This window comes from Nelumbo nucifera, chromosome 2 (assembly GCF_055504915.1).
Source record: "Nelumbo nucifera cultivar China Antique chromosome 2, China Antique-T2T, whole genome shotgun sequence".
Classification (NCBI taxonomy): Eukaryota; Viridiplantae; Streptophyta; class Magnoliopsida; order Proteales; family Nelumbonaceae; genus Nelumbo; species Nelumbo nucifera.
In genome coordinates, this window is record NC_142650.1 from 36063507 (window position 1) to 36135595 (window position 72089).

A 72089-nucleotide genomic window follows, 5' to 3' on the forward strand; every position below is an offset into this window, starting at 1 on the left:
TACTTGGCTGCCTGGCGCTCTACCCTTCTATTTGCATTGCGATCTGCAAGGAGGGTCCCATGAAGCAGGTAGCTCGCGAGTGGGTCAATCCAACTCGGCTATGGTTGTGTGACAGGAGCGACCTCTTCTGCCCCTCTGAGAATGATGGGTCGAGGTAGGTTCTCTATATACACGATCCTCATGGCATTGCTACTCGTGCTAGCTAACCGGGATAAGGCATCGGCCTCAGTGTTCTCGGACCTTAAAATCTGCTTGAAGAAGTATGATTGGAAGCTACACAGAACTTCCCTTACCTTGGCTAGATAGGCAGCCATGGTGGGGTCGCGAGCTTCGTAATCGCTGATGACCTAGTTGACCACGAGTTGGGAGTCATTGCAGATGACGACATGTTTCGCTTGTATTTCATTCGCTAGAGTGAGCCCGGCTATCAGTGCTTCATACTCCACTTCGTTATTAGATGTTACGAACTCGAACCGAAGTGCGTACTCCAGTTTCACCCCGCTTGACCCGTACAGAATAACGCCGGCTCCACTTTCTTGTTGATTAGATGAGTCGTCTATGTGGAGGATCTAGGGCTCCTCGTCCCAGGTTGGCCTTACTCTAACCAGGACTGGTGCCGCACTGGTTGAAGCTTCCTCTCTGTGCTTGAGCTCAATCAACTCGGGGACTGCGATGCTGAAGGTGCATTCTACAACGAAGTCAGCCAAGGCTTGGGCCTTAATCGCTGTCCGAGGCTTGTATCGGATGTCGTACTCGCTAAGTTCGATGGCCCACTTCGTCAGCCTACCAGATACCTCGGGCTTGAGTAAGATTTGCCTCGGAGGTTTTTTGGTGAGGACGACAACGGTGTGGGCTTGGAAGTACAAACGAAGCTTCCAAGCTGCAATGACCAGCGCGTACGCTAGTTTCTCTATTTCCGGGTACCTAGTTTCGGCGTCCTACAAAACTTTGCTGACGTAGTAGATAGGTCGTTGGACCCGATCTACTTCTTTTATCAGTACCGAGCTGACTACCTCATCACTCGTGAAGAAGTACAACTTCAAAACATCTCCCTCCTCGGGTTGGGTCAGAACCGGGATGCTAGCTAAGTATTTTTTCAGCTCGTCGAAGGCGAGCTGGCATTCTTCGGTCCATTCAAAATCTTTACTTTTCTTAATTGCCTTGAAAAAAGGCAAGCAGCGATTTGCCGACTTGGACATGAAGCGGCTCAGAGCGGCTATACGACCGTTCAGCCTCTGAACCTCCTTCAATTTACAAGGTGGCCTCATATCTGGGATGGCCTTTATTTTTTCAGGGTTGGTTTCGATGCCACGCCGGTTAACTATGTAACCCAGGAATTTACCGAGGTGACACCGAAGACACACTTGTTAGGGTTTAACTTCATATTATACTTGCACAAAATTTCAAAAACACAATGTAAATCATTTATTAAACAATTTGAAAATTGGGTTTTGACAACCATGTTGTCTACATAACACTCAACCTTGTTGCCGATCAACGGCTCAAAGATTTTGTTTACAAGTCTTTGGAAGGTCGCCCCGACAGTTTTTAGCGCAAAGGGCATGATCTTGTAACAGTACAATCCTAGTTCGATTATGAATGTTGTTTTTTCCTCGTCGGTAGAGTCCATCTTAATCTGGTTATATCCTGAGTACGCGTCCAGAAAACTCAGCAACTCGTGCCCTGAGGTCGCGTCCACTAGACGGTCGATCTTAGGGAGTGGAAAACAATCCTTTGGGCAAGCTCGATTCAGGTCGGTATAATCGACGTACATGCGCCATTTACCGTTGGCTTTTTTTACCAGAATGGGGTTAGTTACCTAGCTCGGGTAATTGACCTCCCTGGTGAAATCGGTTGTGAGGAGCTTCCCAACCTCCTCGTCTACTATCCTCTAGTGCTCTGGTGTCACGGGGATAGTTCTACAGCGGAAGAAACCCGTGCGGCGTCCAGGCCAAGGTAGGCCAAGACAAGCCTTTGTGTGCTTAGAGGCTAGGAGTTGCCCGATGGGATGGCTCCACCAAAGTCAATAGAACTGGATCATGACCTCAAGTCTAATGGCCGGGGCACTCTGCTGGCTTAGACTGGTCCATGGGAGGCGCCGCTTATGTGCTAAAGGGGGATAACCATAATGCAAGGCGACTGTGCGTCGGAGAGGTGACTAGGCACCGATGTGATGGGTCTCCTGTATGCCGATGATGATGGGCACCTATGTTCCATGTTGATAGGAAACTACTTGGGCCGGAACACACCCGTGCGCTAGGGGTAAAGGGATAGCTCAATCAGCTTGGGCAAGGGGTTGGTGAGGTGAAGGGTCATGCTTGAGCCAGGCCCGCATGCCAAGCCTCCCTTGAGTGTCGACAGCGCAGTGCCGGTCCAACACTGTCCCCATGAGCATGTGTGCGCCCATGAGGAACCTTGGTAGCCATGCTAGCCATTAACCAGGGCCGCCCCACAAAGGATGAAGGTCTAGGAGTGCCAAGGTTAGGCACCCAAGGAGGTCGACCACCCCTCCTCAAAGAGTACGTTAAGCTTTTGGTGGTCTGCTTGAAGATAACATCAATTCTCCCAAAAATCCTACAGGTGAAAATGACGGTGATGTCCCTAACGTAAGCCTACTAAGCGTAGGCAAGGCTAAGCCTGTGTCAGACCGTAACACTAGGGTGAGGTTGCATTTCTTCTATCTAACGGGCCTGATTATAGGATCAATATTTAACTTATGAGTTATTATCTTTGCATCTATACCAGGCATCTCTGTCACAGACCATGCGAATATATCTAAATTTTTAAATAAAAAACTTACCAACTGAGAATGTAGAGGTTCCTCGACCGATGCACCGATCTGGAGAGTTCTAGCTGGATCTTCTATTGAAACAGGGAAGTGGATTGTCTCCTCTCTTGGTGTAGCTCGCTCCTCGGTGTACTCCGTAGGTCGCTCTAACTCGACATCGTCCACTAACTTGGCTTTCCCTTTGAGGGCGACAACATAGCATTTGCGAGACTCGAGCTAGTCACCTCGCACTACCCCTACTCCGAAGTCCGTGGGGAACTTCATAGCTAAATAGTGGGTGGAAACCACTACGCGGAGTTCATGGTTAATAGGCCGACCTACTATAGCGTTGTACGTGGAGGGAGTCGCGACCACCAAGCATGTATGCTAGAACCTCGCGATGCTAGGCTACGTGCCAACCTCTACGGGTATTGAGACTCGACCTAGCGGTCTGACCTCTTCTCTGTTGAAGTCCACTAGAGGAGTATCTATTGGCTTGAGATCGCCTTCTTGGAGCTGGAGCTTGTCGAATGCGTCCTTGAATATGATGTCTACTGAACTGCCTGAATCGACCAAGACGCGCTTCACTTCAAAGTCGTTGATCCTCATCTTTATGATTAAGGCATCGTCATGGGGATATTGAACCCCGCGCGCATCATCCTCTGTGAAGAAAATGGGATCTTCGAGCCTTGGTCGCTTAGGAGGATTCTGCTCTTCTCGTTCCAATTCGCGAACCGAGGTCTTCCCCGCTGCCGAGGTGCAGCCCGTGACAATAGACCCGCCAGTAATCATATTGATTACTCCGCAGATCGGTCTCTCTTCGGGCAGTTGTCTCTGCGGCTGCTCAATTTGTCTGTTGCTGGATTCAGGAGCATCTCTCCTTTGCTCCCCCTGTCGATCTGTCTAGTTTTTATTATCTTTTTGTACAAAAAATTTTAAGTATCCACGATGGATGAGTTCTTCAATCTCGTTGCGGAGGTTTCTATAATTTTCGGTACTGTGACCGTGATCTCTATGGAAATGACAGTATACATTTTTGTTTCTAGTGGCGGGATCTCCCCTCAACCGGAGTGGCCACTTCACATAAGAGGCGTCCTTGATCGCCATAAGAATCTCTCCTCACTTTGCATTGAGGGGCGTGGAGCTTAACCTTTCAACTGGAGGAGTTTGGGAATGCTGATTTGACTTGTTCCCTCCCCTGGTTGGCAACTTGCACCTTCTTCGCTTGTTGTCCCCGTTGTTCGAGGTGTCACCTTCTTGTTTTCTCTTCTCCATTGGATTCTCACTTTTTTGGTTCATCTCCTCTTCTATCCCGATGAACTGATCGACAAGCTTGAGAAACTCGGTAATATCTTTAGGCTTGTTGGCTATCACGTGCGACTTGAACTCCCTGTGAGTGATACCTCTCTTCGCTGCAATGAGTCTTACAGCAGGATCCAGATCAAGAATTTGTAGACAAGTGTCATTGAAGCATTTAATGTAGCTCCGGATTGATTCCCCTTCTCTCTTAACTATGTTGAGGAGACTTTCTTGTGACCTCGGGCACTTCTTGCTGTTGATGAAGTGCGAGGTGAACATCTGTACGAACTGCGCCCAACTCTTGATTGTCTCGGGCGCGAGGTTTCTGTACCACGTGCGAGCTACTCCTTTGAAGGTTGTAGAGAAGGCAACACACATGCAAGATTCGTCAGCCCCAACTAGGTGCATCTGGGACTGGAAGGAGTCTACATGACCATTCGGGTCGAATGACCCATCATATTTATCCAACGGAGGTACTTTGAAGTCTTTCGGCATTGGGGTAGCCAGGAGCTCAGAGGAAAAGGAGATGGCACAAAGAGGATGGAGGCTGTCTTTGTGGCTTCCAAGCTCGCCTCCTCTTTACCTTTAGGTTGCTCGGTCTGACCAGGAGTGGCGAACTGGCTTGGAACTGTAGCTTGGCGTGCCTTACGATGCTAGTTCTGCTGCTTCTTGACTGATTTTGCATTTGTGCTGCTAACTTCAGTGTGATCGGGTACGGTGCGGACACGGGGCAGTTCAAACTGCTGGTGCTGGCTACTATGGATGGAGGGGCCTCGCCTGGAGTCTGTGATCAGAACCCCGAACCGATTCCCCGCGAGTGGACCTTCTTGACGCGATGGCCTAGGTGAAATGGCCCTAACGGGTTGAGTGTCTCCCGATTTGTTGATGTTCAACGAAGTAGGAGGAGTAATCTGCCTATCCCTCCTGCCGCAAGATGAGACTTGGCTCCCTAGAGGATGTGGAACCTGGGGAGTCTGTCCTCGGCGAGAAGGGCGAGTGTTCTGATGATGGGATCTGCTTTGCTGTGGGGTCGAATTCTGAGGTGGAACCGACTGTTGATTCTGCGGCAGTGGAGGGAACTGCTGCTAATACTGTTGTTGGTAAAAGTGGTGCAGGACCTGCTGCTGGTATTGTTGGAATTGTTGGACCTGTTGCATTTGGACCTGAATAGTCCGTATGCAGTGTACCAGGTCGTCAAGTTGACTCTACCCGACTATAGGGGGAACCACAGAGGGCTCAGTAAAGGTTGCACCCACCGTAGGAGGGAGTGGGGCATTTAATGGTGCTATGACTCGAGGTATGTTCAATGTCGGAACCCCATCTGTAGAGAGAGGCATAGTGAACTGACCGATGCACACGGCTAGGACATGAGGTTGCCCCCCGGAGATGTTCATTTCACTGTTCTGTCCGGCATTGCTGGAGGATGCCATTGATTATGAGCTTGAGACTTTTGTTAGAAAGAAGCTTTTAGTAGCGATTCCCACAGACGGCGCCAAATGATGTTACGCAATCCGGCTGCTCCTTGCTAGAGATGATCTGGATCCCAATAGACGACGGACTTGGTTGATCTGCAAAAAGCGAATCAGAGAACCCGGGGTTGTTTACCCGGTGAGGTCGTTCTAATGCTTAAGTTAGTTCTTGGTTGCAAGATGATAATGGTTTAGAATGCAAGAGAGCTAGAGACCAGAGACTACGCGTACCTTTCACCCTCGGGGGGTGGAGCCTTTATATAGTGGAATCCGCGCGGGTTTCACGGAGTAGTTCCGGGATCATCGTCACGATGAGGTCTGTTTCCGCGTTAATTGTGGATAATGCTCCCAACTGATAAAGTTCATCACTTCCGCCCGAATCAGTCAGGGAAGATAATGTTAGCTGTTACAAGGCGTGATCCGGTGAGGCACGAAATCTGGTGGCGAGATCTTCGGGGTTGCCGTGCAGTGGTCGATCAGTATCACCCAAGCTAGTGCCCTTTGGATCTGACCTGGTATGAATGCCGAAGTGCCTTGGGACCGAGGTAGTCCTGATGCCATCATGCACCAAGGTGAACTCGTCCCGAGGTGGACTTGCCCCGAGGTGGTTTGGTTATCCGAGCTCGATCCATTGCAGACTTGGCGTATCGGAATGAGCTATCATCCTGCTAATTAGGTTGTGTCTACGTGTCCCCCTATTACTAGGTCAGGCCAAATCACCCTAGATCAGCTATTAATAAGTTACTCACGTTCACATCTTGTGGGGCGCCCCACAATGTCCCACAGCACATCCCCGCCGTGTGTTGTGGGACGTTGTGGGACGTATAATAACGTCTTAGTATGAGAGATGATGTTCGTGATGTATGGCTGATAAATGTTGTGGGGCAGTTCAGACTGCTGGTGCTGGCTACTGTGGATAGAGGGGCCTCGCCTGGAGTCTATGACCAGAACCCCGAACCGATTCCCCGCGAGTGGACCTTCTTGACGTGATGGCCTAGGTGAAATGGCCCTGGCGGGCTAAGTGTCTCCCGATTTGTTGATGTTCTCCGAAGTAGGAGGAGTAATCTGCCTATCCCTCCTGCCGCGAGACAAGATTTGGCTCCCAAGAGGATGTGGAACCTAGGGAGCCTGTCCTCGGTGAGAAGGGCGAGTGTTCTGATGATGGGATCTGCTTTGCTGTGGGGCCAAATTCTGAGGTGGAACCGACTGTTGATTCTACGGTAGTGGAGGGAACTACTGCTAATATTGTTGTTGGTAAAAGTGGTCCAGGACCTGCTGTTGGTATTGTTGGAATTGTTGGACCTGTTGCATTTGGACTTGAATAGTCCGTACGCAGTGTACCAGGTCGTCAAGTTGATTCTGCACGACTGCAGGGGGAACCACAGAGGGCTCAGTAAAGGTTGCACCCACCATAGGAGGGAGTGGGGCATTTAATGTTGCTATGACTCGAGGTATGTTCAATGTCGGAACCTCATCTGTAGAGAGAGGCATAGTGAACTGACCGATGCACACGGCTAGAACCTGAGGTTTCCCCCCGGAGATGTTCATTTCATCGTTCTGTCTGGCGTTGCTGGAGGATGCCATTGATTCTGAGCATAAGACTTTTGGTGGAAAGAAGCTTTTAGTAGCGATTCCCACAGATGGCGCCAAATGATGTTACGCAATCCGCTGCTCCTTGCGGGAGATGATCTGGCTCCTAGTAGACGACGAACTTGGTTGATCTGCAAAAAGTGAATCAGAGAACCCAGGGTTGTTTACCTGGTGAGGTCGCTCTGATGCTTAAGTTAGTTCTTGGTTGCAAGCTGATAATGGTTTAGAATGCAAGAGAGCTAGAGACCAGAGACTACGCGTACCTTTCACCCTCAGGGGGTGGAGCCTTTATATAGTGGAATCCTCGCGGGTTTCACGGAGTAGTTCCGGGATCATCGTCACGATGAGGTCCGTTTCTGCATTAATTGGGGATAATGCTCCCAACTGATAAAGTTCATCACTTCCACCCGAATCAGACGGGGAAGATAATGTTAGTTGTTACAAGGCGTGATCCCGTGAGGCACAGAATCTGGTGGCGAGATCTTCGGGGTTGCCGTGGAGTGGTCGGTTAGTATCACCCAAGCTAGTGCCCTTTGGATCCGACCTGGTATGAATGCCGAAGTGCCTTGGGACCAAGGTAGTCCTAATGTCATTGTGCACCGAGGTGAACTCGTCTTGAGGTGGTTTGGTTATCCGAGCTCGATCCATTGCGGACTTGGCGTATTGGAATGAGCTATCATCCTGCTAGTTAGGTTGTGTCCACGTGTCCCCCTATTACTAAGTCAGGCCAAATCACCCTAGATCTACTACTAATAAGTTACTCACGTTCACATCTTATGGGGCGCCCCACAATGTCTCACAGCACATCCCCACCATGTGTTGTGGGACGTTGTGGGGCGCATAATAACATCTTAGTATGAGAGATGATGTTCGTGATGTATGGCTAATACATGTTGTCGGGCAGTTCAGACTACTGGTGTTGGCTACTATGGATGGAGGGGCCTCGCCTAGAGTTTGTGACCAGAACCCTGAACCGATTCCCCGCGAGTGGACCTTCTTGACGCGATGGCCTAGGTGAAATGGCCCTGGCGGGCTAAGTGTCTCCCGATTTGTTGATGTTCTCCGAAGTAGGAGGAGTAATCTGCCTATCCCTCCTGTTGCGAAACGAGACTTGGCTCCCAAGAGGATGTGGAACCTGGGGAGTCTGTCCTCGGCGAGAAGGGCGAGTGTTCTGATGATGGGATCTGCTTTGCTGTGGGGTCGAATTCTGAGGTGGAGCCGACTGATAATTCTGCGGCAGTGGAGGGAACTGCTGCTAATACTGTTGTTGGTAAAAGTGGCACAGGACCTGCTGGTATTGTTGGAATTGTTGGACCTGTTGCATTTGGTCCTGAATAGTCTGTACACAGTGTACCTGGTCGTCAAGTTGATTCTGCCCGACTATAGAGGGAACCACAGAGGGCTCAGTAAAGGTTGCATCCACCGTAGGAGGGAGTGGGGCATTTAATGGGGCTATGACTCGAGATTTGTTCAATGTCGGAACCCCATCTGTAGAGAGAGGCATAGTGAACTGACCGATGCACACGGCTAGGACCTGAGGTTGCCCCCTGGAGACGTTCATTTCACCGTTTTGTCCGGCGTTGCTGGAGGATGCCATTGATTCTGAGCGTGAGACTTTTGGTGGAAAGAAGCTTTTAGTAGCGATTCCCACAGACGGTGCCAAATGATGTTACGCAATCCGGCTGCTCCTTGCTGGAGATGATCTGGCTCCCAGTAGACGACGAACTTGGTTGATCTGCAAAAAGCGAATCAGAGAACCTAGGGTTGTTTACCCGGTGAGGTCGCTCTGATGCTTAAGTTAGTTCTTGGTTGCAAGCTGATAGTGGTTTAGAATGCAAGAAAGCTAGAGACCAGAGACTACGCGTACCTTTCACCCTCGGGGGGTGGAGCCTTTATATAATGGAATCCGCGCGGGTTTCACGGAGTAGTTTCGGGATCATCGTCACGATGAGGTCTGTTTTCGCATTAATTGGGGATAATGCTCCCAACTGATAAAGTTCATTACTTCCGCCCGAATCATTCGGGGAAGATAATGTTAGATGTTACAAGGCGTGATCCCGTGAGGCGCGGAATCTGGTGGCAAGATCTTCGGGGTTGCCGTGCAGTGGTCGGTTAGTATCACCCAAGCTAGTGCCCTTTGGATCCTACCTGGTATGAATGCCGAAGTGCCTTGGGACTGAGGTAGTCCTGATGCCATCGTACACCGAGGTGAATTCGTCCTGAGGTGGACTTGCCCCATGGTGGTTTGGTTATCCGAGCTCGACCCGTTGCGGACTTGGCGTATCGAAATGAGCTATCATCCTGCTTGTTAGATTATGTCCACGTGTCCCCCTATTACTAGGTCAGGGGCGCATAATAAGTTACTAATAAGTTATTAGTAATAAGTTACTAATAACTTCTTACTATGAGAGATGATGTTACTCACGTTCACATCTTGTGGGGCGCATAATAACTTCTTACTCTGCCGTGCTTTCTGGTTAAAGGAAAATAATTTGGTTATAAAACTGATGTAGGATGGGAACTCGAACAACCCAAGCGCAGCGCCTAGGTTCATAGTCCGTCGATCGACTTCCTTAGACCATAGTTGACTGCGGATCAGCTTGAGTTGAGTGTTGTCTCGAATTGAACCCCGACTGCCGTTGAGTTCAGAGTGCACGCATCCCAAGGTAACAACTCGACTTAAATTTTTGAATTTTATCGTTTTGATACTAACCGTTGCGTTTTCTTCACTTGCCGATACGCGTGGCGGCGTGGGTAACTGCTTTTGCAAAACTAAGCTCTTTCAACTTCTTCATCATCATATCACCACTCCCTTTCCTTCGTTAATTATGAGTGCAATACCCTTGACCTCTGTTGGAATTTCACTCTTTCTCTGTACCCTACTCTTCTTCTTCTCCTTGCAGTTGCAGGCTAACTCCCAAACCATAAATGATGAACAGTCCATCCTACTCAAACTAAAGCAAGACTGGCAAAGTCAACCTCCTATGGACTCATGGAACTCATCCCTTCCTTTTTGCAAGTGGACAGGAATCACCTGCAACAATGGTGGTTCCATCACTGCCATTTCATTTTACAACTGGAACATCACACGAAAAATCCCTCCGGTCATCTGCAATCTCAACAACCTCAACCACCTCGACCTCGCATACAACTACGTTACTGGAGGGTTCCCCACTTTTCTCTACAACTGTTCCAAACTCGCATATCTTGACCTTTCTCAGAATTACTTCGTCGGCCGGATACCTGGCGATATCCACCACCTTTCTCGCCTTAACCACCTAAATCTTGGTGCAAACAACTTCACCGGTGATATCCCGGATGCAATCGGGCTTTTATCGGATTTGAAGACCCTCCGTCTTTTTATGAATTTGTTTAATGGGACCTTCACTCCGACTATCGTTAATTTATCGAACCTTGAATCCCTAGAAATGGCTCATAATAATTTCATCCCTTCCAAGTTTCCGGACGAATTCGGTCAGTTGAAGAAACTGACATATTTGTGGATGACGAAGACAAATTTGATTGGAGAACTTCCCGAATCAATTGGTAACATCATGGAACTTCGTCACTTGGACCTCGGATTCAACAATTTGTGTGGATCGATCCCTAACAGTATATTTCTTTTGAACAAGCTAGAAAATCTGTTTCTTTACGATAACAAATTTTCGGGTGAGATTCCTAGAAGGATTGAAAGTTTGAGTTTGAAAGCCATTGATCTTTCGAGTAACAACTTGACGGGTACGATACCGGAAGATTTTGGAAAATTGAATAACTTAACGGTTTTACTTATGACTGATAACCAACTATCGGGAGACATACCAGCAAGTATCGGTCGCCTTCCGGCTCTAAAAAATATCCGGCTATTCAACAACAGCTTCACCGGCGTCCTACCTCCCGAATTAGGCCTTAATATGAAGCTCGAAAATATCGAAATATCGAACAATCGGTTAACCGGCAAGTTGCCAGATCACTTATGCGCCGGCGGTGTGTTAACGGGAGTGGTGGTTTTCTCGAACAATCTCGGTGGAGATGTGCGAGCAACCCTTGGAAATTGCAGTAGTCTGACCAGCGTTCAGCTTTCCAATAATGGATTTTCTGGCAAGTTTCCCACCAATCTCTGGTCAGCGGTCAACCTAACGTATTTGATGATAAGCGACAATTCATTTTCTGGCAAGCTTCCCAGCAAATTGTCCAGGAGTTTAACACAATTGAAGATCGATAACAACAGGTTTTCCGGTGAAATTCCTTCAGATATCGCGTTTTCAGTCAACCTGGTGGTCCTCAAGGCAAGTAATAACCAATTTTCCGGCAAAATTCCCTCAAAGCTAACGACCCTCCCCTATCTTACTACTCTATCGCTAGCCCAGAATCGTCTTTCGGGTGAGATCCCTTCAAATATAGTTTCATGGAAGTCACTAACCTCTCTGAACCTCAGTAGAAATCAACTATCAGGTCAGATTCCTGGTGCCATTGGATTACTTCCGGACCTAATTGACCTGGACCTGTCAGAGAACCAACTTTCAGGCAATATTCCTTCTGAAATCGGCCGACTTAGACTAACCTTTTTAAACCTATCCTCAAACCAATTCATGGGGAAGATCCCTGATGAGTTTGAAAACATGGCCTATAAAAACAGCTTCTTGATTAACCCAGGACTGTGTGCAGATAATGCTTTATTAAACCTTCGTGTCTGCATTTCTGAACCCCAAGAATCGCTCAAATTGTCCCCCCGACTTCTGGCTATAATCCTAACCTCTTCTGGGCTTCTGTTTCTGGTTACCTTGTTATCAGCTTTCTTGTTTGTCAGAAACTTTCGAAGGAGAAGACATGAACAAGACCGTGCAAAGTGGAAGCTCACTGCTTTCCAGAGCTTGCCTTTCGCAGAGTCGAGAATCTTGTCTAATTTGACCCATAGAAACCTGATCGGAGATGGTGGGTCGGGGAAAGTTTATCGAGTCCCTTATAATCAATTGGGTGGGGTCGTTGCCGTTAAAAAGATTTGGAATAACGAGAAATTAGACGAGAAGTTGGAGAAGGAATTCCTGGCAGAGGTTCAGATATTGGGGACAATTCGGCACTCAAACATTGTGAAGCTGATGTGCTATTTTTGCAGTGAGAAATCAAGGCTCTTGGTTTATGAGTTCATGGAGAACCAGAGCTTGGATCGGTGGCTTCACCGGAAGAAGAGAGGATTATTGCTACCATCTGACTCAGGCCAAGATGCCGTATTGGATTGGCCTAGAAGGCTGCATATTACAATTGGAGCAGCCCAGGGACTGTGCTACATGCACCAAGACTGTTGTCCTGCCATCATTCACCGTGACGTGAAGTCGAGTAACATCCTGTTGGATTCAGACTTCAATGCAAGGATTGCAGATTTTGGGCTGGCCAGGATGTTGATCAAACGAGGGGTTCCTGAAAGCATCTCAGCTGTAGCAGGCTCTTACGGCTACTTGGCTCCAGGCAAGTGTTACTCAATTATAACAAGTTTACAAAATGAAATTACTTTACTTTATTAATTTGACATAAAGAATTTTTTAATTAAAAATTAAAAGTTTTTTTGGGGATCCATCAAAATTTGTAGGCATAAGGGTAAAATGGGTATTTAAAAACCCTAATGCATTAGATCAATGTTGGTTGGGACAATGATGGAAGGAAGGTAACTGTAGGATTTTTCAAAATTACAGAGAAAGTTTTTGTTAAAATCAAACTTCAAGGGATATTTTTATGATTGTCAGAAATCTTAGGGGAGGTTTTTATATTTTACCCTTATAATTAATTAATTTAAGCACAAAATCTTATGTTTATGGATGCTTCAAATTAAACTAATAAGCTTTTTGTGCGAGGGAGCTTGTTAGAAATTAAAAACCTATTGAGAGGCCTCACTTAGTCACCTAACAACATAAGCTTTTAGATTTATCGGTTTCTTGGCACACACATGACACACCTATAGGTGTAAAGTGGGTCATGCCTTGCCGCTACGACATGACTTTGTGGGTTGTTCGTGCTTTAGTGGGTCATGTTGTACTGGCATGTGTGTTTGGGTGGGCCGTGCCTGCCTAGCTCGAAACTCTTTAAATGTTAGGCCCAGCATGGCCCAAGGCACAAGCCCAAGCATCGAGGCCATGGGTCGAGAGTCATGAGGCATATTTAAAAAAAAAAAAAAAAATTTAATGGAAATGTTAAAATAAATTAATATATCTATATAGATATTATTATTATTATTATTATTATTATTATTATTATTATTATTATTATTATTATACCAACCCACGGGTGGAACTAGCCACTTTACAGGTCTCCACACACCCAATGGCCAATTGAATTTACATTCATGTGATTTAATGCACAGAATATGGCTACACAACCAAAGTGAATGAGAAGGTTGACATCTATAGCTTTGGGGTAGTGCTGCTAGAGCTGGTAACTGGAAGGGAAGCCAACGATGGGGGTGATAATACAAGCCTGGCAGAGTGGGCATGGCAACACTTGAAAGATGGAAAACCCATAGTAGATGCTTTGGACGAGCAAATCAAGGAGCCTTGTTACTTGGCTGAGATGAGTGTTGTGTTCCAGTTGGGTATCCATTGTACAAGCTCCTTGCCCTCCACTAGGCCTTCTATGAAACAAGTGCTTCAAGTTCTAACTCGATATATCCCCTTGCAACAAAAAGTGGTAAGGTATGACTTTGATATAGCTCCCGTGCTCACTAGTTCTACATACCTTTCCAGCAACCAGAGGAGTAAGAAAAGATCAATGGATGTTGATGATATTGTATCATGTGATGTTTAATATATTGGTGTAATTAAGTATTGTTTGACAAGTCTTTTTTAGGAGGATTTTCCAAATAATCTACAAGTCAAAAAACGTGATGAACTTTTTTTATAGATAGATCTTAAAAGACCACAGGTCATTTGGTTGCAATAATTTTCATAGATACTTTCAAAAGCTAAAAATATTGAAAGACCGTTTGGTAAAAGACCAAACTAGCATTTGTAGGCTCCACCTATACCTTGGCTTGTATAAATAGCACTTGTGGGTGCTACCTACACTTATACAATAGCACCTTGTATAAATATCACAATATGGCCCTACTAACACAGAGTCCAAATCTACTGACCACAATACATTGCTTGTCATATATATTCATCTAATTGTACATCAAGAATATTAGTAATATAAAGTACGTCAATATTCCTCATGTATGGCTGTGCGAACGTGGCCAGTAATGTGTTGTGGTATATCTACAAACATTACATAAGTGAGACCTACTTACACTCCTACAAACAATAATGTAACATGTGGGTATATTAACAGATATACATGTGCAAATAGAAAAACTGGATCCACCTTACAATAGTAGATCAAGAACTGAATGAATTAGTCCCACAAAAAATATATCAAAAGCATGTTTAATACCATGGTTAGTAACATAATATCCTTGTTTTTAGTGGTATCTACCCCATTTCCATGATAATCAAATCAAGTGAAAACAAGATCAAACACATCATAATATAGAAATAGGCACATGTCCCAATTGCAGCAACTCACTCCTTATAATCTGCATTGTCATGAATGATATTACAATGTGAGCTTCAGGTTCTTCTCGATTGTAATTGTCTACCGATATAAATCATGTAATCATTCTAAACACAAATAAGGTGCTTTAAGTACTAGATTTGTAATTAATTAGAAGAGCTTTTATAAAACCATCTTTTATAATTTTTTTTAGTCTTTCCCATCAATAACTTCATATACCCACGAATAGTAGCCATAACTTTTAACAATAAAAAAGTCAACATCAAATCATAATTAAAAGTATAATTAGTTTGAAGTACATTACTTTAAATGGTTTAAATGTCCTAAATTATCCTGGAAACATGATATTTCAGCATTATCATTATCAAACTATACTGGTCCACTTTGTGATCTTTTACACCATATCTATTGTTAAATTATGGGCCCTTACATCATTATTCACTAGCTACTTCAACCTATGTCTTTACGGCCTGCCCTAATTCTTCTAGCCTCTTCAACTTGCAATAAACCAATTCTTTATAGTCTGAATCTTAATAACATAAAGAAAAAAAACATACATCAATAATATAAATATAAATAAAGGAAAAATTACGTGAGATGTTAAAACAGATAGTGACCATCAATTTAGATTTTAAATTTGACAGGCCTCTACTATTGAGCAAGGATTAGTTGAATGTAATGGTTGTTTAGTGGGCTATGGAACCAATGATAATGTTCCATGCCAGTAATAAAATACATGGGACCCACACCTTTCATAGTGAGGCCTATGAATTTATTGCTGGTGTGGATCATTATCATTGATTTCACAACCAACCGAATAGCCATAGTGTTCAGCTAATCCCAATTCTCTAGCTACTATTAGGGGAGGCAACCTTGGGTCTAGTTGATTTGAGAATTTATTAGGGATGGCAATTTTTCCTATTTTCTCGATCCCCATGGGGATCCACCCCAAATAGGATGGGAATGGGGATGATTTTCCCCTTGCGGGGATAGGGAGAGCATTCCCCGCCCCGTAGGGACCTCGATCCCTGCCCCGTGGGATCCCCACTAATATATATATATATATATACGCATACATCTATATATTAATATTTTTAAAAATATGATTAAATATGTTTGAATCTTCTGTAATAGGATTGTAAATTTTAATATTTTATTTTTATTCTTATAAATAAAATAAAAAATAAAAACAAAATAGTTAGCATTATAAAAATCACAGGGAATGGGGATACCTGTGAGGACAGGGATGGGGATAAACTTGTTCCCATTAGCAGGGATAGGAATGGGGATTTTCGCGGGGACGGGATGGGGAGAGGCTGCCCGCCCCTGCCCGCCCCGTTGTCATTCCTAGAATTTATCAAATTTTGAATGGGCTTGACAGTCTGAGTTTGAACTTCAGCCCAATATGGTTGAAATTCTTGTCAGCCAACCCGACTTGCAGCCCCTCATCTACTATACTACAAAGTAAGATACTTTTAAGAAACATTTTAAAAGATTGTTGAGGTGAGGCTAAAATAAAAAAGTCTGGCCTCGATAGCCTTAGACCCCAGTAGTAAGGATTAGACCTTGAGTTATTTGAGGCTTACGCCTTTAATCCTTTGGCCTCATAATTAAAGGTATAAGTTGGGTTAAGTTAAGTCGGGTTGTGGTCAACCCTAACTCAACCCAAGTTTTTGAACCCCTAACCCTAAAACTTTGCACTAGGTTACGATTGGGTTGGGTTTAGATTGGGGTTGTGTTAGTTTTGGGTTGATAGGTTGGCCCAGCTTCTTTACTTCATTTTGTCAAATGTATTTATTTTCTAGATTCTATATATTCATGTTTATTCAAGCATTACTGTGTAAAAGAAGATATAGTTATCATGTTTTAGAATAAATCTTCCTTTAAATTTAAAATTTTTGACATATAATATACATGCATACATTTATAGATAGATAGATATGCATATACATAAATAAATAAATACTTGCAGCAAAAAAATACATAAATATATAGATATATACATTTATGGATGCATAATTTCATACACATATATACATGAATAGTTAATACACATTTACTAATTAAGTATTTGCATGCATAAATACATATTTATATAATACTTATACAAGCAAATATGAAGTTAAGTCGGCTTCATATTTTTCAACCCTAACCCTAACCCAAATTTTAGCTCAACCATAATTTTTGGGATGGATTCGGACTAACTCAGCCCAAGTTGCAGCCCTATTCATAATGTCCAAGGCTAAAGTGCCTCAAATATTTGATCTACTAATGTGGAATATGTAAGTTCATATAGGGATAAAACAGAAATTTAACACAAAAAAATAGGGTTAGGGTTCATTGTAAAAAATCCATTAAGACTTGAGAGTTTTGACTCTGAAACTATACTTGAGGAGGCTCTCCTAGTGCTCCAAAGTGTAAATTACACCATTCTAAGAGATGAGACAAGATTTTATCGCAAAAATCCAATGTCCAAATGTTCAATCATTGGTTGCGTCCATTCGTGCTGAATGATGTATCTGATCCAATGTGCTCTTCTATTTAATTCAATGAATTTCATTTCATTACCAAGAAGCATAAAAGATTCAAAATTTGTAGCTCCGTCTAAAGCCATGGGAATGTTAGATGCTTGGATTACCAATTTGATTTTGTATTTTCTCTTTACCAATTTGATATGGGATGTTACTCACTTGCTCATTTATCTTATTGTACTCCATATAAATCTAAAAGAAAAACATGGGTATCTCAGTCAATATGAATCAAAATTTCATTGACCAACTTCCCCCTTTCAGTCAATAGGACACAATTTTTCTATCTCTCTATCTCTCTCTCAAAAGTTGGCTTTGAACTCTTATTAAACTCAGTTTGGAAAGAGCGCAAATACAAGCTTCCTGAAGCGAGCATTTCAACCACCATTTTCAGTCATCTTTGCCATAGAAATGGTCGCCCGCGTCATTCCTACAAGTGAACACTTTTTCCCATTGTCACTAACCTCCCAAAATGAGCCCCTATTGCACCCCTGTGCATAGATAGTAGAAGAACTATTTCAGTCGGCGGCAATTAGTAGCTCTTCCACTAGGTTGGCTGCTATTAAATTTTAGGATTTTCAAGTTACAAAATTATCAGAATTCAGTAGTCATCTGGAAGAACTCAGTGGTTGGAAAACATTCCTTGGAGGCAATGTAGAAGAAATTAGCGCTTCACCCCTGTTCTCTGAATCTCTATGATCAGGTTGAGTCAAGCTTCTAAGTTGTGAATGTCTACAATCAATCTCAACGATCAAGTTGTATTCGATTGGGAGGAAAAAAATTCTTTCATCTTAAACTGGGTTGTAGAGAGAACGGATTCGATTGAAAGGGAAACAAGTTTTCTTGTTAAATTGGATTGCAGAAAGAAGAGAGAAGATAACATAGGGAAGTAGTTTCGAAGTATCATGACTTAGAATGGTGTTTGATTGTAATTAAGCTGACTTTGAGGTTGTTTGTTAGAAGTTGGAAAGTTGAAACGAAAAATAGTTTAACTTGCTTAATTAGGTGGAATTAAAAATTAAAGAGTTAAACTAGGAAAGGGGATTTTAAAGCAAGTTTTGAAGAGGAGGAAGATTGCCACGTGGACAGTCATTTTATATATATACACTGACTTTGTTAAGCGAAAGCTAAACGATAGAAACACATAAAAGTATGTAATTGTTTTATATTTTAACTTTCTAAATAATTAATAATTACTTATATTTTATATACTACTTTTAATATTTTTTTTTACAATACAAAATAACGATAATTAATTTCACCTACGGTTGTTCATTAAATCGATGAAACCGACCGACCCGACCCAACTTGACTGGAGTTGGCCGATTTTCACTAATGGTCAGTCAGTTTTGGATGATCAATTCCCTAACCTAACTAGGTCGATTTGGTTGGCCAAACAACCTACAATTGAATTGAACTAACATGTGAACACTCCTAATTTCAGATATATTAATAGTCTAATCTTTAATAAATAATAATATTTTAATCTCCAATAATTATTAAAAATTTATAGAAAAATACACAAATATTGAAAATAAATTTGTAAAGAAAATACAATAAGGAACTAGTAGAAATCCAATAAATACAATAGTTACAAAAATTATAACAAAAATACATAATTAGTAAAATAAATTTATAACAAAAATACAATAAGTACAATAAATTAAATTTAAAAAGTTAAATAGTAATAATTTAATCTCCAATAATTATTGAAATTCTTTTGTTAAATGACAACAAAAAAAAAGCTTTATAAATAATTATTAAAAATATACTTACTAAAAAAACAATACATAATTACTGAAAATAAAATAAACATTAGTTTTAGTATATATAAATTTATAATAATAATATATTACGATTTTAATATTATTATTAATAAATATTAATTTTTGAGTGTTATTTTCTAGAATTATTAATTGATATAAGTGAAATTAGTTTAAAATATTATTTGGTTATTTAAATAATATCATTATTTAAAATTTTAAAATATTATTTATTTATTAAATTTAGTAACTTGTAAAATTATAATTTATACTATTATTACATAATTTTGTTATTAATTTTGTAAAATATTAAATTATTAGCTTTTATGTTATGAAATCTATTATAATTGTTTGTCTACTTTTAAGAATTTTTTTAATTTTATTACATAATTCTATTATTTTAAATAATTAAAATTTAGTTTTGTTAAATATATTGTTATTTAAAATGTTTAGTTCTTTAAATATTTAAATAATATGTAAAATTTTTAAAATTTTTTGTTATTTGAATTTTATTTATTTTAAAGTTATTATATAATGTTAAATATTTTGTTATTAGCTATTTTTATTATTTTGTTATTTAAGATATTTAGCTATTGAAATCTTTAAATAATATATTATTTTTAGTATTAACTTTTTTTCATTTGAATAACATTTAAATTGAATTATCTGTAATATTATAATTTATATTATTAGTAAATAATTTTTGTGATGAATTTTGTAAAAATATAAAATTATTAATAAGATGAATATTATTAAATTTATTATAATTGTTTTTGTATTTTTAATAAATATTTTAATCTTACTATATAATTTCATTATGATAATTAAATAATACTTAAATTTATTAATTCAAGAAATTCAAAAATAATGAAATTTGAAAGGAGAGTTGAGAGCAAGGATAAAAATGATGACGTGGACAACCCTTGCTTTATATGTAAATAGATAGTATAGATAACCTTGTAATATATATATATATATATATATATTAGTAAAAGTGTATGTGCATTGCATGTGGCAATATTTCTATTTTTACTAACAATAATTCTTATTTTTCAAACATGTTTTTGTTTTATATGAAGAATATATAATATTAATGCATGTTCAAATTTTTCTATAAAACTTATAAAAAAATCTATATTTTTATTTTTTATTATTTAATTTATGACATAATAAAATTACTTATTTATCAAGAGGAAATACAATTCCAATATATTGTTTGAATATTGGTTTTTAATCGTATGGTCAAATATTATATATATATATATAATATTGTTTGAATATCATCTATATATAATATATGCTATTTATTATTTATTTATAAATATGTTTTTTATATTTCATTTTTGTAAACTTCGTATATGATGAAAATTGTTGAAAAAATACTTATATTTTTTGTTTTTCTTTATTTTAACTACTATATTTTCTTTTCCTTTTAATAATTTATTATTTTTTAAATAAATTCAGATCATATTAGATTTGGATATCCAACATCTTGATCAGATTCAAATTCGAATCAATTTTTATGAGATCCGATCAGATATTCAGATCGAATCGAATTCAAATATACCTTGATTCAAATCCGATATGATTTGTTTGCATCCATACCAAAACACTTGCCTACAATGACTTAGCTAATTAAATCATTAAACCATTTGACATGGTTAGTAGGGTCATGTGTTAGACATTAATGCTCTTTAATTTTTATCCCATTTCTATCATTAATGAAAACAATTCTCATTAATCACACTTTTTATATGATGAATATATAATAATATAGAATGTAACTAGATTTTCTACATTTTTTATAATTTTAATGTATTTTATTATTTAATAATAGCATCATGTGTTGATCCATTTGACATGGATAGTTGAACCACTAACCCACTAGCTGGATGGAAAAACCATTTTTTCTATTTTGGTTGATTTTAAATTATGTATTATATTTCATCATTAATAAAAGTAATTCTTATTTTTGCATTTATTATTGCACGTGGCAATATCAAATGATGATGATGATAATAATCAGTAACCAAAAGACTTTACTAGTTGAATTGTTAACCTATTTAACTAGAAAAATGGACTATGATTAAGACATTAATTCATTTTTTTCTTTGTATTTTAGCCATTTCTATCTTTACTAACAATAATTCTCATTTTTTCAAACATATTTTTGTTTAATATGAAGAATATATAATATTAATGTATGTTCAAATTTTCTTATAAAATTTATAAAAAAATCTATATTTTTATTTTTTATTATTTAATTTATGAGATAATAAAAATTACTTATTTACCAAGAGGAAATGTAACTCTAATATATCGTTTGAACATTGGTTTTTAATATTATGGTCAAATCAATTATTTATATATAGTATATATTATTTATATATAATATATATGTTATTTATTTATAAATATGTTATTTACATTGTATTTTTGTAAACTTTTTATATGATGGAAATAGTTGAGAAAATACTTATATTTTTTTGTTTTTAATTTCAACTATTATATTTTTATTTTTCTTTTAATAATTTATTACTTTTTTAAAAATTAAAAAGGATCATATTAGATTCAAATATCCAACATCTTGATTGGATTCAGATTCGAATCAATATTTATGAGATCTGGTCAAATCTTTGGATCAGATCAGATTTGAATATTCCCTAATTAAAACCTGATTTGATCTATTTGCATCCCTACCAAACCACTTGCCTACGATGACCTAACATAACTAATTAAATTATTGAACCATTTGACATGGTTAGTCGGGTCTTGTGTTAAACATTAATGCTCTTTATTTTTTATTATAATTTTTATTCCATTTTTATCATTAATGAAAATATTTTTCATTAATCACACTTTTTTATATGATGAATATATAATATTTTAGAATGTACCCAAAATTATTGATAAATTTTTATATTTTCTAAAATTTTATGTATTTTATTTTTTAATAATAACATCCATTTGACATGGATAGTTTAGCCACTAACCCACCACTTGGATGGAAAAACCACTTTGCTTTTTTGGTTGATTTTAAATTATGTATTCCATTTTTATCATCGATAAAAGTAATTCTGATTTCCACATTTATTTTTGTTTAATATGGTGAATATATAATAATAGAATTGTATCAAAATGTTTTATACAAAGCTTATATTTTTCTTTGAGTATGTATGTATGTATGTATTTAATATTTGTTACTTAGTTATGCCATCATAGATTGACCCATAACCCATTTGACCTAGAATGTTAGACCATTGACCTACCTACCATCTAGATATGAAAATTGTTTCATTTTCAAACTGGTTTTAAATTTTATATTTCATTTATATCATTAATAAAATAATTATTATTTATCATAATTATTTTTTTATATTATTAGTACCTAATGTTATAGATGTGCTCAAATTTATTTCATATTTTTTGTACTATTCTATTTTAAAAAAAAATTATTTTTAATTATACATCATGGGTTAACCTATTTGACCTAAAAGGTTAAACCACTAACTCACCCCCCTAGATAGGAAAATGATTTAATTTCCAATTGGTTTTAAGTTGTATATTTGATGTCCATCATTAATAAAAATATGTCTACTTTATCATAGTTATTTTTTAATATGAAAAATATATAATAATAGAAACATGTCCAATTTTTTTTCAAAATTTATTTTTTATATATATTTTGTATTTTTTATATTTCTAAATTTGTATTATTTATTTATGACATCATGAAATTATCCATTTGACCTAAATGGTTGAAATACTTACCCACGACGTAGATGAAATATATGATTTCATTTCTAGGTTTATTTAAAAATATAAAATTTCATTCTATTAATGATTATTGTGTATGGATTTATTAGTGAAATTTAATGATGATAAACAAAAGTATTTTTTATATTTCTAAATTTGTATTATTAATGACATCATGAAATTATCCATTTGACTCAAATGTTTGAACTACTTACCCACCACCTAGATGAAAAATATGATTTCATTTTTATGTTTATTTTAAAAATATAAAATTTCCTTTTATTAATAATTATTGTGTATGAATTTATTATTATAATGATGATATATAAAAGTATAAATGTTGGATTCAATGAGAGAGAATGTAATTTATTTAATGACTTAAATGTGAGACTTAATGAGAGGTAATTGAATGTGCTTAATGGTATTCTTTTAATTACATTTTATGTATTTTCAATGAAGATGAACTAAATTCAAGAGGATGGACATTTCAATAAAGAAAAATTTGAACACTTTTATAAGTTATATATATATATATATAATTATTTGATTATTGATCGTATGACTGAAACTCCATAAAGATCATGGTTGGTTTTTTTAGACACCATAATCCTTTTTCATTTTAGTGACAGCATCACAATAATAAGGTCGGTGGTAACTAGCGGGATGCATAGATATAGATATTTGAGTATAGATTTTCTTTACAATGAGTTCACAAAATGATTAAGGACAGTTTAGGGCTTTAGAAATGTTTTTGGACAGGTAAATACGCAAACAACACTCACATAGCCATAAGTATCAAACGGCGGAAGGGGTTACGTTTGAGCTTTGAGGGTTAACCGTTAACTAGTTAAGTGTCACTATTATTGGGCCTGGGCGTCCAATTGCACCCCAAAGCCCATAATCCAGCCCCTAGATACTGCAAAATGTCAACTTACAGTGATTCCAGATCAGCAGCATTGAACTCTCGAAACAACTTAATATGGTACATAGAAAGACATAGAGTAGGGCTTATTTATGATTATCATCTGATTCTGATTCTAAATTTCTTTTCTGTCAGAAGGCAAAGCTCTGGTTCTTCTCTGCTCTCCTTCCTTAGTCTGATCTAATTACATTCAGTTCTTTCCGATATATGTAAGCAATTGAAAAAGTCTAGTGAAACCCATTTCGTTTCAGTGTCGCCAGATGGTGCTTCACACGCAAACTTTTGCACTAAATTCACTTCCCTCCATCTTCCCTACTTCTCCCTTCTGCAGAAATATCTCTTTCTTTTCTACTTTCTCTTCAATTGAACCCATTAGGAGGTCCACTTTGAGTCTTACAGAGAAAAATCCATTTCTCAAATCCTCGTATCAGCCTCTGAAATGCTCGCTTTCTGTAGTTTCAGAGCCCATCCAGAAGGATTTGCAGAAAAAGCCATCTCCAGCTGAAGTTACTCGGACAATAATGGAGCTTACCTCTGTAGGTACCCTTTCTACTCTAACCCAAGAAGGTTTTCCTCTTGGCATTGGTGTTCGCTTCGTTGTAGACCCGGAAGGTACTCCTATCTTGTGTTTGAATGGTGCAAACAGACAGTTCTCCTTAGACAGGAGGTCTAGTCTTCATGTACAGGTAATCCACTTCAGAGCGTTTCAATTTTCAGTTTCCTAGAGTAAATTTTCTGATTTAATTTCTCTGAAAATGGTTCAACTTTATTGTTTCATCATTTGGGGCTTGCTCTGGAACTTTTGGATTTAAATCCACACAATATGCTTGAGTTTGATACTTAAATATTCTCTTTCACAAGCCAAAGTATTTCAAAATAGGCCTCATACGAACGTTTACGGTATGTTGCTTTGCAAATTTGTACGCTTTAAACAGTTGGAACAGTGCCGAACACGGTCACCACAGTGTACACTACAAGGCAGCCTCGACAAACCAGAAGATAGAATGATTTTGAAGGTAAATTCTTTTCTTCCTCTATGCAGGTTTTCCAAAGACTATAGGTTTTGGTATTATTTTGTCACCATTTCAAGCGTAGTCTGCAGATTGTGATTAAATTCTACAACTCAGAAAACAGTTGTCACCTTAAGCAATTCTGTCATTGAATTGATATCACTGTCTTATTTTTTGAAGAATAAATAAAAAGGATTTCATTAAAATAAAAGGAAGTGTAATCTAAGCAGGTGTCAAGGTGACACCTCAAAAAACTACTCTACACAGAACTGGTCAACATTACATCTTTGAATCTCCAGAACACCCCACAAACTGTCCCCAAAGGCTGCTTAAATGACCTGAGCAAAATCTGGAGGGACTAAGACCCAATCAGACACTAGTTTATCACCCGAAGCCACTAACAAATCAATGACTTGGACTTGTTTTCAATTTTTCCTCTTATTCCAAATGATCCAGGTTTCTGCAAATGGAATGAAGCTCCAAACGATTCTTTCCTTCCTAAACACCCCTGGATCCCATAGTATGACCAGCCACCCAACAACCCTTCGGCCTTTAGATCCAACCATTCTCCACTGTTCACTCCCCTGATTTCTTCCTTCATGTCCACATCAAAATTTATCTTTGATTAACTAATAAGTAAAAATGGGACAGTAACCCTTCCATAATTCATCTTCTTGGTGGGGAGGGAACCTCTCCCTCCTTTATTATTATTATTATTATTATTATTATTATTTTTGATAAATGATCTCCCTCCTTTATTTTCTTTATCAATAAAATTGCATCTTTCAAAATAAAAAAAAAAGAAAAAAACACGTCTCATAGGTCATCATACTTCATACCCTATTTTTATGTCCATTTGAGCATGTTTTCTCCATCTTTCAATGTTTAGTGGCCACAACATGTCCATTTGAAGATAGAGAGTGATAAGGGATGAGAATGGAACCATGTGTGCTACACATTCAGGTCCAATAGGAGAAGGTGATTCAGTGAGGGCAGAAGCTCTGGCAGTAGTATTTGGAGTGCAGAAAGCTAAAGAAATGGGGGTGGAGATGTTGATGATTGAAGGTGGTTCAAAGGTGGTAGTTGGCTGGTTAATAGAGGAAAAGAATGCGGTGTGGAATTCTAGAAATGAATTAAGATGGTTCAAATGGTTCTCAAAATACATTCAAACACAAAGCGGATGTGTATGAAGATCTGCAAACTGTTTGGCTAAGCAAGGGGTTAATAGACAGCAAATGTTCTGGGTTCAAATTTAAAAAGGGTAGTGGTGAAAGATTGTAGTAGTATCTATTCTCTTTTTATCGTTTTCACAATCTCTTGTTGTAATTCTTTTATAAAAAATGTTCATTGAAGATAAGTTGTTGGTATCTCTACACATTTGAAGATAAGTAATAAAAAACATTACATTTAATATTATCTTTTACCTCGGGATGTTCAAAAGTTGCCTATTTTGCTTTCAGAAGCTTCAATCATTATGGGAAAAGAGGTTTGGGGAGAAAGTTGACGAGGATCTTGTCTACATGGTTTCTGTGGAAAGGGTGCTTCAGATGGAAGATTTTATGGAGGTAAGGTGGCTGTTTTTGTGAAGTTACTAGTAAGTTGCGATATTGAGACTTTATGTTGAATAAATGACCTATTGTTTTTTATTACTCTTTGTTCTATGTTTAATAAAGATAATTATACACTCTGAAGCCTTTCTTCTGTTCAGTACTAGCCTCATCTTTGGAACATAGTTGACTCTGTTGTGAAAAGAAAATTGTTATGTTCAATGTGCATTTCAGGGTGGTGCATGGGTTACTGCATCAGAATATAGAAATGCAGATCCTGATCCACTCAGGGATGTCGCAGAAAAGATTGTAGATGAGATAAACAGTGAACACATGGATGATATTCTTCGCTTTTGCAATATTTATGTGGAATTGGAATTCCAGGTATGCATCCTGTATTACTTTATCTAGTTACATTGGAACTGTTGCTAGATTTGCTTAATGCATGAAGGTTCCTTTAAGAATGGTTGTGAGAAAGAATGTGGTACATATTTGGCTTGCTAGGAGTAAGCACCTCGAAGATGTACTAAGTTGAAGTTTGATAAAAGAAAACAACGTTTAGCATTAAATCTGTTGCATTCTGTTGGAAATCAGAAACCATTACTGAATGTTGGTCCCAGTTATCTAAAATCTGGGAAGGGGTGGAATGGTTACATAACTAACCTTTGGCTTTTTTCCCTCACAAAGTGGCTGCTCTCAGACTCGAACCCACATTCTCATGCCAGTCAGCCTGAGGTTTTACCATTATACCAAGCAATGATCCCTTGCAAATCCATCAACATTGATAAATCATTGCAAAATCACAAGCAATATTGATAAACTGCATAGTTAGGAATGACCATAGCTCTTTATTTGTTTCTTTTTTTTTTTCCATATAGGGGCATTAATCAGTGGCCTATCCCCCTGTAAATTTACCAAGCTTACCATCTATCTGAATGGATGCCTAGAAGTTAGAAGTCACTTTGTAAATTTTGTAAGAGGTCCTTGCTTGCATATTTTACAATTATTAAAAGGTTTCTAGAATCAGGGATTGAATGGGAGCCTAATGTGTATTGCTAGATCACTCACATTTGAAGTCATAAGCTAGTTGCTTGGACTCCAACCAGAAGGAGAACTGAAGAAATTACCAAGCATGTCATTTGAATCAGGGTATACATGTAACACATCCAACCATGTTTAGACACATTGATGATGATAACATGAGAAACCTTATTACTTATTTATCCATGGCAGTGCTAAAGTCACATGATTCCAATGTGATCTGACTCTGAGAGAGCTGTGGCCTAAATATGAACAGTTACAGTTCCAATAATTACTACTCTTTAGTTATTTAATTTTTCTAATTAGAGTTTTCTTCAGTTTAGGATTCATTTTGATAGGAATCTTTATCATCATCATCATCCAAGCTTTGTCCCATCTATATGGGATCAGCTACATCAATCTGTTTCTGTTCTGTTCAGTGCATTATCCATCATTAAGTTATGATCCCTTAAGTATCATAAATGGTATTAATTTAAAAAATTCATATCGAAGTTGTAGGGGGTTAAGTCTATTTTGTTTGAGTAAAAAAATTGTCCACTTTAGATGGTTTCTGAGATCTTTTATTAATTTTAACTTTTTCTATCTGTGGGTTTGTTTTGAAATTCTTTAAGAGTCAAAAACTGTGATAAAATGGTTGCAAAAAAGGGAAGGAGTGATCTGGCAGCTGAAGAATGATTTCAGAAGGTTCAAATGGATGTCAAGAAATATGTCTATTCAGGTGGGTTGGGTTAGGAGATCGGCCAACAGCTTGGCTGATAGCTTAGCAAAGCAAGGGGTTCAAAGAACAGATATGTTTTGGGCACATTTGTAATTCTGTCCTGGGTCAGCTTCTATGCTGATTTCTTTGTAACTTCTTGTTGTACATTAAAGCATCTTAATTAATGAAAATTTTCAGAGTTACTGATCAAAAAAAAAAAAAATTTCTTTAAGAGTCCTAAAAATAGAAATTAAGGCTGTATAAAGTCATAATTTGTCTGTAATAGTAAGGTTACAAACATTGGAATAAATGTTTTTGCCATTTGCTATTTGTTGTTGATTCCATATGTCATGTTGGCTTTTGTCATTTTATCTTCTAATTTTCTCTTTCATACTTTTTTTCTATCCTTCTTTCAATACAATTTATTTATTTACCTTCAATCTTATTCATCAACTGAACAACCCTACGTTTTGTTTCTTGATGCCTTGTACTACTACCATAATATGAATTTTCCTAATTTAGTTATTGCATTGTGTGAGTCTAGAGGGAAAGGCACTACAGTGGTGAATGGTCTACCGGAAAGACGGTAGATGGTCTTGTGGGAGAGGATCCAAGGAGATTGAGAGAAAGGTCATAGTGGAAGAATTTTCAGATTTCAGATATGAGATCTGGGAAAGAGGCTCTAGGTGAGAAGAAGGGAATTCTTAGGTCATAGAGTGGCAAAGCTTACACAAGGGTTCAATATTGGCCACAGAGAACACAACCTCCCTTATCTCTTCCAAATCAAAGTTCCTTTCCAGCCAGCTAGCCAGGTCAGGGTTCAATTTTGGCCACTCTAACCCTTTCACTCTAAACCCTACATCCCCCTGCTGCTTGTAAACTACCCTAAAGCGACTCATGAAAACATTGGCAATCTCATCTTGATTTTCCACTATTTCACCGTTGACCTCTAGTTTACCCACAATGTTCTTCCTTCTCCTTCTATTAGCAAGTGCATGGAAAAACTTAGTTTTGCCATCCCCCTCTTTAATCCATTTGTCTTGATTTCTGTCTCCAACACATCTCTAAGGACTACCTCTTCCAACTCTTTTTCAGGGACCACCTTGAGTTCCTCTCTTCTTCCGATAGCAAACCCTGCCCGCCCTTCTCATCCAGATTTTCAATTTGGGATGTAATGCTTAATTTCCTTTCCTCCACTCTCCCTAAATACTCCCTATTCCACTGTTTGATGTTTTCTTTTAACCTCTAGATTTTCCTGTGGAATTTGACTCCCTTCCAATGGACTCCCACCACTTCTTCATTCCACCATTCTTCAACCTTATGAATGAAATCTGGATGTGTTAGCCACATATTTTCAAATTTGAAAGGCTTGGGTCCACTCACAAAGTTCTTTGTTCCAATGCTGATCGGCCAGTGGTCTGAGGTGACTCTTGGCAAGGCTCTAGCTAACAACCCTGTCCAATGGTCTCCCCACTTTGAGTTAAAAAGGAACCTATCCAACTTAGAACACCTTGGGGGGATTGTAAATTGGACCAAGTGTACAGTCTGCTGGAGGGGCAATTCTGACAGCTCACACCCATTAATAAACTCATTAAACTTCCTCATGCTACTTGTGATCACTTGAGAGGGATTGTTGGTTTCATTTGTAAATCTAACCACATTAAAATCACCACCTAAGCACCAAAGACCCTCCCACAAACCCCTAATATCAGAGAGTTCTTCCCACATTTCACTTCTTTCCCCATATCTATTGGGACCATAGACATTTGTCAATACCCAAGTAAACTCTTCTCCCACACTTAAATTTCAATGAGACTGAGAACCGACCTACTAACTCTTCCAGTGGCTCCACTACCTCTTGTCTCCAAATTGTCACTATTACCCCCTGATGCCCCCCATGAATGAGAAAAGGACCAGCCTAATCCTCTAGAGCTTCATACACTTCTCACCTACCTTCTATCCCAATCTACCACTTTTGTTTCCTGGAGCAGCACTATGTCCGGGTTTTCTTTTCTGATCAAGTCTTTTATTACCCTTCTTTTCCTAGCCATACCCAATCCTCTAACATTCCAGCTTATTACCTTCATAGCAACACTTCTAAAACCACCCTTACTCTATCAACCCTTACTTAGTGCCTTTCCTTCTTTCCCCCCAGCACTAAACTCTAAATCTGCAGCCACATCTGATTTTAATCTCTCAAACTCTGACAGCTTCCTTTTCCTTTGACAATCCTTCTTTTTTCCATTCTTTTTGCCATAGACTTTCATGTTTTCTACCTATTTAATTTTCAGGCCTAGCTCTCCTGTCACTTCATCCATCGGTTTCTTCCCGATCCCCATTCCCTCACCCTTTCCCTTCTTGTAAGGACCTCAAAGGATTTGCATACCTGACTTTTTGCCTCTCTTACATTTTTCTTCTTCTTCTCTTCTGTCCTCTGTCCTCTTTCCCTTTCTCTCTCTCTCCCATAATTCTCTTCTTCAATAATATGGTATCAGAGCAGGATGGTGAGCTCTAGGATTGTTCCTCTGATCGTGGTCTTTTTTTTTTCTCTTTTTCCTGGACTGAGAATGGAAGGAACAACCTTTGCACAGATCTGAGAACTCCACACTTGCTTCTCTCTTCTTCTATCTTGGCTTAGGCATCAGGAATCAATACTGGAATCTATGGATGGTTAGTTTGAAGTAATTTAAGAGATCTATGCCTTCCTTTTTTATTAAATATTACAACTTTTAGATTGGTGACCTATGGAATCCTACTTGGATTGAACAGGGACAAGTTCTGTACCACTTGTAACCCTAGTTCTTGGTTGTAAAACAAAGAACAGTCCAGTTTTGAAGAGGGGAAGATTACTTTGGAAGTGCACAAAAGCTGCAGTGGTCTGAACATTGTGGGAAGAATGAAACAAGAGAATCTTCGAGGAAAAAAAAAGAAGTAAAGAGACTCTGATTGAAATGATTATGGTAAAGGTGACACATTTTGTGAAGACAACAATCCTGTTTCTTGACTTCACTTTTGATGACACTATCAGACAGTGGGGTACAATTGCTGCAGCATCTTCAGCAAAAAAGAAACAAATGGTAAAATGGGTGATTTTTTTCAAGTTGAATTTTGATGGGAGCTGTCTTGGCAATCCGGGTGCTGCTGGAATGGGAGGAGTAACAAGTGTAGAGTTAGTTGATAGACTATTAGTGTGTGTGTGGTCCCAGCCCCACACCTGTTTATTTCTTTATGTTACAGTTATGGTAGTTGGGCCGGCTGGGCCTTTTTTATTTTCTTTTGTTTTAAGTAGGGGTATTAAAGTAACTCTACTTCTTGTAAAGTCACAGATATAAATAAGATTTAGTGGGGTGGCCAGAATAATCCAACCACACCCTTTCTCTTCTTTCTTCTCTCTTCTTCTTCTCTTCAAACCTAGGTTGACTTATCTTCTTCTTTCTAAATTACATCAGAAAACACATTCTTTTTCTGCTTCTTTTATTCAAGTTGGTATCAGAGCAAGGCGAAGAAAGATTAGGGTTCTCATGTGAGCTTGATCTGGTCGGCTACATGGGAACTCTTTAGAACTGGATTTTCTGCAGTAGTGCCTGGTTCTTGGAGGTTGCTGGAGTATTGGAGACTGCCTAAGGAATTGAAAGATTCTTGGAGATTGCCTGGTGACCAGGAAGAATCAGAGAAGTCGGGTGAGACCAAGATTAGGGTTTCAATTGAGGTGGCGACCAGTGTTCTTCTGAGAAAGGTACAATCTTTAGTAAGGCCGATCTTGGTTAGAAGTAGTTTAAGCCTCTCTATAAGCAGTGGCTGATAAACCTTTGTATCCCCTGCTGTTTTCTCCTTTTTAAAAACCATACGATCAGTCTTTTGGGACTCAAAGACTGGTTTTTTAGACTGATGATGAACTGGGGAGTTGATTGTTGACTGTGGATGCTTTCTTGGAAGGTGACTATTGGCTGACACTGAGTTTTTGGTGACTGTTCCTAGCTGTGAATAAATTCTGGGTTGTTTTTTCTTTCAATTCCTTGGGGTTTCAGCATAAAAGAAGTTCCTTTTGGGTTATTTTCTTGGAAGTCTTGACTTGTTAGTGCTCTACATAGAATGCAGAAGGCTGGAGTGAGTTTAAAACTCAAGGGGAAGGATTTTTAGGGACTGGTAGCATGACTGAAAATTCTTTTCAGGTTATCACTGTTAGGTTTGATGAAACCAATTACTTGGAATGGGCCCAATCAGCAATGATGACCATTGGAGGTAGAGGTAAATTAGGTTATGTGACTGGAGACACAAAGAAGCCAGCCAATGATGACATATCACATCCCAAATGGCTTCAAGAGAACTATTTGGTGATGACTTGGCTATGCAACTCAATGCAGCCTCACATTAGCCGAAACTATTTATGGGCAAAAACAACCAAGGAGATTTGGGACAACATGAAGGAGACATACTCCCAACCTCTTAATGTTGCTATATGAGCTGAAGTGTGAAGTGAATAATCTCAAGCAAGGGGAGAAGCCAATCTCAGTGTACTTTACTACTCTGAAATTCCTATGGCATGAAATTGATCACTTCAAAACTATTGAGTGGAAAAGTCAGAGGGATGCAACAACATATAGAAAGCTGATTGAAACAAATAGAGTGTTTGAGTTCTTAGCTGGTCTAAACTTAGATTTTGACATTGTAAGACAACAATTTCTTAATAGGGAGAGTGTGACATTATCTCAAGCCTACTCATTGGTTCACAGTGTGACATTATGTTACCATTTTAGCCTATGGAATCAACCTTAGCAACAACAAAATCTAAAGTTGGAGGGGAGAAGAAAAGTGAAATGAAGAAGGAAGATAAAAGATACATTTTTTGTGATCATTGTAAGAAGCCAAAACATACCAAGGACACTTGTTGGAAGTTGCATCCCCACTTGATGCTAGTGAGACTTAAAAACAAGAAGGGAAGTGCTAATGTGGCAGTTAATAGAGATGGTGCATCCACTTCTAGCACAAGGACCACATCCTTAGATTCCTTAGTTGCTATCTGGGCTACCTTGACAAAATTAGAGAATGAAGCTGGTATTTCTGGGTCATCATCTCAACCTTTAGTTACTACATCTGTTAATCCTACTTCGTCCTTTTCTCACTCAGGTACAAGAGCTACAACATTTCATATTTCAGCCCCAAGTAACACCTAGACCCTTCTAGGTAATAGATTCAGGTGCTTCTAACCATATGACCAGTTTATCCACCTTGTTTACCACCTATTGTCTATCCTCTAGCTGAGACAAAGTATCCATTGTTGATGGCTCCCTTGTTCCTATTTCCGGCAAGTGAGATATCAGACTGTTTGATGCCATCTCCCTGTCCTCAGTTTTGCATGTCCTTAAGCTTAGTGGTAACTTGCTTTCAGTTAGTAGTATTACTAAGAATCAAAATTGTTCAGTGACCTTTTTCCCTGATCGTGTTTTTCAAGATCTGGAAACGAGGAAGATGATTGGGATTGGCCATGAGACGAATGGAGTTTACCTGCTTGAGCATTCACAAGGGAAGGAGAGTGAAGTTGGGAGATTGTTTGTTTCTTAGTCTTTGAGTCAGATTATGCTTTGGCATAACCGATTAGGTCATTTGTCTTTTGGGTCTTTGAAGAGTCTGTTTTCAAATTTGTTGGAGTTAGTCCAATTGTTTAGTTTGAGGTGTGAAAGCTGTGAACTTGCAAAACATTATAGATCAACTTATTCTTTGAGCAATAAAAGAAGTAAACTTCCTTTGAAATTATGCATACAGATATTTGGGGGCCATATCATATTCCTGCTGGGGGGGTACAGATACTTTTTGTTATTTGTTGATGATTATACTTGTTTCTCGTGGGTTTACCTTATGCATTCTTGAGATGAGGTCCCTTCTTTGACCCAAGCTTTTCATCAGATGGTTTTGACCCAATTTGAAATTAGGATCAAAACTCTTAGATCCGATAATGTCAATGAGTACTTTGCAAAACCCTTGGCATCATATCTCCTAGATCATGGAGTCATTCATCAGAGCACTTGTCCCCGTACAGCTCAACAGAATGGGGTTGTTGAGAGAAAAAATAGACATATATTGGAGGTAGCTAGAAGCATCATGCTCGACTCTAATGTTCCCATACGCTTATGGGGGGATGAAATCCATACAGTTGCTTACCTTATTAACAGAATTCTTTCATGGGTTATAGACATGAAAACACCATTCAATCTCCTGTATCCAGACAAGGACTTGTTCACTATTTCCCTTAAAACTTTTGGGTGTACTTGTTTTGTTCAAATCCTTAGACCTCATCGCTTCAAATTTGATCCCAAAGTTGCTAAGTGTATTTTCCTTAGGTATTCACAAAATCAAAAGGGGTATTGTTGTTATGAGCTTGTTTCAGGGAGGCGTTTTGTGTCCATGGATGATTCCAAAGCTGCTAAGTGTAGATCACACTCTCTTCTTTAAGAAGGCAGACTCCTCCTTGACCTTACTTGCTGTCTATGTGGATGAAATTGTGGTGACAGGAAGTGATATTAGTGAGATTGACTCTCTTAAGCTGCACCTTCACAAGGAATTTGAAGTCAAGGACTTGGGGGGAATTGTACTATTTCCTAGGAATTGAGGTAGCTTGATCTAAGCATGGCATTTTTATCTCTCAAAGAAAGTATGTTCTTGACTTATTGGAAGAAACTGAAAGGTTAGGAATAAAACCTGCTGACACACCCATTGAGTTGAACCATAAAATAAGTGTAGAAGATGGAAAACCTCTTGAGGATAGGGCTATGTATCCAAGATTGGTTGGGAAACTTCTTTATTTGTGCCTAACACGACTAGATATTTCATACGTTGTCAGTGTTGTTAGTCAATACATGCATTCTCTTAAGACCACTCACCTTTTTGCGGTGGAAAGGATACTTGTTTACTTGAAGAGATGCCCAGGGAGAGGCATACTCTTTAGGAATAGTGGTCACATGAAGATAAAGGTATATGCAAATGGTGATTGGGCTGGATGTATTGATGACAAAAGATCTACCTCTGGGTATTGTGCATTTGTAGGGGGAAACCTTGTTTCTTGGAGAAGCAAGAAACAAAATGTTATTGCTCTCTCCAGTGCTGAAGCTGAATATAGGTCCATGGCCAATGGTGTTGCAGAAATGTTATGGCTGAAATCTTTGCTTGATGAGTTGGGAATTGACTATGAGAAACCTATGATGCTGTATTGTGATAATCAAGCTGCAACTAACATTGCCCACAATCCAATACAGCATGACAAGACTAAACATATCGAGGTGGGCAGACATTTTATCCGAGAGTGAGTTGCATCTCAAGAAGTGTGTCTTCCCTATTGCCTCAAATATGCAGTTAGCTGATCTCTTTACTAAAGCAATCACAAAAATCAAGTTGGAGACTGATTTACGCAAGTTGGGAATGATGAATATCTACTCCCAACTTGAAGGGGAGTGTAGAGTTAGTTGATAGACTATTAGTGTGTGTGTGGTCCCAACCCCACACATTATTTTATTGTTTATTTCTTTATGTTACAATTATGGTAGTTGGGCTGGTTGGGCTTTTTTATTTTCTTTTGTTTTAAGTAGGAGTATTAGAGTAACTCTACTTCTTGTAAAGTCACAGATATAAATAAGATTTAGTGGGGCAGCCAAAATAATCCAATCGCACCCTTTCTCTTCTTTCTTCTCTTCTCTCTTCTCTCTTCTTCTCTTCGAACCTAGGTTGACTTCTCTTATTCTTCCTTCTAAATTACATCAGAAAACACATTCTTTTTCTGATTCTTTTATTCAAGTAGAAAGTAGAAAAGTGCAAAATATCTGTTTTAATATAAAATCTGTGCAAGAAAGAGAGAAAGAAAGAAAAGAGAAGGTTTGTGCAGAGAAGAAAAGAGGAGAGAAATTGAAGAGAATGGGAAAAGCCAAAATTAGGTCTGGCCGCCCCTTTCATTAACACTGAATACAGAGATAAGTATGCCCTTAGTAAGTCGGCTACTTGTAAAAACTAAGTAAACACTCTTAACTTATACATAAACTAATGGGCCTTGGGCCCAATAGCTCTCTGACTATGCTATGTAAATAAAACAAATGTGATCATAAGCTGGCCGAAAGATAGCGACAAAGCTCCATGATATTTCAGCAATGAGATTAAGAAATTTAAAAGATCTTCAAAAGACAGGTAGTTGATGTTGCAATTGATCCCTAGATCAGCTAACAGCTTAGCCAATCATTTTTCTAAGCAAGGGGTCAATAGAGGGAATTGATTTTGGGCTCATTTGTAACTGTAAGATATAGTGTCCTATTGTCTTGAGATCATAAGGTAGCCGGGGCTACTCATATTATTGTAAACCTTTCTTCTAATTAATAAAAGATTTTTCTGTTGCTGATAAAAAAAAAAACAAAGAAAAGTCCATTTTTTGTATTGACTGAATGGTATAGGGGAGTTTGAACTCCTTTGTGGATCAAAAGATCCCAAACCATATAAACTTTTGAACCTTTGTAGGTCATGAGGAATCCGGATCAGCCCTTCATAGAGCACTCCTCACACTGACCTCACAGCATGTACCAGCCGTACAGCGGGAACATCTCCTGTACTTGAATGTTATTATTCATGGGAGATGTTCCCGATACATGGTGGGATGTGGCTGTGAGGAGAAGATCCCAATTCGGTCATGAGTGACCTGGTTCTGTCAGAAAATTGCTGCAGTTATTAATTGTTGATAGTTTGGGTGGCTTGTGGTAGCCTTGGAGTGATCTGTATGACCTGTACATGTAGTGCAGTAGCAGCAGCATTGTTTGGGTATGTGTTTTGCTGTATCCAAGAGGGAGTGGTTGTCTAAACCTGCTGTGGTTCCTATTACCTCTTTTGTGTGTGGACTGAAGTAAACGAATTATTGTCCTCTCTGGAGTTGTTATTTGTGGCTTCCAAAGACTCTGCAACATCAGGAACTACAGCTAATTAGGGTGGACTGAGCAGTGGTCATGATACCTTGAAATTTTCCATAACTATTACTCCCTTAGATCGTTGAAATTACTTGGCATGGTCTAAGGAGATGCGATTGTATATTACTGTTAAAGGCAAGGCAAGGTATATCAATGGGAAGGTAAAGAAACCCAAGTCAGGTGCCGTTGAATATGATAAGTGGGACCAAGATAATTGTATGATCATGTCATGACTTCTAACATCCGTGCTACCTTTCGTTAAGTAGAACTTTATGTGGGCAAAGATAGAAAGAGAAATATGGGAGCACGCAAAGGCAACATATTTAGAACAGAGACACTATGCTAGGATTTATTAGTTGCAAGTAGAATCCTCCACATGTAAGCAGGGGGATAGGAGTTTGTCTTCCTATTTTTCAACCCTTACTCTAGTCTAGAAAGAGCTAGATCATTATTGTGAACAAGTTGATTAACCCTAGTTCAGTTCTAGGTCCGAAGTATGTAAGAAGAAGAAGAAGAAGAAGAAGAAGAAGAAGGAGGAGGAGAAAGAGAGAAAGAGGAGAAGGATTCGGTCTAGAAGAGAAAAGTAATCTCCCCCAACCGACCCACTTTGTATTTATATTGTATATACTGAATTACAAAGATCAGTATTGTCCCTCATTAAGTATGGAACACATAACTTAAACTCAGACAAGATAGACTATGCAATCTCAATTAGATAGACAAAAGACCAAAATACCCTTGTATTGTCGACTCTAAGAGTCCCCATCAAGCTGGAGAATGTATGTCATATAGTCCCAGCTTGTCACATATGTAATCCACTGTGCCCCAAGATAGCCCCTTTAAACAGATCTGCCTACTGGTTTCCTGAACTCACATGAGTTATAGTTATCACTCCATCAATCACTTTTTTTCTTACAAAGTGGCAGTCAACTTCAATATGCTTTGTTCTCTCATGGAAGACTGGATTGGAAGAAATGTGTACAACAACTTGATTATCACATTATAACCTCATGGATCTATCAATTGAGAACCCCATTTCCTGTAAGAGATTTGTCAGCCATACTAGTTCACATGTAGTATGAGCCATAGCCCTGTACTTAGCTTCTGTGCTGCTCCTTGCTACCACTGTTTGTTTCTTGCTCTTCCAAGTTACTAGATTGCCACCAAGGAAGGTACAACTATAGTTGACCTTCGGTCTAACACATATCTGGCCCAATCAGCATCTGTATCCCCTTCTATCTCAAGAGTTCCTCCACTTTTGTATAACAGACCACGACCTGGAGCACCCTTTAGATACCTGACTATTCTTAGAACTGCTTCCCAATGTGGAACCCGAGGAAGTTGCATAAACTGACTCACCATACTTGCAGCAAATGATATATCTGGCCATGTGATAGTCAGATAGTTCAAGTTTCCCACCAACCTCCTGTACCTTCCAGGATCATCAAACTCTTCACCTGCATCAAACTCAACTTAGCATTTGGTTCCGTTGGAGTTAGTAGATCTTCTTGAAGGAAAGGAACTTGTGGAGTGCAAATGGGTGTTCTCTGTGAAGCACAAGGCAGATGGTACAATAGAGAGATATAAGGCTCGTCTGGTAGCAAAAGCTTTTACACAGGTGTATGGAATTGACTATGTAGAAACTTTTGCTCCAGTGGCAAAGATGAACTCCATTAGGGTTCTCTTCTCTTTGGTAGAAAATCTGGATTGGGAGCTCCATTAATTAGATGTCAAAAATGATTTCTTGAATGGTGGTTTGGAGGAGGAGGTGTACATGATCCAATCATTCGACTTTTGTGCTAAGGGCAGTGAACAAAAAGTTTGCAATTTGAAGAAGTCTTTGTATGGCCTAAAACAGTCACCAAGGGCTTGTTTTAGTAGATTTCACCAAGTTGTGCAGCAGATGGGTTTCAAACGATGCCAATTGACGACACACTGGAATGGGGAAAAACGACTACATTGATTGTCTATATAGACAACATAGTTTTCACTAGTGATTGGGTCTCAAAGATATAGAGGTTGAAGGAGTTTTTAGCTACCTAGTTTGAGGTGAAGGATCTAGGACCATTATATTACTTCCTTGGGATTGAAGTTGCTTGCTCTCAATAGGGGATTTTCATCTCCCAAAGAAGTACATCCTAGTTCTCTTGAATGGCACAAGAAAGTTAGGAGCAAAACCAGTTGACACTCCTATTGTGAAGCGTTTATGATGATTTATAGGATTGCTAGGCAAAAGAATACCTTAGAGGGGGATATCTTGAAAGATCAAAAAAAATAACATGAGGAGAAAAGGTTGATTTGCTTGGAACTTTGTATTATATTTTGGGTCGGAGTTATACATCACTGAGGTGTTCCCAGCTAAGTTCTTTTTGGATGTAGAGATTGATGAAGGTTCTGTGTTTCCAAAGCTTTTGGGGTTCTCTAGAGCGTTAAAGTTTTTATATTTGGTGGTTCTGAACAAATACTGATGTTTGAGTAATTGATTCATTGAAACAAGCCTATTCCTATGTCGGTGTACAAAGTGATTGAAGATATTTTCACCCTTATATTTTATTGATTTCAGAAAGTTCAAGACAGTTGTAAGGTGCCCTGAATCCTACCTTGTTTTTTGCAGGATAGTTCAATGCTCTTGTAAGGCATGCACAACTCAAGGATTTCTTTTTTGATAATTAAAAAGGAAATTAATTAAAAGAGAAAATAACTTTACAAAAAATCCATATCTACTGAGAGGTGCAAGGTGCAACCTCTCAGCAACTCAGGGATTAGTGGAATAATGTTAAATTATAACCATAAAACCACTAAAATACAAACTGAAGCATCAAAAGACTTCTTCAATAGAGGCTACCAAACAAAACCCTTTGAATACAACTCAACAATGCCTTATTCTAAGTAAATGGGATTGGATAACGAATCTTGCTTCATCATTCCACTCTATTTGGGGCCATGTCCATGATTCTGTTGCAAGCCATCAAATCATTACCTCAATCCCTAATTCTTTAAATCCATTACCTCAACCAGTCAACCTATGTTCTTTTTGTCCTATCCTTAGATCTTTACCCTTCAGTTTGCACCCAGTCACTTCTATTGGTATGTTACTTGGTGTACAAAGTACAATGGAACAACACTTAGCAAATAATAACCTGATATACTATTCATCACCTCAATCCATGTTCTATTTACCCTTCAGTTTCACCCAATCACTTCTTAGTGATATGCTACTTGGTGAATGGAACAGGACCTAGCAAATAGTAACCTGACATGCTAAGACCAAAGGAACTGATGACAATATACAAAAACAATTTAATTGAAACCCCGAGAGCAGCAAGGCACAGTGAAGCTATGTATATAGCTGTAAAGGCTAGAAAAATGTTGCCCATTAGCCCCAACAAATTTAGTAGTGTTCCACCACAGAAGAAACCTCAAACAGAAGAACCAAAAGCAAGCATTTCTGGATAATTATTTTTTCTTTTAACATTAATGAGACCTATCTGTGATATAGAATGTGGTTATTTTTCATCTATTATGGGGTAGACAGAAGTTTCTTGGAAAATCTGGACTTGTTAATCAAGGAAGAAAGAAAATACAAAAAGTTGGATTTGATGTTGGCTGGAGGTTGGTTAGACTTGATGGAAAAGAAAGCAATTTGTACTGTACCAGGGACCACATTCATATTAGCATGGTCTTCTCAATGATTCATTCATTCTTTCATTTTTTATCTAACCCAGCGAATGCACTCTAAAAGATATTGGAGAAACTTGGTATGATTAAGCTGATGCTGATGCTTGTTCTCTTAAAATCCTTCTAAATAAAGTTTTTAAGGAACATAACAAGTCCTGCAAATTTGTTTTACTGGTTAAATTAGGAAACTAGATGCAAATGGTGCTGAAAGTTGCACTTTTTTTGGAGTATTCACTTGCTTTCTTAAAGAAAAGGTTGTTGAAGTGTGTGTTTCTTTTTTCTTGGAATCTTAGTTATTATTTCTGGTCATTGCAGCAAATGAACAACTCAAGGTTTTCTTTTTCTTACCATTTAAATGTTATTAAGATGACTTACTATTACAAAGTGAGACATCTCTATTTTTCCAGGGAATTTTGTTTACTTCTCTATTCTATCATTAAATTTCTGGTAATCCCTTTTCTTTCCAGTTCATTGTCCTGATTAGAGTTTTTCTTTCTTTCTAACATGCACTCATCCATTGTAAACTATCAATTTGTGTAGTAAAAAATCATGAATCAAATAGTATATAATCTATTTCCATCTTGTATTGGAAATGTGTTTGACACCTTGTCCAATTGTTTCATTACCACAATATAGAGTGGGAAATTACATTTTCTAGAAGTAGGAAATATGTGCTACAACACTTGGGATTGGAGACCATGGTAATTAGGCTTTCAAAAGTACCGCCAAACAGGGCCTTAGTTCACACTATTTGTCTTCAGTGCTTTGGAGTTGTGTACCATGGTAATTAGGCTCTATAATGGATTACTTTCAAGCCAGTCCAAAAATCTGATTGTGTGTATATATATCATATCAAGATTTCATCCAGTTTATTCTGTCCAGTGTAATATGGATGGGATCAAAATACTTCCTGTTCTTGATAAAATCAAATGAGAGGTCTTGATGAAAGTTTAATCTACAGTCTTTCACACCTACCATCCAATTCTGTATTTACTGTAATTGGGTTAGATCTGGATCATGGTCTGATCCATTCACAGCACTATAGTCTTTTGGATCTGATCCATTGTGAGAAAACAAAGATTATTTTTATTGGTCAAGTTTATTATACAAGTTAATACAAGGAAACTTATTTAGTTTTTTGTTGTTTTATTAGAAAGGATAGAAATGACTACTCTGAATGAACACGGGATATATAATTTTTGTCCTTTGAACTATGTTCCTTGCAGTTCTTATTTGTTGTCTATGGTAACAGGTGAAAGAAGCAAATATGATATGGGTTGACAGATTAGGTTTTGATGTGCATTTGAGCTCTGCTGAGGGAGAGACTTATGAGGTCCGTATCCCATTCCCTAGAGAAGTGACGGATGAGAAGGGGGCAAAATCGTCGTTCAATTGCATGTCCCAATTTGCTTGGGAAGTAGAGAAAAATTACAGTGCTCCTACCTTTGAGAAGGTGAAGCAGTTGAAGCATATCAGTTACAGTGGTTCTAAGATGGCATAAGAAGTTTTCTTGGCGGCAATGTACCATCTAATATATGTAGAGTCATTTTATGTCTTATGTTGATTCACAGACTCTTCTGCAAAGCAAAAGAGTAACAAATAATTATCTAATTTGGTGATACTAGAGCAGTTGTGGTTCTCATTATTCCATATGCGAGTTTTGTAATAGATTCAACTGAGCAGTGAGGGATTGGATTGACATTCTGTGATTAATTTAGTTATAGTTTTGCTGAGATTGGATGATTCAATGCACGGAAAACAAGGAAAAAAGTGATAATATTTTTTGTCCCCCATTGAGATCAGGCCCTGTTACCATAAGAAAAAGATCTGAATGCGACAGGACTATTCTCTGTTCAAAGGGTTAATGTAACCATGCATGTGGATCTTCCCTTTGGCTGGGGATTCTCTTGCTGCCTTGCCCAAGTCTGCAAATTCTTTTCTTGTATCAGCATTACTACTTAAACTGAGATTACATGACAATGAGCTTAAGAAGGAGATGCATATGGACATCTAAGAAGAAGATGCATGATACCTTCAATTCAGCTCTACAACGAGGACATTCAGTATTTGATATCATCCCTCACCTCCAGAGTCCATGTTTCACAACCAATGCCTCGGAAGGCATCTCCAAATAAAGTTTTAGATTTTCAAAGGAAAAATTTCCATGCCCATTATAAAAACCATATGGCACCGACTCATGGAGTTATAAATTCACTTGTTCGCAGGTCTCCAGGTAGGTGCATCATGGGCTAGGGCTTCAACATGGACTGGTCCAACTTGAACCTTAATAGACCCAACCCAAGCTTTTTCATGGATGGGCTTCAACTGTTGGCCTTTGGGATGGGCCTGGGTTTGGAAACATGGGTTCGACCAAGGTTCAAAATACCGATACAGGGTGATACGCCGGTAGGGCGTTTTGGCCTGTATCGGTGGTACTTTTTTTTTTTTCAAAACTGATTCAAAGGGGCCATAAGGACGCTCTATTCCTTGAACCACTTGCCAACCTAAAACACCCCCTATAGGGTCATATCGGGAAGGCTCTAGTACGTGACAAAATTTTGATCCAGTTTACACTATAAGACAAATTTGCCCACAGTCCCACACTCATGTGGACATACATTATACATGTGTATGCATTGTCTCTAATCATACTTGCATGTATTTTTATATTATTTTTAAATTGGAATATGAAGTACACTTCACTTAGGACTTGAGAGCTTACCCTGAAATTCCCAAAGACCTTGTTTATTTGCAATGCAATTTCATTTGCACTGGTCCAAATGTATGCATTTTTGTTTCAGCTCTTGCTTTATTTTGTTTATTTGCATTGCAGATGAAATTGCATAACAAACAAACCATGCTATAACACTAATCCGGAGAGATCATAATTGTTTCAGACATTATTATTGTTGGGAAATAGGGTCACTGTAACTTTGGAGAAGTTTTGAGGTGCGTCTGAAGATATTGTCCTTAGAACATTATTTGCCTCCACTCAGTTTCACTGAGTTTGCTGTTGGGTTACATGCAAATCCGTTCTCAGGATACAATGGAGCCTTGGGCGAGAATCTGCAATCAGCAAAGTTGAAGAATCTCCGAAGAAACCTTCTATGAGACTGTAGCAGACCGGACTGAGAGAGAGAGAGAAAAAGTGGATTTCGAAAATGTGTGTTCTTGAAGTTTGATTCTTGCTACTTAAATAGTTTATGAAGAGGTATGAAGAAAAGGTAGGTGTTGGTTCAAAGAAGGCACCTTGAACAGTCAAACTTTGAATTGTGCCTCTTGATTACACCCGATCGAATCGGGACCATTGATCTCATCAACGGTTAGCACCGCACCAAAACTAAAGCCACCCTTTGCAAGCCACGTGCGGGTGCGAGCGAAGTGCGCCTTTAAAGCGCCTTATTGCGTCGTACACGCGTGCGTGCACATGTTGCACGGTATCAAACCTCCATACTCTCATCTACTATTTCTAAAGAGTATAAATAAGCTCCTATTAAAATACTGAAAACAAAGCTAATAATTTTCCAATGTGGGACAAGTTCAAAATTGGGTTTTGTAAGAGAAAAGATAATTTTCCAATCAAGTGTGCAAATGCAATTTCTTATGTAATTGATCAATCAAACCCATTGAATTTAATCTCTTATGAGATTAAAATCCAACAATTATCACCAAAGGTTTTGAATTTTGATGGGGCTCTTCTTAAAATGCTTTTTATGCAACAATTAAATTTGCAATATATGGTTTTTCTTTGAACTTTCTTACTTAACAACTTGTAGTCCGAATAAGTCATTTGACTTCATTTCTTTCCTAGAACCTAATCATTCATGAATCAACAGGAGCTCACAAGAAAGGATATGAGATTATGAGAACCTTTCAACAGTGGATTAGCATCAGATGGGACATCGTGAGAGAGAGAGAGAGACCCGGCTTATAGTTTCTAGATGTCTATGGCATATACAGTTAGATTTGAAGAAGCTTCGACAGTCCTCTTGCATGGACTGATTACTGCAAGGAGAAAAAGACAAAGGATGCAGTTTTTCATCAACGTTATCTCCAGGAAATTTCTAGGAAGAAATTTGCTAATGAAAGACGACATGGTAAGAAAACGGAGAGTGACAACTAATGCGACCCATTTGGAGTTTCATGTCAACAGAATTAAAGGTAGGGAGATTCTATTCCACCAAACTTACTATGATCTGAATTTCAATCCAATTCGATGCAGTATTACTTTTATGTTTCCTTGGACCCCTAATAAGTTTACTCTAGGTGGAAGGGCGGCCTCTTTAAAATTTTATTAACCATTATGGAATGGAAGAAACATAACCCGCGCTCCTTGCCCCAAACTCAACAAAAAAACACACATCCTTTCCCACCCAGTTCCCACTCACCCACACCTAAAACTAGGGCTTACAAAGAAACAAGGAGAGAAAAAAAATAAAATATCATTAGCCCATTCTAAGAACATTCGGAACACTTAGTCAAGAAGTGAATAGGCAGTAATTACCATCATCTATGCCTTTGTTGGCCAAATAATCTCCATACCAATTGCTTCTTTTAGCGGCACAGTAGCACCTAAGGTGATATTTGGCATCAATCATAATTTCTTGAAAATCACTGCCATGTCAGAGCCACATCAGCATTTGAAGAATCAGCGTTGAAATTTCTGTTTGGTTGGCTGATTTTGGTGATTTTCAGGAAATCAGCCAAAAATCAATTCTTGAAATATGCCCTTTTCAGGTATCACTTTTTTTGGTGATTTTCTAATTTCTAATTGATTCCAATTTTTTGAAGATGACATGGCATCCAACATGACATTGAATAATAATTTTGCTACAAAAATAGTTGCCCCTTGAAAATCATACCAAACAGACTCAACACTGATTTCTCAAAAATTGGCTTATATGACAAAAATGATACCAAATAACAAAATTTACCGATTTTTTTTTTTAAAAACACTGATTTAAAAAAAAAAAAAACATCATCTAGACAACAAGTCTGACTGACCCAATTAGTCTACTATCTTCTCTTATGTGCTAGTGGTTACATAGATCAATTTATAAAAAAGATTTGGGTAAATTGTTCAAACCTCCCCTGTACTTTTTTTTTGACCGTTGTGGTTCAATACCTTGCTTTATACTAATAACATTGTCTACCCCTGAACTTTTTGATATTGTTGCATCTACACCTCCTCCATTATCTTGTTTTAATGGAAGTGAACAAAATTACCAAAATACCCAGTTTTTACCGTTTGAATGGTCAATTGGATTCTAAATTTGCCCTTCCCTATTACACTGATAATAAAATTCATAAAATTTATGCTTTTTTTCAATAATTGTTGTATAGTTTGTTGAATTATATATATTTTTTGACATTTTATGACTTTTATGTATTTTCTACATTTTCTGTTTTTCATTAAAATATATATTTTTGAATTTTTATTGTTTTCTTGGAATTTTTCCTTTTTATACTTGACACACACACATAAAATTTTATCATTTTATGTATTTTTTCTGCAACTCTGATTTTTTGATTGAAATATATTTTTGAGAAAAACATATCATTTTTTTATATTTCTCTTTTAAATTACAGATTTTTTGTTGGTATATAATTTTAATTTTTTTTATCAATTTTTGTATCTCCTATTTTTTTTTTCGTATGTATTTTGAAAAAAATACTAGTGTGGTGGATATACGATCAAAGTGAGTGGATTGACGTGGGTGAGGGTCAGGGTGGGTTCTAACGTAATTCACTATTCAAGCAAGGTATGGATGACTATTTTGGTGGGCGTAAAACCACATGTTTTTATCTAAGGGCAATATCTTGACATTTAAACATGATCACATCAGCAACTTTGGTTGAAAGTTCAAGGAAGAAAATTGCTATTGGCATAAATTAGGGTACTGAACCGCAATTATCAGGAAAAGCACAGGAGAGGTTTCAGCAATTTACCCAAAAGATTTTATTAGCAAGTTCAACCAGGCTGAGCACTCCATCATAACTCAATCCTAAGCTGTGTTTGATTGTAGTATAAATCTGAACCCGAAAAAAAATTTTACACCCAGTTCAGTTTTGCATCAGTTTGTTTTGTAACTATGATTTGCATCCTTCAAGATACAAAATTTCATCTTTTATCTCATTTGCAGTTTTGCACTCACTGTCAATGCAAATTTTGGAACACCTCCCTCCACATCAATTCTCTCTCTGATACAGTCGAAACCACATCATCTTGCTTCTTACTTACCTAACTCCCAAACAAATAACAAATAACCTTCTTCTTATAAAGACTGCTGGGGACACGCATGATTTTACTTTCCATTAACAAATAATACAAAGTCAGATCTAAACCAGAAATTACACAGCCTATTTGCACTCCCATGCATAGACAAATTAAACTGAACCTAAAGGAGCTGAAATTAAGCCTAGCTATGCTATAAACTGCCAATGTAAAGAAAGCTCTGCAAAGCTTTGGTTCAGGTTAGCTCTTTGGCGTTAGATTCCAACTGTACAAGCACTATAAACTAACAAGAAATTCTATGTGCAGTAATATGGATTTAGTAAGAAAATCTTTTTATTTGGATTACATAAGGAAAACAAGCTCCAGGCAATAAGAAATTTATACAGAATGCCTAAGTGGTTACATAGATAGTTAGATACAAGATGATAACTGGACTATGATAAGGGCTTAATCGATCCTTCAGCAAGGAAGAGCTTCAGCAACATATGGAACACTAGGAATCATAATGTAACCTGTTCCTTGCTTCATTTCCACCTTTTCACCTGGGATTATGTTACATTGGTAATAAAACAAAGTAAACACAGTTGACCCAAAGATTTTCAGCAAACAAGCTATACTCATCAACAAGCTTGCAATGCCCAGCTGAGTGGCTTCTGTAAAAGCAGTGTTTCCTATTATGGAACCAAGAATTCCAGAGATGGGAATGAGAACTGTAACACAAAGAAGGGTGAGAACACAGCCTTGAAGCCGGCTACCCTTCATAAGCTCTTCAGCTTTCCCAATTGCCTCCAACCCATAACAACCATCTTCTATGATAGAGACCACAAGACCCACAATCCAAACCGAAGATAGGTAGAGGGAAACAAGAAGCAGCAGAAGAACAAGCAGGAGAGAAAAGGCACTCAATGCAATGGAGCCACTGGAACCAGTAGAAACCATTGTGAACAGACCCACAGGAGCCAAGGCAAGAAGAGAGCAACCCAGAATTAAGAGGGAAACGTAGAACCAAGTGATGGCCGGACCTGTCCATGTTGCTCTGATCCTCAAAATCAACTCCTTGAGAGTCAAGCTCATGCCGGTGTAGGTCATGGCTGAGGCATAAACGGTTCCAGTCACAGAGAAAAGAAAGACCAGCCACATTGCAGTCTTGAAGATAGCTTCTTTGAGCATAAGAATTCCGATATCCCTTCTGATTTGCTCGACTAGCTCCATATATTCTGGGCTTCCTGGTGCTTCTTGGTATACGTCCATGATTTTTAGAACCAAATCAACGACCAGTTGTTTGACAGAGAAATGGTGGAGCAGGAAGAGAAGAGTGTTAGGAAGGATGGTGAGAAAAGTGATGGAAGCTGTGAGCATCCCATTTTTCTTAAGGATGGCGAAAGATTCTCTCAGAATTCCCATCACACCCAAATGATCGGAAAGTTTCATTGATCTGATCTCTTTCAACAATGCCCTAGCATTTTTAGTAGGACCTGATCTTCTTGCCTTGCTTTCTGTTCCCATTCCCAAGGAAACCATCGCGTGGTCTTCTGTGTTATTTGCTTTTCTTCCTACTAAATACTAATTGAGTAGCTCGTGCTGATTTTGTCTTGGTATTAGTATTGGGTTGGGACCGGTTCTGTCGTCTGTGATAAACCGATTAAGATCCGAACCGATTATTGTATTAATAATATAAAAGGTTTGTTTTTTGTAATTTTTATTATATTTTGTCTAAAAGAATAAAATTTAATAGATAATATATAATATATAAGATAATTTTGATTAAAAACATATAAACAACTTATTAATTTATTGTCATTTTTATTAAATTATATTATAGAAAATGAAGTTTTAAATTGTTATTAAGATAGATAGATATAGATGCATGATAGTGTCCTGATTAATAATTGTTTTGGGACTGACCCCATCCCTGAACCAAACCTGGCCCATTAACAGCCCTACATGAATAGGGATGGGAGAGAGGAAAATATAAACAGCCCATTACCCAATATTCTCCTAGCTAAGAGCTACAGAGGAAAATACTACTCACTTCACTCCTTGCCCTCTTTACTAAGTACTAACCCAATAAAACAATACCAACCATCTGTATCATTTAATAGGAGTCCTACCTATGCCAACAAACCATCTAGTGCATCAACAGACCAAGGCGCTAATCCCTAATTAGAAACTAATTAAGAGTATTAATTAAATGATGTTAAGTGTGTAGTTATACTTATACCAATTAAATTCTATTGATCTAAATTGTTTGACAAATACTCTATCAAGAATCAACTTATAATAGGACACATTTGAGTAGTTGTTTATTACTAACCAATCAATCTCCAAAGAAGATGAGATGAATGCTACCAAGAGCTAGAAGGAAGAAGCATCGAGTTCTACTGTTTTATTATGCTTTATTTCATAAGACTTAATGTAATCACTTGCAAAGAATTCATATTAGTGGCTAGTATTAGGTTTGGTTCTTAGGTGATCTCAGACTTACACATGAGCTTAAAAATGAAAAATCTAAGTTTGAAAGCCTAAGAAAGTTATTTCCAACCCTCTAGAATTTGAATATCAGAGCTTTTAAGGCTAAAATGGTTGATTGTCCTTAAAGCAGTAGTGTACAGTTGGCTATTGGTTAGCAATAGTTGACTGTCTCACACTTAAGACTGGGTATTGGCAAGTAGTTGATTATTAGGAGGAAGTAATCAACTGTTAAAGAAAAGAGATTCTTTTTATGTATAGTAATTGACTACTAGCTCATGATAGTTGACTATTTGGTGAAAAATTTGACCGTTTGAAGATATAATGACTTTAGGTACTTTCAATTTTGTCAGAAATTTGCTATAAACATTTCCAATGGATCTATAATGATCATATTCTCCCAAACTCTACAAATCAATGATTTTGGATTGATAATCTCAAGAGTTTGAATTATGAAACGGACAAAATTCTTAAACTACCCCTATTGTTTAGCTAATTGACTAACTATACCCTTACTATTTAATTATTGTTTTGCACCACCCATACTATTTCTGACAATTAACTAGCTCTACCCGTGCCGTTAACATCCCTTAGTATTCTGTCAAATTCCGTATATACATAACATCGCATGATGTATAAATTCTTTTTAAAACTCAATATTACCCTCCGTTCCTCTCCCTCTCCTTTCTTCACCATCTTCTTCCCTATCCCTCTCCCCGATGACAGCTATAGCAAACCACTCCCCATCTGTCACTGTGGTTAAGCCGAAAGAACTGATACAAATTCTTTCATCGACCCCATCCTCTTCCACCAGTAAAGGAGGATATGTTCGGGCAACATTTGGGAACAAGCCGGTGGTGAGAATAGAGGGTTTTGACCGCCTCGAGGGAGAGGGAGATCTCTAAAAAATCAAAAACAACCGGTGGGAACCAGCAACAATTGTGAAGTGCTTACGTAAAAGGGTTCTGCAACTCCACTGTCCACCAACTTCGATTTTATATTTTTTAATTTTTTTTTCACTAAAAACTCTAGTAGAAAGAGATCAAGAGAGAAGGAATTGAGATATCCGAATTTTTTTTTTTTTTTTTTTCATTGTGGAGTTATAGTAAGAGATCGTGACTAATGGGGTAGTTGATTAACGGAGTTGCAGCAATGGATGGGATAGTTGATGTTATCGAAGTTGTTGCTATTAATGTTGATGCTGGCGATCTCTAAGTAAATAGAGATTATCTATTGGATTTAGGCAAAGGTAGCACGCTTCCATCGTTCCGTCTCCAAATAGCTGATCGCCATGTGAAAGTTACTGCTATTGTTGTCGGTGGTTTTTAAGTAGAGACTATTTATTGGATTTAGGGAAAGGTAGTTTAAGAAATTTGTATAGCCTTTGAACTTATTTGTTTTTCATTGAAATTTTTTAAATTAAATCTTTTATTTTTATTTGTGCTCAATTTTGAATACAATCAAAGGTCTATTTAACACCCACAAATCTAATTGTTTAGGTTTGATTGGCACCTAAAAGGCAAGGCTGGTAATTTAATTATTTAGGTCTTATTGACACCTGAAAGTCCAATCATTATAAGGTTTTCCTGGCACTCAGAAGTCTAATTAATTAATAAAAATTATCAAAAGGTTGCCTCAAGAGAAAATATAAGCCTAAGTTTGGCCGAATCTCTATAAAGTTAATATATACTTTATTGTAATTGCTTACTTCAATTGTTTGTTTACTTTGCTTTCATAGTTTTATAATTTTAGAAAGTTTTAATTGGGAACAAATCCTCCAAACTCAATTCACCCCTACTAGTTTAGGTTAATTGGGCAATAAGGAAAAAAGAAAATTCTTTCCTACAAATGCATGGGAATACAATTGAAACAAAGAATTTAGAGTAGAGTGCAAGGTGGAATGCAGTGGTTTATTTTTGTTACAATTGGAATCTGCTGAAGGACATGTGGCATGATCTCGGAAGGCCTTAATGATGGGTCCAGCTTAACGTGTGAGTTTGTTATGGCCAACAGTGTCTGTTAGGAATATTCTGCCTAATTAATATATGAAGGCTGCAACTTCGGTCGGGTTAGTTCGAACCTAACCTTAACCCAATTTGAAAAAGTTAGGTTGGGTTGAATTTGGTTGATGCTTGGGTTAGAATTAGGGTTGAAATTTATGAACCCGGCTTTATTTCGGGTTGAGTTAGGATTGACCCCTTGGGCAACCTGACCCAATTTGAATTCGACTCTATAATACACACACATATTTGTTTAGATGCATGATAGTTATATAGCCACTACCACATACTATCATTTATTTCATTTAAGATAATCACTTCACTTAATCCTAATTGGAAATGCTAAAACCTTGATAACATATTTTGTGTTTTTTGAATATTTTATTATTTATCTCCTCTCTATTATTTGTCACCATAGCTTGTTGCCCATAAAAGATCTATTATAAGCCATCATAATAAAATAGTCATTTCAAACAATTTTTTTTTTCTGAATTTTGCACTCCAAGAACCAATATAAACATCAATAAACAAATACTAATAAAACATAAGATTAATATATGTAATAAAAATTGAGTGAAGATCTAAGATTAATAAGTTCTACAAGATTTTAAGGGATGGAAAGAAGGTTGGGTTGAGCCCAACCCGAACCCAAGCCAATCCGAAGATGAGTTTGGGTTAAGTTGGATTAAGTTAAGGTTGAAGGAATTTAATTAGGATTGAAGTTAGATTAGGATTAAAATTGACTTCAACCCGGCCCTACTTGGAACCCCAATAAATATAGTAGCTAATGAGAGTAAGGGCATCGAATTATATATATTTCCAAATGTTTCTTCTATATGTTTCTCTCTCTCTCGTATTTCCTCGTTTGTGCCATTTTCAGTCTGAGAAACTACGGATTCCTTCCATTGACGATCACATAAGAAGAGGCCCAAGTGAGAATGGGCATTCCTATTTTGTGTCAGATGCAGTCGTTGCCTCGGATTTATTGCAATTCTTTAGATTTATTAAGAAGAAAAAGGGCTACAGGAATAGATAAGGCCATCTTCATACCCATTATTAACCTCCCAATCGTTGAGATTTAATCTTCCCTACAACCAGCCAAAAAGAACTTAATAACTGAACCACCACTGGTTGGTAAGTTAAATTTTTGATATGTCATTAAAAGATCTCAATTATATTTTTCAAGTGAAGAACTGAGGTTGTGTTTATTATCATTATTATTTCGAAACAACAATTTGATATTTCTAAAAATAGTTACAATTATTTTAACCATAATAATTAACCTCCAGTAACAATTGTATGTCAATTATATTGATCAACCCAAATTGTTTCAGGTAAAAAGAGTAAATATTACCAAACACATATTAAACGATTTCAAATCTCTTGAAAAATAAAGAGGAAAAAAAAGGGAGAATGACGGTTCAGTTCAGGGTCAGAATTACAGGTTTAAAATACTGTTCGAGCAGGTGCCAGTTCCGTATTGATGTCAATTCACGAACAAAAGCGTTAATACATAGAGTATAGATATTTGACATTTAAATGTTTATAGATCTATAGTAAAATTCAGAAATCTGTATTGGGCCTGTTCATACTTTTCCGAAAAAAAACAAGTTTTTAAAACTTACATTATTTTAGTCTCTGTTTCTAATTGATTAATAATACCAAGACAGTGAAGGAGGTAACCATGCATTTCTGACCTGAACCCTCTTTCGTGTGGATTTTGAATGTGGGGCCTAGTACTTGATATGATTTTCCGGGTTCGTCCGTCCATCTGATCGAGATTGATTTTGGGTCTATTGTCTTGATGTGCAAGATTTGATTGATAGGGTTGTGAAGGACACATCTCGGACGGATTTCTTTGGCTGAATATACTTAGCTCTTGCAATGTTTACTTTCCTGATTATCGTTGTCTGTATCCATGAAGTTTCTTGGAAAGAAAATGCTTTGACAGTGAAGGGTGATGAATATTAAAAATAACACCTACCATAAGAGTTAAAAGAGTCCCAACCCAACTACCTGTAGTTTTGTAGAATAAATTTCATCAGTCTGTCACACAGGCACATGGGAAGGACTCTTTCAATTGGATTCTGTTGGGTTGAAAGGAAAGGTAGGAAAAGATAATAGTATCTATCTTGTTGAAGAAAAAGATAGGGAAATGAAAGGAAAAGTAAGAAAATCTTTACAAACATTGTATAGAATTTTTTACCTTTCCCTTTTTTTACCCTCAAACCAAACATAACCTAAGGTAGCGCTTGGTTTAAAAGAAAAGGTTGAAAAAAGAGGGGAAAGATAGAGGATCTGTTTGGCGCATCTTTTTAGAAAGATTTTTTGATAGCTATGACAGTCAAAAGATATATTGAGTTTTGTATAAAGATCTGAGCAGCCCGAAGCATGTTTGGCAGATACACGTTTTACCGTGTCTTTCCGTACAAGAATAAAACGTGAAAAGATTCATTTGAAATTTTCTGAAATCAGCCCAAAATAGGTTTTTCGTGTCTTTTCGACGTTCTAACTTTTGGTGATTAGATCTTTTATACGCCAAATAGAAATAGACCAAAAATCAATCAAACCAACTTGTAAACAGCTGAAAGACCAGACCAAAAACACACCACACGGGCCCAGAAAAACTTATACCATTATCAACCATTCATTGAAACATATCCTATCTTACGCCAAGAGAATGGTTCAATACCACCCCTCTTCCTTGAAGGCAAAAAAAGCTACCTTTCTAATTTATTTTCGGTAATGCGTTATCTTCATCATCATGTTTAAATAATGTTTTCAACTCATGTTTAAACTAATAAGTTGATTTGTCACCTGGTCATATTTCTGAGTCCATGTTACTCTTGAATCGTTTTGTCTAAAAAAAAAGAAAAAAAAATCAAAAGAACGGTTGATGATTCGGTGATTTGGCCAATGTTTGGCAGGTCATGAGTTATTTATTTATTTATGTTCTTCTAGTATTTTTAACCATTTCCGTCATTAATAATAGCGATTCTCATTTGTGCAGTTATTTTTATTTAATAGAATGAATAATGTTATATTAGAGAGATGACAAATTTTCTTTGTTTTTTATATTGTCTGTATGCTTATTATTTAATTTATGAAATTACAGGTTGACCCGTTTACCCCCTCATAGTTGAACTGCTAACCTGTCACACAGACAGAAAAGTGCTTCCATTTTTCAGATGATTTTAGAAACATTGTTTCAAAAAGTAAATAGTGGACCTTACTAACAGAAAAGTGCTTCCAAGGTAAATATTGGACCTTACTAACAGGGCTGGTTCAGTCTAACCTAACGCAATATATGACTCTATCAGGATATCAAATTGGCCATTTTTTTTTTTTGGTAAAGTTGGAAACTTATTTACCAAATTTATAAATACATGTATGAATATTAGGCTGTGTTTAGTTGCAGTGCAATTTTTTTTTTTTTTGCATTAATACAAATTTATAGGAGTGCAAATGAAAAAAATGCAAATTGTAATTTAATTTTGTTTTGGGTTCTACTTTATTCTGTTTCATGTTTTTATTGCAATCAAATAAAATAAGCTAAAAATTTGAAACAGAAATATCTTGGAATTTACACTCAAATCATTTCCACTGTCATGATTTTGCATTAGCAAATTTATTTGCATTGCAACCAAACACAGCCTTAGGCATTTAGGGTGACTATATGGGGTGGGGTGGGATTTAGCACCTGTTGTAAGGGCTATAGCTTGGGCCTAGACCTGGCCTGGTTTTGGGCATGAAACATAAGTTTATTTTATGTGTATAAAATTTATTTTATGCATTACATAATATAAAATGTTATATCTAATATGTATTATAGGTGTTATATTATAATATTTATATAAAATCTCTCTCTCTCTCTCTCTCTCTCTCTCTCTCTCTCTCTCTATATATATATATATATATATATATATATAAATTAAAATAAAGTGGTAAAGAAATTTTCTCCTTTTTTTGAATTTTTTATTTTTTTTATTCCATGTCATTTTTGAAACAACCAATGAGATGCACTTTCCCAATAACCTAAATAATCTTTTCTCCTAAACTACCTCTCCCACTTTCTCCAAAATTATCTCTAATTCCTATTTATCTTCTAAATTATCTCTAATTCCTATTTATCTCCAAAATTATCCCTAATTTAGTAGAGAATTTTTCTCCTAAATTATCTATAATTCCTATTTATCCTCTCCCCTACTTTTTATCTATGTTTATCTAAAGAAAGTTTGGATTAAAAAATTTAAGAATAATTTAAATATTATAACAAAATTATATAATAACTTTAAAATATTTATTAAAAACATAAAAAATAATTTTATATTTTTACAAAATATATCACGATTTTATGTACTAACAATTTAAATTATGTTTTTCCAAATTATAAATTTAAATGATTTTTAAATATTTAATAACATGTAATAGCTTTAAATAAATAAAATTCAAATAACAAAAAAAATTAAACATTTTATAGATTATTTATATATTTAAATAACTAAATATTTATCATAACTAGATTTTAAATAGTTAAAATAACGAAATTATGTAATAAATTTAAAAAAAATCTTCAAAGTAGAAGAATAATTATAACATTGAAATTAATAACAATTTAATATATTACAAAATTAATAATGAATTATGCAATAATAGTATAATTTATGATTTTATGGATAATTAAATTCAGTAAATAATTAATATCTTAAAATTTAAATATTTTAAATGTTATTTAAGTATTTAAATAACTAAATATTTTGAATAACAAAATATTTAACATAACTAGATTTTAAGTAGTTAAAATAAAGAAATTATGTAATAAATTTAAAAAAAATTCTAAAAAGTAGAAAAATAATTATAACAATATATTGAAATGAATAATAATTTAATATTTTTACATCATATTGTAAATAATTAATTTCACTTGTATCAAGTAATAATTCAAGAAAATAACTTTCAAAAAAATGAATATTTATTAATAATAATTTTAAACTCTTAATCTGTATTTATTATATAATTATATAAACTAAAATTAATATTTTTTATTTTTTATGATAAATGTATTTTCAATGATTATGTATAAATTTAATTAAATTACTATTATTGAAATTATTAAATTTAATTTATTGTACTTATTGTATTTTTGTATTTTCTATAGTTATTGTATTTTTCATTATCAATATATTTTCAATAATTGTATATTTTTTCTATAAATTTTCAATAGTTATTAGAGATTAAACTATTGTTATTTATCAGAGATAAGACTATTAATTTAGCTAGAATTATGAGTGCTCATGTGTTGGTTCGTTTCAGTTGTAAGTTATTTGGCCAATCAAATTGACCTGGTCAGGTTAAGGAGTTGATAAGCTAAAACTAACTAACCTTTTGTGAAAATTGACCCACTCAAGTTGTATCGGTTTGGGTCAAATTTTTGGTTTGATCAATCGATTCAAAAGATTTAAACTTGAAAATTAAATTAAATTTTAAAAATTATAGTGTAATTATTAAAAAATAAATTTAAAAATTAGATTTATGATATAAAACATTTTAGACTAAGAAACATGGGAAAACTCCCGCTTTTCCAAATTAAAAATTATATTTAAAATATAGAATAATAATATATATCCATGGTTAGGTCATTTGATTTTGGTCGGTTTACAAATGGCCAAAGTGAAACTGATCCAACTTGGTCGAATTGAGAAATTTTTTATCCAAAGCCAACCTCAAATACTAGAAAAACCAACCAACTTGGGTCGAGTCATTTACTAAAACACACCTTTAGGGATGGCAATTTCCCCATCCCCAATGGGGACCCGACTTCCCCGACCCAATGGGGCTAGGGATGGGGATTGTTTTGGCAGGGCAAGGGTAGGGACGAGGATTAATAGGAATCCTGGGTCGGGGTCGGGGTCGGGGATGAGGATTGAGGACCCCGCTCCGCCCCGACCCCAATTATATATATATATATATATATATATATATATATATTACATGTTATTTATATTAAATATAATATTATATATATAAAAAAATATTTAAAACATTATTTCTAATTTAAAATTTTGATTTATTAAAAAATACTATTATATGAATACATTTTGGGGATTCGGGTCCCCATAGGGAACCCATCCCTGTCGAGGATCGGGGATGGTGGTTAATTTTAGAATCGGGGTCGGGGACGAGGAATATGATCCCCGTCCTGTTGCCATTCCTACACACCTTATAGTTTTACATATTTACTTAAGCATACCTTAAAGTTTTCATTTTACTAAAATATCCCGTATATTTTACAACTTATTTACTTAATCAACCTTTCATTAAGGAGTATTTGTTTTGCCATTAGACTCATTAGTTTTTATTCCAAAAATACCCTTAACACTTTTTTTGTATAAAAAACAAAACTGACCAAATATAGCCAATAGAGTGGTTGTCAGTGTCTTATTAAGTGCAGAAATGGTGTTTCTATTTTTATTTTTTTAATTAAATTTATTTAAATGAGCATTAGGGTCAACATTGTCATTTTCCACTATCATCTTATGGAAGATTGATTAAATCCATTGCAAATTATAAGTGGTGTTTTAGTAAAATGCTAATTATATGGTAGATTTTAGTAAATCCATGAAACTATAACAGGTATTTTAGTAAATGACTTTTTCTATTATTTAGTTTTCGCATAATAAATCCCATGCATCCCATAGGTCCCTGCTAGTATCTATGTAAAGAAAGTTTCAATTAAAAAATTCAGAATTATTTAAATATTATAACAAAATTATATACTAAATTTAAAATATTTATTCAAAATATATAAATTAATTATAATAGATTTAATAATATTCATATTATTGATAATTCTATATTTTTAGAAAATTCATCATGAAATTATGTAGTAACAATATAAATTATAATTTTATGAACTATTCAATTTAAATGTTATTCAAATAATAAAAATTTAACATTAAAAATAAAACAATATTTTCAATAAATAAATATCTTAAATAACAAAACATTAAAAACAGATAAATAATTATATAAAAATATTTAAAATTACATAATAACATTAAAATAAATAAAATTCAAATAACGAAAAATTTTAAGTATTGTACATATTATTTAAATATTTAAATAACAAAATATTTAACATGACTAAATATTAAATAGATAAAAAACAAAATTATGTAAGAAATTTAAGAAATTTCTTAAAACTAGAAAAAGAATTATAATAGATCTCATAATACTCATATTCAATAATTTAATATTTTACAACATTAAAACAAATTATGTAATAATAGTATTAATTATAATTTTATGGATTATTAAGTTCAATAAATAATTAATATTTTAAAATTTTAAATAACAATAATATTTAAATAGATAAATAATATTCTAAATAACTAATTTCACTTATATCAATTAATAATTATAGAAAATAACTTTCAAAAAATTAATACTTATTACCAATAATTTTACAATAATAGTTTATATTCATTATATATTTATATATACTAAAATTGATATTTATTTTATTTTCAGTAATTATTTATTGTACTTTTTGATAAAATTGTTTTCAATAATTATTTATAAATATATTTTTGTTTTGTTATGTAACAAAACATTGTCAATAATTATTGGAGATTAAACAACTATTATTTAACTTTTAAAATTAATTTATAGTATTTATTGTATTTTTTATAAAGTTATTTTTAGTAGTTATATATTTTTTATAATTTATAGATTAATATTTATTATTTGTGTTTACACTAGTTATTAACTAATTTAATATATTTTCAGTATTTATTGTATTTTTGTAATTATTGTATTTTTATTATATATCTATTATATTTTCATTATAAATTTATTTTCAATGATTTGTGTACTTCTGCTATAAATTTTCAAAATTATTAGAGATTAAACTATTTTTATTTATTAGAGATTAGACTATTAATTTAGTTAAAATTAGGAGTGTTTGAGGATTGGTTCAGTTCAGTTGTAAGTTGTTTCACTAACCAAATTGACTTGGTAAAGTTGGGAGTTTGTCACTAACCAAACTTGGTCAATTTGACCAAATTGACCCGTTCAAGGATTAGTGAAAACCCACCAACTCAATTTCTATCGGTTTGGGTCTATTTTCAGTTTGGTTTGTTTGTTCAAAAGATTTAAACTTAAAAATTAAATTTAAATTTAATAAATTATAGTGATACTATTAAAAATAAATTAAAAAAATTAAATTTATGATACAAAATATTTTAAACTAAGAAATATGTGAATTTTCCCACTTTCCCGTATTAAAAAAAATTAAATTTAAAATATAAAATATTAATATATATTTATGATCGGGTTGGTTTACAAATCGCCAAATCGAAATTAGCCTAACTTGGTCAGGTTGGAAAGTTGCTAAACCAAAGCCAATCAGAAATACTAGAAAACCGACTAAGTCAGGTTGAGTTCGATCTGATTGATTATTGTTTTTCTATTGTTTAACTTCCGCTTAACAAAACCCGTGCATTGTATGATCCCGCTAGTATAATATAAAATAACGCATATATCCATGTATAAATAATAAATATAAATATGTTTACATTGGACGGGCCTATACAGAAAACCAAGGCCCAAACTTGGAATTTCTGGACCAGGCTGAAAAAATCACCATACTGAATATATGCTATATTGCTATATTAACAGTGTTGTTTGATTGGGCCACTGAATCCGATGGTCAGATTGTGAGAAGCAGGAATTGGAAGCTAAATCAATTTTTTGGTTGACCATTTCTTAAAAATGTTTAGGCCTGCAAACAGTTCCAAGTTTGAATTCAAATTTGATCCTATTAAGGCCTTAAGGGTGATGTAAACTTTGATCCATTTACACTGGATCAAATATGGATTCACCCGCAGTATCTGATTCAATTTTGTTTTAATATACAGGTTCATATATACTTAAAATTTATATTATACCTATTAATAAAGTTGGTTTAGATGTTAGTGTTTTGGCGATATTTATAGGGGTGCAACTCAGTTGGCCCATATTAGCATTTTGCACTACCTTGGTTTTGGGCTTTGGTTCGGTTCAAATTTTGAATTTGATAAATAATGCTTTGAATTTGTTAACAATTTTATACGATATTATAAGATTAAAAAATTTGTAACGTAGGTTTTATATCCCAGTCAAGCAGTACCGATGCAACTACTAAAACACTCGACCTTCTTTCCATGCTTTAATAGCCACACTCCCAAAACCAAACCAATAAATTCTGGATTTTTATAATGAACGAAATCTCATCTCACTTTGTTAATAAAGGAAAAATTAAAGATATAAAGGATCTATTAATAATACATCTAAACTTACAAACCCAAGAAGATTAAGCCCCATTGAGGTAGTATTTAAAAGAAACTTGAAGAATAAGATGATGCATAAATAATAATAACAACTCTCATGTAACAAAGCTTATTATTTTCATTAATGGGTTGTGAAAGTTAGAAGTGTTGAAACAGAACTTAGAACTTAGGGTCAGTTTGATTCATATTTGGAACTGGAATCAGAATCAGAATGGTCTATTTCTATAGTCTGTTTGGTTTAGATAGGGATGAGAATGGGAATTAAAATCAATAGGAATGGAATTTTATTCTCAAGAAAAGGGGCAGAGAATGGCCATTCCCTCAAAAGGGGGAATGCCATTCCAGCAGGAATGAGAATGGGATTCCGATTTTACCCAATTAAACAGTTGGAATCGGAATAATCCATTCCAATTCCAAATCCAGATCCCTATTCCCACGAATCAAACAGGGCCTTATTCATTATATATAGTGGATTTAATTGGGATTCAAGATTTTTGATGGGTGAAAACCTTTTGGATTCCTAGTTCAGCTATAAAAGACTCACCACTCTGTCCTGATTTTTATTCCACTTGCCTTTTGTAAAATCATATTGTCGCTAGGAATCAAGTGGAGACCCAAACTAGAGTCTTCATGGTCAAGAGAAGTCTGCAGTTTCGTCCAAGATTTTATTCATTGGAAGTCATGAACAGCAGGTGAAATTTTACTTTCGCTTTTCTTTTATTCAAGGAATAAAATGATGCATGCTTGATATTTCTTTGACAACTTAATTTGCGAGTGTGTGGAAAGCTTGAGGCAATGGAGCTCTCAGGGAAAGGAGAATAGAGAGATTTGGAGATGACTCAGTTGGCTTGAACAGGTGGAATGTAGAGGTATGAACTCGCGTTGCTAATTATGGTTGGTGTTTGGGCTTGGGCCTTTTTGGTTTTTGGGTTATATATAAATGTTTTTACGGACTTTGTTTAATTTGGTGGTAGCCGGTCATTATGTTGTTTTGGTCCTTTTTCGTTTTTCATAATTTTTTATTTATCATATATTTTTAGTTCTTTCATTAAAAAAAAGAAAAAAAAAAACGAAAGAAGGGGGTTGTGTCAAGATGGCAGTTGGCATTTAAAACTTTTCTGAATGACTTGTCCAATAAATCCTGCCCCTAGTTTGAAAGCTGCATCCATGTTCAATTTTAAGAAATTGAATGCAGGTTTGGACCACACCGCTGGTAATCCAGGAGTTAATGGTGTAAAAAAGATGGGAGAATCATAAAGGTTCAAGCACCAATCAATTTCAGCGTGAGCGTTGCGTATGGAAGAGTTGAGTTGAACATCTCGCTACCACAACAAAAAACAGAGTAGTGTCGGAATGTTTGTAAATTGGAAACCATCTGGGTGAAATTCATGCAGGATCCAAGCCAAATGATTTGCACCGCCGGACATAACGATAAAGAATGACAGAATGATCGAGCATCTTGTATCAATATGCTTCTGGTGCATTTCAGCCATTGCTAGCTAGTATATGATGTGCACAACGCTATAAAAAGAGTTTGATTGATGGAGATAAAAGCTTATGTGATCAAAGATGATTCCATTACATATCATGTAAAATAGTACAAGTGGAGGAGCTAGGCATGGTTTCTTCAATGCCCGATGAAACAGTAAATAATTTACCATGAGGTATTTTGCACCAAACCAAGCTATCATCCATCTGTGAGTGAGTCAATGGTAGGGGAACCGATTGAATTAATGACACAATTTATGTGGGAAATTGATTTTGCAACCTCTCTAAATTCCACTGCTTATACCGGTGAATGAATAACTCTGCAACTCTTGGAGTTTCTGGAAGCAAGTTTTCATAATTAATACACTCCATGGATCATGAAAGAAATCAATCGACCAGCCATCTGCAATGATTCAAGTGTTTGGGTTATGGTTGAACTTGGCCCCAGGTGTCATATCACTTCGGCCATGTTGGCATCATGTAAGACGGATAAGTGTGATTAAGAAAAAAACCCTGTACGAATAAGGAGGATAGCTCTGCCAAGAATTAGGACTTATCCCGAAGATCTTAACGGATAACCTCATCCTGATAACTCCGAAAGCCTTATTCGAATAAGACACGGATTCTCGGCTATAAGTAAGTATGTTCAAGGTAAGAAATTTTTGACTTTTTAACAGACATACTGTTATTTTGCTTCTACCTGGACCAATACTTTTCTCTCAACTGCTTTGCCCAACCACCCATCGTTCTTGACTAACTTGAACGTCGGAGTACCTACCCAGAGAACAACTCATCGGACCTCTGACCACTTTCTTGTTTCAATTCTTGGTGTACGGCTTTATCCTTCCACCTCGGTTTCGCCAATTGGCAAGATGATCTGACTGCGATCTTGGTTTGGGACACCTCAGATCAGACAGCATCACCAAGTGCCCCTTGTTTCAGAATTCGGACTTCGCCAAGTGTGAGAAAACCCTATAGATGCATTATGTTAATTTTTTTTCCCGTAAATAGTTTGATTTTAAGATCTGGGTCCATAAAGAAATTAAACTTTTGTGTCAAAAAACGCCAACCCAATTTTAGCTAGCAAAGCTCTATTCCCATATTCCACTGCCACTAAGCCCAACGGCCCCAACCCTCCTTCTGATTTGGATTTCAACACAGTTTTTCTTAAAACTGTTGATTTTGGTCAGCAAACTGCTGAACCGGTCAATTAACTGTTTTTCAAAATTTTTAATATTTTTTTTAAACTTTTTTTGTCAGAACAAACCAACCATTCAGATCAAATGGTCAGACCATTCAAACCAGTAACCGGAACCCTGACTGATTCGGTCACCGGTTTGGTTTTAAAAACCATACTTCAACATATGCTCCCATTTAGAGACATGAATTCGCTTTTCATCTTTTAAATCACCCCACCATAAATTTCTACATTGGTGGCAAAATTTCTTTAAGCATTAGTCGAGATTGCATCTGACTTGATTAACACAGTTATTCGCACTTGAGATAACAAAGGGATCTTCCAACCTGCTAATTAAATCGAAATTTCATACGATCCAAAATATACAACCAGCCAGCAATATTCCCCCACCCTTTTAAAGGGGCACCCCTATGTGTACACATGTGTCGGACATTCAAAGCATTGGAAATATTATCTCTAATTCGACGTTCAGTATTACAATTGAAATAGATTGGTGATTTTTGAAAATTGGCATGCATTCATTCAAGTTCATGTAGGCATTATACCTTTCTTATTTTATAAAAATTGCTTTATCATCATCGTCATCATTTTTTAATCATTTTCCCAACTATATGATAGAGTTATAATTTTGTTTTTTTTTTTTTCTTTTTTAGGTCTAAAGACATAAAAGGTCAGTTACATGAATTCTGTTTCATCATTTCATTTTATAATAATACAATATTCATTAAAATCATTTCTTACTACAATCCAAGCTTCAAACTTCAAAATATCGATATGTACACTACCCAAAGATTCCACAAATACTTTTTTTTATTGTTTTTTCAGCGTGATTATTGAATCACACGCTACTAACGACATATGGGGTATATCTTTCTTCAATACATGTCCTTTTCACTTTTCTTTTTTTATGGGTAATGTAAATGGAACTAATTAAATGTTGTGTCCTTATCATCTTATCATCTTGGTCCAGGACATATGGCAAGCTATAAAGACTTCTTGATATTTTAGTAAATATTTTACTATGCCAAAAAAAAAAAAAAAAAATACTTTAGCATATATAATATTGAATGCTCCAAACTGAGGTAGATGAGTGGGGGCCCACATACTAAGCAAAGTGGACATACTCAGCTTAGGACCCAAGAGATCGATGATCCATGAATATAATAGCCCCATAGTTAGAAAAAAAAAAAAAGCCAGTAGAAATGTTCTTCCTTTACAGCAAATAGAGCAAAAAGAACAATTGGGATTATTGAAAGTTGAAACACATGGTTGAAGAACAAAATGGACCTACTTTATGGCACGGTAGGATGTAAAAGACAATGCTTATTGACTTTCTGTAGGAGAGTCACTACTCACTACGTTGCTTGTGGGGTTCACAATCCACAAAATGGGCTACGCACACGTCTAAGTTTCTGGGTTCGGGTGGAAGTCGGGCCGGTTTAAGTCCGGTTGAGGTGAATCCTAGACCAACCCAAGTTTTTAAATACCTTACCCGACTTTTAACCTCACTTGGTCAATCTTAATTCTAATCCAACCTAAAATCCCTCAACTTTAACCCACCCAATCCAATCCAAAGTTGGGGGTAATACGTCCCCTAAATTACTATCACAAAAATAAATGAACTCTAAGTCTGATGAAAATTCAATAACAGATAAAGGTGGATCGCTATCGGATAAATTAACCAATTCGTCGCTTGATTAGCTTCATAATAAATATAACAGTGCCTGATATTATAATTCATCCGCACACTAAAACGATAACAGTCCTCAATAATGTTCCTTAATCTCCGTGAGAGTTCACCTTAGAAAACAACTTACTCTCTCAAATTCTTTTAATTTATGATTAGAAAGCTAAACTAAACTTTCTTTTTTTTAAGCAAAGGAAAAGTGTCAGAAATAAATGCTCAAAATATAATCGGCTAAATTACAATCAGCAAGAATAATCCAAAAATGTGACAAAGAAATATAATCCGTGAAGACCAAACCACTGAAATAGAGGAAAGAGATCTACAAGAAGGCACAAAATACTTTTTTGGATTGGTTTATGATTGGGTTCGGGCTAACTCGACCCAAGTTGCAGCCCAACTTCCGGGTCAGGTTAGATTCAGCCAGGCCAAAGCCCAACCCAATTGGCGCCTTGGAGGATTTTTGTGCATACCCGGTTTTTGATTCGACGGCTGCTTTGATTTATAGTGAGGATGTTTTCATCACCGTCGGATCTGAATCCATCGTTTCCACCTTTCACTGACCGTTGATCTTCGCCTATGTTGCCAATCTCACGGATAATGGGCACCTTAAACTGTTAAACATGAAGAGGAAAAGGTAAGACTGACATGCTAGGTGGGTCCATCCATCAACAGAATGTTCTCTAGTTATCAGTTAACATGGAAATTCAGAATCAGAAACGATTTTCAAACATCACACTCGTTGTGGTTTGTACAACAGAAATCTCCAGAAATGGACAAATTCTTTTTAAATGGTGGGCCCATCATCCACTGCATCAACGTGCCGTGTCCTGTTACTACATCCAAAATAATAAACAGTAATAACGACATAACTCCATAGGATAACAAACCCACATAAGCAAATCAGCCCCACTTCCATCATCCAATCTTGATCGTCTATCACAACACTAAGCCCACGCCAGACCCCACCCGAGACCAACCCCAGAAATCCAGCCAAAACCCACCAGCAAAATCGCTTTTCCTCCACCACCCACCACCCCATCTTCACGGCATCCCACCCGGACCGCTCCTCCACCACCGAAACCACCATCGCCAGACTCAGCACCGCCTTCACATACACCTCCAAGGCGGCTCCGGCGGCCGCCACCACCCACCTCATAGGTGTGCCACCTGCAATCATCGCCGATAACGTTCGGAGCACGTGCTCGAGCGGCAACATGATTCCAAACACATAGACAGACGTAACCAACGGTCTCTTCCAAATCGCCTGAACCGCTGCAAACGCCGTCTGGAAATTCGGCCGCTTCCCGGAACAAGCCAACACCGTCGAGTTGACGGACGCTATCGTCGCCAAGATGGAGAGAGCGTAAGAAGGGAGAAAGAAGAGAAACTTGACTCGGAGTAGAATGAGCGAGTCGGAGCGTGATTCTTCCGAGACATGACGAGCTTCGAACGGAGTGGATGTAAACGCTGCGAGGGCTTCAAGGTTGTAGATTTGGGCTTTGAGAGGAGCGGAGTAGAGAAACAGAACGAAGAGGAGGAGAGAAAGTGGGAAGGTTGTGAGGGCAAATATGGAAAGGAATAATCTGGAATTTGTGAGGAGGATTATGAAGGAGTGGAAAAGGGGTTTGGGTGAGCAAAGAGAACGAGTTTCATGGAAGAACACTTCATGCTCAATTTCAGACATTCCTTTCCTTTCTCTCTTCTCTTTCCTTTTTTTTCTTTCTTCGTTTTCATTCTGTAGCTTTATGGAGTTAAATTACGGGAATACTCTTTTGAAGAGATGGGGGATCCTGAACCGTTGGATCGGTTCATTTTTTCTTTATGATAGGCTCTGTGTGGCGTGGATGATGTGGGATTTGGATTCGGGAACAGAATTGGATTAGTCAAATCCGTGATCCGCAGAATTCGGTCATTTGAGTTGAGTCCATTTTTTGGTTTTTATGGAATTCGGAGCACAGAAAGTGGGCATTGGAAACTCGTGTTTCAGTGGAGTTAGAAATGATGATAGTGTCTTAGTCAACAGTTCTTTTTTATTTTCACGTGAACTAGGGAGGAAGCCTATGCGAAATTTAAAAATGCCATTTGTAGATACAATTTAAAAATGCGAAATTTAATTGAAATCAAATCATAGATCTTGTTGCCAGCCAACAACACTGTAAATCATAGATCTTGTTGCCGGTCCTGCACGGAGTAGAGGAGGGAGTTAGAAATTAGGCATAAACTCGGATTTCATTGGAGTTAGAAATGATGATAGTGTCTTGCTCAACGGTTCCTTTATTTTCACATGAACTAGCGTAGAAGCCTATGCGAAATTTAAAAATGCCAGGTGAAGATACAATTTTTTTACGTTTATTTGCAGATATAATAATAAATTAAGTTATATTTTTAAAATCAGTCTTGAACCCATTATTTAATTGAGATCAAATTATATATCTTGTTGCCGGTTAAAATGGGTTGAGGGCAATATTGTAAATTTGCTCCCAAGCCGAGGTGTTATTGAATGGTCTGAGGTCCAAGATGGCTGAGGACTAGTAGGCCGGTCCTGCACGGAGTAGAGGAGGGAGAATGTTAGAGGCCCTGGGTTGATATTTAAGGTGGAGACTCTGATAGTCAAGTTAGTACTTGGAGAGGCGTAGAGTAGACGAGGCCACAAAGGAAGCTAGAGGTTCTCAAGTGCTTGTCCTTAAGTCTAAATTCTAGTCCAGTCATTGTAGATGTTTTTACCTTGAGAGGGCTGCACCCTATTTATACTTGAGGCCGCTTGGAGGTAGGTGGGCTCGGACGGTCTAGATGTGGTCCGTACATGAGGAGCACCGTCATTCGAGGTCACCAAGTGACTCCGTGCTACTAGTTCCAGGAAGCCCGTTGAGCTCTGCTCCGCGCGCACCCTGATTGGGTCTGCTTTGAACACCACCGCCCAAAACATGCAGACCCAATTGGGCAAGGCCACATGCGCCTACATCATTTGCCCCCCACTCTTAAGGCCGTGGTGGAGGTCTGAGCTGAGGACCTCGGCTTCGGCTGAAGAGAGTGTGTTGGTTCTATTGGGAGGCACTGTTGGGCCTTCTGGATAAGGGTCTCGGCCTTGGCTGATCTGGGATGAGCATGAAGTGGCTTGCAGTGGCATCGACTTGATCTTCGTTCCCTTCTTTGAGGGGTGTTGTGGAGGCTCTTGCTGCTAGGAGTCACCGGCTTCAGCTTCGGTGTCCACGCCAGAGATGGACAAGAGGGAATTCTACCCCTGCTCTGTTTTCTTACCGGTGCAAGGACAAGTTTGTTGAGGTCTCGACCTCGGTTGAGGGTGTCGAGGTCATGACACCAGGAGGCCCGAGCTCGTGACTTAGCTACTTGCAAGACGAAACTCACCATGGTCAATCTACGAGCCGTGAAGGAGGCAGGTTTCAACGTCGGGTGTAGACCATGAGCGACACGGGTTTTGGACTAGTGGACCGTGGTCGTGCCTGCGACAGATTGTAGCATCGCGTCCGTGGGTGGAATGGGAGTCGAGCGAGTCAAGTTGCGCGTGCTTGTTGGTTTGGCGTCACGGGTCGAACTGATGAGCATAGTGAGAGAACCGGTCGGCTCACTCTACATCATTTCGTCTTCCCGAGGCGATGATGTGTGTCGGTCGATGGATAGGGCTATAAAGGCAGTCGCTACGCAGCCATTGGATCGGGGGCGATCTGGGCTGTTCGTTTTCCTTTAAATATGAGCCTTAGTCGTGTTTTTTCTCACCATTTGCTTCCAAGAGTCTTTGCCTTCAAGTGACTTTCACTTCCCAGAGCCCTCAGCTTACTCGCCTTCCTTAGAACTTCCTATTCATCTTCATTTAGGTAAACACCTCATCACCATGTCTTATTCCGACTTCGGCCCTGAATGGTATGAGCTCCCAAACTCCTCGGGGGCAAGCTCCTACTAGACCTCGTCACTTGCTAACCCCAGCCGAGATTCTTCGATGGCCAAGGTCCTAGCCTTGAGGCATGAGGTCGAGGTGCTGAGGGAGAGGACTGCCCTCGAAGGCGCCAAGTGCAGCCAAAGGGGTGATGACTCTCCCAGAGAGATCCCCCGAAGTGGTAGAGGGGGAGGAGGTCCCTGAGCCCAACCCAAGGGCGGTGGCTGAATACGCTGCCCAAGGGGTGTCGATAAGGTGTTTGTTGTGCTAAGAGCATGACAGTGTCCTTGACTTGGACCAGGTCAAGTCCCTCACTAGGAGGTACCACATCCCCTTGTCCTATAGGCTTAGGGTTCCCGACACTAGGGATTGGCTATGGACACTGGAGGAGGGGGAGATCTGCGTTTACCAACATTTTTTGGAGTTTGGCCTCAAATTTTCACTCCATCCTCTAATCGCTGATTTGTTGAAGTGGTACGGCATCACAATCAGCTAGTTAGTACCCAATGCCCTTGGGACCATCCTTGCCCAATTGGTGGTGGCTCGGCTTTGGGACGTGCAACTTACTCAAAAAATTTTCCATGCCATGCTCGTGCTGAGGCCACACCCAACTAAGTGTGGTATGTACTACTTCTAGCCTCGGAGAGGCCGACCCGTAGACAACCCCTCGTATGTGCACAACTGGAAGAGCACACCTCTTCTTCAGGATGATGAAGTCGTAGTGATGACCCACATCATGGTGTTGGAGAAGATCAGGGCCAAGCCCTTGTGACGAAGGAGTTTTCCTTAGTTTTCACCGGGCTCCATCTTTCCCGCCTCGGTAGGTGAAGTCCTATTGTCGGCTTTTAACATGTCGGTCTTTCATCCTTCTTGGCGGTACTGACTCATTTCGTTTCCTTGTAGAGATGCCAGTGGACGAGAAGAGATTCTTGCTAGAGAGGGCCTAGGCAAAATAGAATGCCCCCGACGAGGGCACGTCTGGGGGGCAGAAACTGAGGTCTGCTCCCGCACCTGCTGAGAGGATGCCTTGGCCGTCAGTTGCTACTATCGGAGGGGCTGACCGAGGCAAGAAGCTGGCCGAGGGGGCTAGCAAAGGGTGACCGACCAGAAGAGGCTAACTGATGCACCTCCTCCACCTCCAGGGAAGAGGTTGGCACATAAAGACCGCCCAGCTGAGGGCGGTGACCGAGGAAGGCTGCTGCTACTCCGAGGGGGCCTTCAACAAAGGGGCCCGTAACCGGCCCTTCTTCTTTAGCGGAGCCTCTAGAATAGGGGACTCGTTGCACGACGAGAGTTCCACCCTCGATGGAACATCCGGGAAGAGGACTCTATTGATACCCAAGTGGTCAGTAGAGCTTTGATCAAGGGGAAGATCCCTTAGGGGGATTGTCTTGCCATGATGAACGCAAACCCCCTTGCCGTTCGGGACAAGGGCCTGGATTTTTTGGCCGAGGTATGTTTTCCTTCCCGTTGCTTCATTGGTTGTCTTTTTTGCTTTTTTGGTCGACTTTGCTGATGGAGATGCTTTTATTGCAGGTCTACCGACAATACGTCAGCTTGGGTAATCGAGTTGCGCTCCTTGATCGTGTGAAGGGGACTGAGGAGAAGAATAAGTAGTTTGGGGTGTGGGTTGCTTCGGTCGAGAGTAGTCGGGATGACCTTTTCAGCTCTGGATGATGAAAAACAACTCCGAAGGATGTTGGAGGACGACCTAAAGACAAAGAAGGCTTGGGTTGCTGAGTTTCAAGAGCAACTGAAAAAGTCCGAACTCGAGCGTGTCCATCTTGACAGGGCTATGGTGGAGGCCCAGGAGGACGCTAAGAACGCCGTCCTTGTCTAGAAGACGTCGGAGGAGTATCAATGAGTCCTCGTCGACTATGGGGTCGACTCTTACTTGGAGGGGATCGAGGACACCAAGTTTGAGTTGTTGTGGTTGGCTCCGAACTTCCTGATGGACAAGCTGAAGGTCCCCCTGGCTGTTGAGACCCTTCCTCCCAAGGTCCCCACTATTCTTGCTACTGTCGAGGACTCGGTCGTCCCTCCTACCGATGGTGACGCATAGGCGGCACACCTTTATGCCTTTTCTGTCTATCTTTTTTGCTTTCTTTTTGTAAAGGGCCTGATCTCCCAAGCCGAGGCCTTCTTTTGTAAGGGCCGAACGCATACACTTAATGGAATATGAAAAATTCTTTTTTGCATATCTTGTGCTTTTGTTACTTCTTGTGCTCTTGTTTTTTTTTTCTCGGAGGCCCATGCCCCCTTCTAAGAGGTCACAAGTAGCGAAAAGATGATGTTCGAGGTGGTTTGTTGCTTAGTCACTCGCTTAGAAAACTAAAGGGTGTTGGCCGAGGCCGAGCTATGTTGTTGAGGTGGCCAGGACCCTTTCCCTCAGTAGGGAGGGGAGGGAGTTGCCTCAGCTCTCTTGGCCTGCTCCTTGTCCCCTTAGAAATTGGTTGGGCAAGGTTGGGATGAGCCGCTTAGGTGTTCGGAGTTGTGCCCCACCTAACCTTTGTCACGCTAAGTGCATAAAGCCGAGGTGGCCCGCTACCACCGTGGGTCGGGGTGAAGGGTATGATACCTTGGCTGACCTGGCTTATCTTTTCCTGCTTAGCGAGGTGCTTAGACTATTTTTAGTGTGTTTGTTTGTTATAGGCCGAGGTTATTGGCTGACGCTTGCAGCCGAGGCCCCTATTACTCCCTACCTTAGCATGAAGGCGGGATCAACGTTCAGTTCGTGAAGAACCATGCGTCCCAACCATAGTCCAATCAGAGTGTGGGGCCTTGGGGGAGGTTGTATGTGTCGGTCGGTCATGTGGTCGAGGGGTCTTGGCCACTTATATAAAATAAGAACTTGTACACTAAAACACTAGGATGAGGGGGAGGAACTTTGCACTAGCATTCATTATTCAGGTAATAAGGATTACATTCACTGGTAATACATCCAGAGATTCTTCGAGTTCCATGTCTGAGGGACTGGTCTTCCATTTAAGTGTTTGAGCCGAAATGTGTCGGGGTCGACGACTTGCTTGACTTTGTAGGGACCTTCCCAGTCGGGGCCGATCTTGCCTACACTGGGTTCGGGTACCATGACTTTTCTCAGGAAAAGGTCTCCTTCTCTGTAGTGTCTTTCTTTCACCATTGAGTTGAAGTAGCGAGCCACTCTCTGTTGATAGGCTGATACTCTGATCTACGCCTGTTCTCGGACTTTCTCCAATAGGTCTAAATTCGTTCTAAGTTCTTCGTTGTTCTCGG

General features: G+C 37.6%; 4 protein-coding genes across 5 annotated transcripts; 2 read left to right on the forward strand and 2 right to left on the reverse strand.

Annotated features, from left to right (window-relative positions):
* The first annotated feature begins 9658 nt into the window (after positions 1–9658).
* LOC104612352 (uncharacterized) lies at positions 9659–13946 on the forward strand. Of its 2 annotated transcripts, XM_088897227.1 has the most exons (3): positions 9659–9791; positions 9903–12588; positions 13478–13946. In XM_088897227.1, the coding sequence occupies exons 2-3, from the start codon at positions 9954–9956 to the stop codon at positions 13915–13917; spliced, it is 3075 nt and encodes a 1024-aa protein (XP_088753353.1). In that variant the 5' UTR covers positions 9659–9791; positions 9903–9953; the 3' UTR covers positions 13918–13946. The 2 variants fall into 2 exon arrangements, with proteins under 2 accessions (XP_088753353.1, XP_010278042.1); XM_010279740.3 differs by having other exon boundaries at positions 9752–12588.
* A 9804-nt stretch (positions 13947–23750) lies between these two features.
* PGR7 (proton gradient regulation 7) lies at positions 23751–42272 on the forward strand. The gene is made up of 5 exons (XM_010279741.3): positions 23751–24319; positions 24569–24649; positions 26104–26208; positions 26425–26574; positions 41792–42272. The coding sequence occupies exons 1-5, from the start codon at positions 23894–23896 to the stop codon at positions 42038–42040; spliced, it is 1011 nt and encodes a 336-aa protein (XP_010278043.1). The 5' UTR covers positions 23751–23893; the 3' UTR covers positions 42041–42272.
* A 4961-nt stretch (positions 42273–47233) lies between these two features.
* On the reverse strand, positions 47234–48295 carry LOC104612385 (uncharacterized). The gene has a single exon (XM_010279778.1). The coding sequence runs from the start codon at positions 48293–48295 to the stop codon at positions 47234–47236; it is 1062 nt and encodes a 353-aa protein (XP_010278080.1).
* A 17434-nt stretch (positions 48296–65729) lies between these two features.
* LOC104612387 (uncharacterized) lies at positions 65730–66629 on the reverse strand. The gene has a single exon (XM_010279779.1). It carries the CDS (start codon positions 66627–66629, stop codon positions 65730–65732), a length of 900 nt encoding a protein of 299 aa, XP_010278081.1.
* Between the last annotated feature and the right edge of the window lie 5460 nt (positions 66630–72089).

Excerpts from the sequence above, each read along its gene's own strand:
- LOC104612352 (XM_088897227.1), top strand. The coding sequence starts at position 9,954 with ATGAGTGCAATACCCTTGACCTCTGTTGGAATTTCACTCTTTCTCTGT. Across the intron at positions 12,589-13,477 it reads TTACGGCTACTTGGCTCCAG|AATATGGCTACACAACCAAA; the intron begins GCAAGTGTTACT and ends TTTAATGCACAG.
- PGR7 (XM_010279741.3), top strand. The coding sequence starts at position 23,894 with ATGGTGCTTCACACGCAAACTTTTGCACTAAATTCACTTCCCTCCATC. Across the intron at positions 26,209-26,424 it reads AGATGGAAGATTTTATGGAG|GGTGGTGCATGGGTTACTGC; the intron begins GTAAGGTGGCTG and ends TGTGCATTTCAG. Across the intron at positions 26,575-41,791 it reads ATGTGGAATTGGAATTCCAG|GTGAAAGAAGCAAATATGAT; the intron begins GTATGCATCCTG and ends CTATGGTAACAG.
- LOC104612385 (XM_010279778.1), bottom strand. The coding sequence starts at position 48,295 with ATGGTTTCCTTGGGAATGGGAACAGAAAGCAAGGCAAGAAGATCAGGT.
- LOC104612387 (XM_010279779.1), bottom strand. The coding sequence starts at position 66,629 with ATGTCTGAAATTGAGCATGAAGTGTTCTTCCATGAAACTCGTTCTCTT.